Below are 72,089 nucleotides of genomic sequence, written 5' to 3'. Positions count from 1 at the left end.
TTTGTGTGACAGGAGATTCATTCCCATGTAGGCAGCAGGCAGAGAACACCTCAGAGAGTCCTCATCGCATCTCTGTGGTTCAGCCAATTGTTTGCAAGGTTCTGATGAGAGTCACTGTCCACATCTTTCATTGTACAGTGGCTGATATTCGGAAATAAAAAAAAAAACTATCAGCCCCCTTAAATCAACCTACACCCTACAGAAACTGAGAGATGAGGACACTTGGAAAGAATATGGCAAAGGATGGCGGGAATACAGACTGGCTTTCAGCAACACACGCTTCTGCCAGTTTCCCTCAGACTTTCGTCAATATGTGCCCTTCAAGAAAGCCAGTAAGAAATCAACAGTTTCAATAGTACCAATTTACACTCGCAGCTAAGTCAATAATTGGGTATATTTGGATTTTTATTTATATCAGTGAGAAGAAACCTTCAGAAGTTTTCATATGTAGGAAGGAACTCTTAGGGCAACTGATTCCTCACCCCACACCAGATAACTGCTCTATTCATGTTTAATTTAAACAAGTCTGTAAAACAAATGTTCACTTTGTCCACATGCAGAAGTAAAAAAATATCCCTCTCGAACAAATTTCTGTGTCAATTTCAGGATCCCTACAACCTCAAAGCAAAAACCCTAAAAAGAAAATGTACCATAAGAAGGAAATAGGAGGAAGCCTAGGTATTGGCAATGTCAGAAGCCCTTGTAGAGGGAAAAAAATAAAAGGAAAAAGAAAGGGAAATTTTCTTCTGAGTTGAATCATTGTCAGTTCAGAAGCAGGAATTTCCACTTTTGTCCCTGTATTTGGATCAGACTTAAGCACAAGAAATAACGTTGCCTCAAACTGCCTTTAATTTTTTTGAAGTAAAAACTCCTACTTTCCATCGTTCAGTGAGAAACTGTGGCACAGGCAGACTCAGTGTCACGCCCAAGGCAAGATGCTCTCTGTGCTGCACAGATCTCTCAGGTGTCTTGTCACTTGATGCATGGAACAGCCTGGAGGAAAGGATGCCCCTGTGTCAAGTCCCATACTGGAGATCAGTCTTCACAAAAAGTGCTGGAAAGATGGAAACAATGGAGGAGGAGAGAAAGCCACAAGGCTATAGAAGTCTGGCTGTGGGAAAGGTGAGAGATAAGCCTATCATGAGTGTTTTGGGTGTTGTGGACACAACTGCCGAGCTTGCACAACTATTTGGCAAGCCAAGGCTATAGTCTTGTCTGTGGGAGCTAAAACATAAATTTGTGCGTGTGTTTATGCCACTGAAGCTCTGCAGAGTGGGGAGTCTCGGAGGTTTTTGTGGCTGGGGAATATTTCCTGGGTAAAAAGGTCAGAGCTGAGGCTGGAATTGCAAGTCCCTCCAAGTCTGAAACATTTGCCTGTCCTTGGGGAAACTTTGTGCTTCTCTGTCCGGTCATATCCCCGCATCCTTTTGTTTTCTTTTTTCTATTTTTATGGGGTTTGTTTGTTTCTTTGTTTTTTTTTTTTTTTTCTCCTGGAGGGGTTTGTGAGAGAGGTCACCCCCTAGGGAGCAGAAGAAAGGACGGAGAAGGGTCTGTCTTTTGTTTATGCAACATCCAGGCAGGCTGCGGACAGGCTGAGCATCTCGCTCTCTCTTGCAAAATAAAAATTAAAAAACAAAAAGCCAAAAAAACATATCTTTAATGGTGGCACTGGGGAGTGGGTGGTGGAATATGTTTGGGTGCCTTCAGGGGTGTTGTCTTTGGCTATGTTGTTCTGTCTCTAGATGCTTCCTGTCTTCCTGAGGTTTTGTTAGTTTATAGAGTATCTGTCTCGGACTTGAGTTTCACCCGGGAAATTTGTTCTTGCTGTAGTCAGCAAAAGGGAAAAGAATAGAGAAAAACATAGTCTCAGGCTCCCTGGCCAGCAACCCACCTCCCTGTGAAGCCTCCAGGGCACTGAAATTTCCCTTTTACACTGGGGCAGCATTTTATTCCTCATTATTGCTCAGCCAGTGTTGGACCAGATCAAGTGTCTGTGAAATGGGAAAGCAGATCTTCGATAAACATGATGGCTGGGCTGAACGCTTCCTATAACCTCACTAGCCACACTGCTTTTCAGACATCACATCTTGCTCAGGATGTATCTTGAGCTTCATACATCTGCACCAGCTCTACCATGTCTCATCAACCTTACCCTGTAAACATGATTATGCCACGCATTCACTGGTTGTCATTTCTGCCTATATAAAGGCTGGGAGGAGAATGGATGAAGAGAAGTCCTAAAAAGAAAGACTTGAGGGTATTGGTTGATGAGAAGGTCAACATGACCTGGCAATGTGCACTTACAGCCCAGAAGACCAACTGTATCCTGGGATCCATCAAAAGAAGCGTGACAAGCAGGTCAAGGGAGGCGGTTCTCTCTCTCTACTCCACTCTTATGAGACCCCACCTGCATTGCTGCGTTCATTTCTGGGGTCCCCCCCAGCATAAGAGGGACATGGACCTGTTGGAGTGAGTCCAGAGGATGCCATGAAGATGCTCAGAGGGCTGGAGCACCCCTGCTATGAAGACAGACTGAGATAGTTGGGTTTATTCATGCTGGAGGAGAGAGGCTCCTGGGAGACCTTATACCAGCCTTTCAGTACTTAAAGGAGATCTACAAGAAAGCTGGAGAGGGACTTTTTACAATGGCTCATAGTGATAGGACAAGGGGTAATGTCTTTAAACTCCAAGAAGGGAGATTTACATTAGATACAAGGAAGAAATTCTTCCACATGAGGGTGGTGAGGCCTCAGCCTAGGCTGCCCAGAGAAGCTGTGGATGCCCATCCCTGGAAGTGTTCAAGGCCAGGTTGGACAGGGCTTTGAGCAACCTGATCTGGTTGAAGATGTCACTGTCCATAGCATGGGGGTTGGAACTAGATGCTCTTTAAGGTCCCTCACAGCCCAAACCATTCTAGGATTCTATGACAAACACAAAGGGAGACACAGACCACTATACTATGACTATCCAGACTTGGGTACCTACATAGAAATACACATAGACAGACATACCTGCCACATCCCCTCCCTTCCCAAACATATTTTCACCCATGGATGGGAACAAGACACAGGCACAGGATCACTCTGACAGAGAAACATGCAAAATTGGTTGCAAAGCTGTATGTAGTCGTATACATGCAAGCAACTAACCCAGATAAATATAAGATGTGTGTGTACTGGTATCCATAATAGATGTTTCTACAAAATCTCATCTTATTGATAATGACTGGAAATAAGTTCTTTAGAAAAGAGAAGGGTATGTTGATTGAAGAGAAATGTTTGATACTGGTTTCTGAGCTGTGATTAGAAACTGATCCCCCAAAACTCTCTGTCCTGGTTTCAGTTGAGGTGAAGTTGATTTTCTTCTTAGTAGCTGGTCTAGTGTTGTGGTTTTGATTTAGTATGAGAATAATGTTCATAATACACTGATGTTTTGGTTGTTGCTAAGCAGTCAAGGACTTTTCAGCTTTTCATATTGACCTGCCAACAAGAAGGTGGGGAATGGACAAAAAGTCGGGAGAAGACACAGCCAGGACAGCCAACCCCAACTGACCAAGGGGATATTCCACACCAAATGACATCATGCTCAGTATATAAAGCTGGAAGAAGTAAGAAGGAAGGGCGGGGATGCTCACACAACAGTGCCCATCAAGGAATCCCATTGCCTTTTCAGCCATCACAGGATGGCAGGCAGCAAATGCAGCAAGCTAGCGATGTCCTCAGTAAATTAATGTGGGAAGGATCTTCCGTCAGGTCACAGGTACCTGGTACAATCTCTCCTTCCCCACAGGAGGACAGCAGCAATGTCATCTCCATTTCCTTGTGACATTATTTCTGTGAGAAAAGCATCCTGTGATTTTATTTCCCTTCTTTGTCCTGCATCTTTTCCCTACAGATCTCATGAGCAGGAGCAGCTCATCAGTTCTCTGAGGTGATCTTAGTCAAAGATGCTCTATATAAAATAACATGGCTCAAATTGTCTTGGTGTGTTCCCATAAATTGTGGCTGCATTTTCATCCTGAGAGGACTTTATTTAGCTCTCTAGATGGTTGTTGTATTTCAAGCTCTGTCCAGCAGCAGCATGAAATCGCCAACACAGCCCAGGGCACACACTGTGCCACCCACAAACCTGTATGCCATGAATCATGCCTAACCTTGAAACTTCTTAAAACAGTATTTTTGACTTCTGCTAGAAATATAAACCAGTCCCCTGTGGCACATATTTTCAGTCATCTTCTGGGGTTTTACATTTCAAATCCTTGGTTTTATGGCAAACTGGGCATTGGAGCAGAATTTGGCATCTTGATGTTATTTCTGCATTATTTATTAGTGTTTATCTGATTGCATTTTTTTGCAGTGGTTGTGTACATAAAAACAGAGTCTGGACAGTAGTCAGTAATTCTTAAGTATTTACTCTGGCTCTGAAACAGACTCCAGCTTTGACCTTGGAAAGAATCACTTTAATCCATCACCCTTGTTCTAAATAACAGCAATGGGAAGTTGGCTCTGATGCATATGTGTCACTGCCCTATAGCAGATGCTGCTAGGCTCCCAAACCCATTTATCATAAGCATTATATTGTTAGCTATGGACAAAGAGTGTATTTTAACATAAACAGTCTGTTTCTTTAGGGTGAGGAGAATTTCAACATGCTGTCACGCATCCTATGGCGCTCTGAGCAGCCACAGCATCCTTCTAAACTCTGCAGCTGTGAGGCCAATTATTCTCTTCCCCGAAAAAGCCCCCTTAGTTGATGAAACAGGGCCATGCTATGAGTTCATAACACAGACGCCACACTAGTATCAGCATTTATTAATACTTGTCCTAGCTGATATTTCATGCACCTAAGACTGAATCACTGCAGAGGTGTCATTACAAACACATTGCTGCTCTACCTGTTGTCTTCATTGACACTATGGTGAATAAAATCCTGTTATTTGCATTCGTAAAGGGAGCTAAAAGTATCTATACACGATGCCAGATGCATCATCCCCTCTGTGCACATGGCCAAAACCCTGATATTTCATAAATTCACTAGCTTGATCTTTAACCTAGGTTTTATTAATGCTGCATGTCTCAGTCAAAGCAGGCTTATAGTAGGAGAGTTTTGATCAGGCAGCTTCACCACTGTGCACAGACTACACCAATTAAGAGTAAGCAATCTTGCTGGTGTAATTATCCTCACGGTTTCTGAGGTAGAGCTGCATCAGACAGTGCTCACACCTTTTCATGCTATCAAAAAACACATATAAAGGAAAAAACAAGCATAAACACAGCTCACTGCATCAACTTGTGTTTTGAACCAGTTCCCTTTAGACCAGTGGTCACACTTATTCTGCAGGGTAAAATTACCATTATATCACCTGCAGCAAATCCAGAAAGCAATCCCACTGCTGTCTGCAGGGTACTCAGAAACAACAGTTTCTGGTCCCTAAGGGACAGCATCTCCTAAGGCATGGCATCAGTGAGCTTTGGAGCAGGGCGGTTGTGCTCTGGGAATGCCTATAAACAGGGACTTTGAGTATGCAGTTGGAGACGATGCAGTTTCCAGCCTTTTGAGGCAACATTAGACACACACAAGTCTATAGGACCGGATGGGATCTGCTCAAGGCTACTGAGGGAGGTGGCAGAGGTGCTCACCAAGCAACTGTCAGTCATTTATCAGCAGTCCTGCTAAGTGGGGAGGTCCTAGTTGACTGGAAGCTGGCAAATTCCCCGGATCCTCTTTCCAGTGCTTCTTGTAGATGGGCATCTACAGGCCTGATAGTCTGACCTCGATGCCAGGGAAGGTCATCTTGAGTGCCATCACACGGCATATACAGGACAGCCAAGTGATCAGGCCCAGTCAGCATGGGTTTATGAAAGGCAGGTCCTGCTTGACCAACCTGATCCCTTTCTATGACAAAGTGACCCACTTAGTGGGTTTCACAGAATTGTCCAGGAGAAATTGGCTGCTCATGGCTTAGATAGGCATACTCTGCTGGGTAAAAAACCAATTGGGCGGCCAGAACCAAAGAGTTGTGGTGAATGGAGTCAAACCTATTTGGAGGCCAGTCATGAGTGGTGCTCCACACGGCTAAGTATTTGGGCCAGTTCTCTTTAATATGTATCAGTGATCTGGACAAGGGGATCAAGTTCGCAGACGACACCGAGTTGAGTGGCAGTGTTGATCTGCTGGAGGGTGGGAAGCTCTAGAGAGGGATCTGGAGAGGCTGGATCCATGGGCTGAGGTTGGAGGTTGGAGGCAGGAGGAGTTGGGCTCTGCTCCCAAGGAGAGGAAATGGCCTCAAGTTGTGCCAGTGGAGGTTGCGGTTGGATATTGGGAAATATGTCTTCACTGAAAGAGTTGTCAAGTGTTGGAACAGGCTGCCCAGGGAACTGGTTGAGTCACCATCCACAGAGATATTTAAAAGATGCGTAGATGAGGTTCTCAGGGACATGGTTTAGAGGTGGACTTGGCAGTGTGTGGTTAACAGTTGGACCTAATGATCTTAAAGGTTTTTTCCTACCTAAATCATTCTATGATTCTGTGATCTTCAAGTGATGAAATGCTCACCCAGCCAACGTGCCCACACGTCGCTGCTGAGGGGGACGCAACAATGTGAGTCAGCTGCAATGTGGATGCAGGAGAGGTGCAAAGAAAAGTGTCAGAAAGAAAAACTCCAGCTTGAGGGGGTGTTGATAACTAGAATTCATCCCCATTCTCCCAAACAGAAATATGAAATTACTCTGCTACTTTTCATTTACAATTTGACCCCAGAAAGTCATGAAAATTTTGGCTTTGCTTTGAAGAATTTTCTTCTGTCATTTTTCATCCAGTGCCTGCACATTTTAATGTTGCTTAAAATGTTTTTTCTTTTCAGTTGCTCCATTTCTCTTTGATGAATCGCTATTCAGACATAATAAATATGCATTTTGATGAAAACAATGGTTTTAAAAGAAACTAGACTGTAGATGGCACAGTGAAGTAATTGTCTTTTTGTTCTGTTTTCTCTAGCATCAAGCACAGCATGGTCTCAGTCAATGGCTGTAATTCTTGGCAAGATCAACTATTAGTAGAGATTTAGAAAATAATAGCAATTAATGATGAGTAGTGGTTACTAATAATTCCTCTCTTCATTTGGGGCTTTCCTCATCATGCTTGTGATACTGGAATGTACTAATGAAATATTTTGCATTGGCCAGCTGTTTCCCACATCCATGCATCAGCCTTCTCTCTCCACTTTCTTTTTTTTTCAAAATGTATGAGAGTTCATTTCTTGGACCGTAAAAGAGGGTCCCTCCTGGAACCTCATCTGGAAGTTTTTCATTACTGACCCAGAGGAAAGAAATTAATCTTCTAAGAGGACTTGGCCGAGGCAGAGATCTCTGCAGTCCACTGCCATGGTGTTTCTGCTACCTCATGTCTTTCCATTCTAATCTGCTGCCTTTGGTATATGTTTTGGCATGTGTGTCCCAAATGACACAACCTGAAGGAAATTTTGAGGACATCCATTGTCCAGGACTACAATTGCTTCAGTGAGATAGGGACTTGCAGACACATTAACCTGCAGATGGTCAGATGGTTTATTAATATGGTATTATTACTATGGATGCTTCAGAAATACCCACAAGCAACGGATACAATTCAGTCCCATGGAGTTGTCCCAGGGCTACTCAGTTTATCCAAAGATACACTTTTACATAAATAATTATATCACTATTGTAAAATTTGGCTCTTAAAATTTAGGACATGTGCAACCTCCACAAGGTCCAGTCTCCACTCTGCAGAAAACACCTCACCAGACGCAACCCTTGCATACCAAACAAGCATGTAGTCTATTCGCAAGGCAAAAAAATCAGCAGAATCTCTTAGGAACCTCCAGGAGGTTGAGGTTTTTTGTTTTGTTTGGTAGCTTTTGAGTGTATGTTTGTTTATTTTTTAATAAAGATGTTATGTATCTGTAGACTTGGAGAGATTTTTCATAAAATTTACACCACATCTGCCTCTGGGCAGAAGTTTGCTTTGGATTGTTCCACTATCAAGACGATAAAGTAGTTGTACAGAGTAAACCTGCATTTGGCTTCTAAATATAGTTACTTGGAATTCTTCTCAGTCCATTTTCACTTATCACACTACAGTGCTGGAGAAATTTAACTCAGAGCGAACACTGATCCCAGGCAGCTTCAGATATGACGTGAAGCTTCAGGTATTCAGCTCAGCAAAACAAAACAAAAACAGTATGGTGAACACATACCATGTTTTCTAGGACCTGTCCTTTCAGATCAAGGTAGCAGAGTGAAAGCTCCATCAAACACAGGCATCTAGAGAAGAGTTGTCCACCCAAGCTTTCCTCATTGGTAGCTTAAATACAGATAATATATTCAATGGAGTTCTGAACATGAGATATTTTATTCTAATATTTAAAATAGGAGAGCTGAATCATGACACAGAACCAAATATTTGTCCTTGCTGACTATGATGAGTGCACCGATCTGCATATCTATACTGTAGATGTTTAAATTATGTGAGATTATTTCTGTCTGATTTGCAAACTGATGCTGTAACTGTCTTTGGGGGGATTTAGGATCCAAGGTTATTTTGTGCTTTAGAAACATAATTTTACATATTTCCCCGGGAGAAGAGAGAGAACTGACTCCACTACTATTAAAATCATCAGTGACATTTCAGGTTTGGGTACCCTGTGAGAATAAATAAATGCTACTAACAGCACAGAGACATGAGATGGACTGAGACAATTGCAAATATAAGTATATTGTTTTCTGCACAGCTTAAGCACTTCAAAAATGTTTTGCTTCAATAAATACTTGATTCTCGAAGACAGGCTTTGCGTGGACTTATTCTGTGACTGTTAATGGTTTCTTGAAACATCCTGGCACATACCGAACATCTTTGTTCCCATTGTTTACCAACTTCAAGGATTTAAAAATTGCAATGGAGAGGTATTAGTCATGGGTTCAGCACCTTCTGGAAGGACTTTTTTCTGCAGTTCCATTGACTGGGATAAAGGCTTCTTTTTTTCTCGTTTGTTTTTTTAAGGATTTGTTTAGTGGGTGATGTGCTAAAATACAGGCAGGCTGGCAGGAGTAAGACATGACTAAGTATCATCAGACAATGAGCTCCTCAAAACTAAAACGATCAGCAGAAGCATCACTCTCCAAGCTTTCAGATTGCTCAGATCAGCTGAGGTAAAACCTTTTCTGTACCACAGCTGTGATTTTTCACCCTCTGGTGGGAGCAGGGATGAATTGGGGATGCGTCTGCCTAAATCAGGACAGAAATCTCCAAGGCTGTTTTGTTTCCTTCACTCAGAAAAGCACTGTATGACAGGCTTATGTCCTCTTCTTCTGGACTTAAAGCACATCTTTTTCACTTTTTCTACAACGGGAATCTTTTTTGCTCCTGCCTGGTGCTCCAGCAATAGCTGATCTGCCACTGTTAAGACGGAATTTGGTCCCTTCTGTAGACAAGTGCCTACTCATGCAGCTAGAAAGTTGAAATACAGGACAAATGGGAAGCGATAACTCATATAAAAAGTGCCTTCTGGAATGGCAGTTGCCAAAGGATTTTCATGTAATGTCTTTATTTTCAAATGTCTGTGCATTTAAGTTTGTCTGTGAGTGCATCTGGAAGGGGCTGAGTTTCTGCAGAAATTTGTTCAGATTTTCACACAGACCAACCCTGAATGTGTGACCATGATACTGTCTGGTGTAAACAATACAGAATGCGTGCTGAATTTCTACTTCTCCTTTACAGAAGCTACAGGAAGATACTACTGAGGTTTTATTTCTGTCAAGCCAGGATGTAGTTAAAGTGGCAGACGAAGGTGGTGCTCCATAAGTCTACCCAAACCAAGTGAAGTTCTTCAGAAGTTTTGAGCTGATTTGAAGACACACACCAAGTTTAAACTGGGGAAGTACTTCAGCTTCAAATGCTAATGCTGTCCCAAATGACACACAGTTGCTTCAATTCCGTATAGGTCTATCTACACACATATATACTTTTCTTTCTTCATTTCTTCTGTCTTTTATCTTTGGCATGCATCATAACTCTCCTGTGGCACTTTTATTACGGAAAAGTGAAGGAATTCACAGAACAGCTAGTTCAGAAACACGGGTACTTCTGGATTTATAAATGAAAACATTCATTTTGCTCTTCTGCTGGGCTTTTGACAACTTCACCAGATAAATGTGAGAAGAAGGACAGATGGACATAGGCTACATAGGAGACTTTAGGGAATCCAAAGAATATTCTATGTTAAATAAAACTGGGAAAAAATAACCCCACTGTATCACAAGGCATTTAGTGAATTCATAGTTCATGTTGTCTACACTGTGCAGTGGGGTTATGTCTCTGCATAAACACTCATATATATATATTTAAGATCAGTATCATGCAATCAGATATTAATTATACCTGTAAATGTAAATTCATAAGTATTTTCACATCATTACTCCTCCAAAACACTGCTGCTACTACCAAACAAACTCTTTTACCTTGAAGGGGGTATTATCTTGGCGGGGCAAGGAGAGGGTAAAATAGTACGTAGCAATGTCCATGAAGCAACAGCCTCTATGAGCAGTTTGGTCAAGCTTATGAGTTGAATAGGATGAGTCTCATCCATAAAAACTCAAAACAGGACTTGCAGAAGACTTGCCACTAAACTGAGTTCAAAAAGCCTATTTCTGAAACATTTGTTCAGGGTCATTGTATTCTCAGTGGAGAGAAAAGAACAGTGTTTCTAAGGGCAAACTAATCTCATCATAAGAGCAAAAGTTATGAAAAATCAGAAGTATCGGCTGAGAAAAATTCATCTTAAAACCAGTTCTGGGAAAAAAATGCAGATTTTCTGGGGAATGACATTATCGACGAAATTCATGCTTAAAAGCAGGTGTAATTTTGAGAACAGGTCTGGTTGAAAAAAAAATTCTGGTCATACAAGAAAATGTTGAAAACTTAAAATGTTTCATTTCAAAATAATGCAGATGGATACATCTTTATTTTTCACTCCAAAATAGTAATTAATTTTGTCAGGTTGAAAAATAGCTTTTAGAGTGATTAATAATTTAAAAAATGAGCTGAACATATCGCTAGGAGGGAAAGTATTTTTAATTGACCCCCCAGATTAAATTATTGCTGTTTTTGTTTATTTCCTTGTAGACATTACTGAAAAATTATTGCAGTATTCACTTTCCCTCTGGCTTCTGGACCAAAAAAACCCACGTTTCACCCACTGCTTTAATCCAGGCTTGGGTGGGTTTAAGGAGAGGGTAATGAAACGCCAGCCAATATCCTTGCTCCGTCTGAAACCCCTTCTGCATGACTGGGTGTCGCAATGCAAGTTACTGCTGGAATGTACTATGTAATTCTGGCAAGAAGTCAATCGGCTCGAACTCCTCAAATAACCAGAGCGTGGTACTAAGAAATCAGCGGAGCAGGCAGCAGCCCAGACAGCCAGTCCATTAGCAGCTTAACCACAGCAGATGTCAAGTCACCAACAAAACTCCCTACGGAGTCTCCCAAAGAGCCAGATGCTACTGCTATAAAAAGATCTTCTAGAAACTTGGCATGGCTCCTGCCCACATTTTTTTTAAAGAAACATTCTCAAGATAGGAGGTTATTTTTTAAAAATAATTGGAGTAAGGGGTAAGGGAGAGAAGGAGGTGAAAGGAAGGGGGAGATATTGCTTATTTATTCCGGTTTGCTTGCATGAGAATCTTGTGCTCGTGAAAACAAAATTCAGCGATAGCATGTCCTGAGACACGGAAGGCAATAGGCACATTTCCAGCCCTCTCCCACACACAGCTTTGCTTATGCACCTTGGACTGACCTGGGGATCCTTCCTCAAAAAGCCCTGCCAATGTACTTGGGGTGAAACACCAGCTGTTATTTTATTTTGTTCTGCTTCATTGGGCCATCGGTGAGTCCAGCTTGCCCCACGTGCTGCACTTGCACTCTTGGCTGGTCCACATCGGCTCAGGTGGTTGTGCTTGGCCTATTGGTCTTTGCCTCTCATGCTGCTTCATCAAAGGACTTCCTTGCCCACTTGCAGCACTACAAGCCCTTGAAATTTTCCTGAAATAGCTGTGAGTCTCGTGTAAGTCCCAGATGCTGGGCTCACGTGATTAGGGTGTTTCAAGTGTGATTTTAGCAACAATAGAAACAGTAAAAATAACGCTAACAATGTGTAATTCTATGGTACAGATGGCAACAGTACCAATAAGATAGGCATTGAAGCCTAGGAGAGGTGGAGACCTCAGCTCTCCAGATATCTGCACCTAGATGGGTGAATGCCACTCGTACGCCCAGAAGAAAGGCTGACCTGCATCTGTGGATGAGGACAGATGTTGTTTGGGGAGCGTATGGTGAAATATTCTGCAAGATTCTGGTATAACACATAATTATCAGGAGTCTGAGTAGCAGCAGGGTGGTGGCTTTATGTTCAGCAGTTGAAGAAAGTAGCTGGTGGCCCACTGGAGAGATTAAGATTTCTCCACCACGTGAGATGCACCTTATGTGATAACTAAATCTCTCTGAAAAGAATCATAGCATAGTTTAGGTTGGAAGGGACTATCAAAGTTCATCTAGTCCAACTCCCTGCCATGAGCAGGGACATCTTCATCGAGATCAGGTTGTTCAGAGCCCCGTCCAGCCTGGCCTGGGATGTCTCCAGGCATGGGGCATCCACCACCTCTCTAGGGAACCTGGGCCAGTGTTTTACCACCCTCATTGTAAGAAGTCAGAACAAATAACCATGCTTTGATTTTCATGGAGATTTTGATAGGTCTGACCCTAGACTAGGCCATGTAGGACTCATTGTGTGATAGTAATAGCTGGAGTTTGAGATTAGTTTTAGTGACAGAGTAACAGGGGATGGAGGACAAAGAGAAGGTAGTCAGATGGTTGCTGCTAGCAGAGTGTTTCTGTACTGAGCCTTCACAGTGTCCCTCAGCTGTATGAGTCCTAGAGCTCAAGGAGACTTTAAACTAGAGATACCCTTGTAAGAGTATCACAGAAGAGAGGAGACATTCTCAAGTGATTGATTACACCACCAGGGAAGGGAGAAAAAGCTGCATTTTCCAACTACTGTACACCTTTGATTCAAAACAATATTAAGTTATCATTAGGATCTAAAAATGGATTTACAAGACAGTGAAGGCAAGATACCTATGAAATGTTGCTTGCCCAAGACAAAGTAGGCCCTAGGAAACGACAGGAGTCAACGCTGCGAATGGAAGTGGATGACCACAAAGAGAGCCGTGAGGAGGAGATGGACCACTGGTGGTCACTATCTCTGGTGTCCATCTCTGATGCACTAGAGCAGACCTAGTTGTTAATCTCATAGCCTTATCAATGGCCTCTTCAATATTTGGCTCTGTTTAGGATCAATGCTTCAGATGGTGATTTCTTCAGAACCAGTGATTCGTGATGACCTTTTTTTTTGCTTCTTACTTGCATCTTTGCGTGAAGTTAACCCAGGCTGGATATAAGACATTCTTGTCATTATCAGCATTTTTCTACTTCTCCTTCTGCACTAGCTTTTTGAATTTCCTTTGGAATTTTATTATTATTGCCATCAGCTTGATACTTCATTAGCTCTCTAACTGCTGATTTTCTATTATGGCTATTCAATGGTTCATTCTGTTACAGCTCATATATTCATGTAATTTGATAGTTTGTGTTCTCTTGTTCACAGCAAATCTTCTCTGTGGGGATGACCTATTCAGTCAATGCTGTGCAGTTTGTAACCCAGTATTCCAATGTTCCACTGATTATCTTTCCTCTACTGAGTTTCCAAGTTGTTTATTTTAATAATACCTCTTGCTTAAACGGAGTGTTACATATTCAGATTTTTTTGGTATTGCCTAATAACGTGTACCAGCCTCTAACGTCTCCCTTTTCCACCCCCAAAGGATACCTTTTTTTTTCTTTTCTTTACTTTTAAAATTATTATTCCCCAGAAAATGAGCCAACTTACCCCATGTGCTTTTTCATGCTTCTCAACTTTCCTTTGCCTCTACTGAGGTTTTTCCCAACATTTATTTCTCATTTCCCCTTCCCTCACACAGACACAGAAACAATGATAAAACCAGGTGACAAAGAATCCTGTGTTTTACTGAAAACAGCTACAGGACCAAGATACATATATTAGAACAATTTCCGGTTGCATTGGGAAGGACTTTTTACTTGTTTCATAGTTCGAACTGTTGGAGTGGGAAGTAATCCTTCTGGAGAAGAGAGGCATTTTGGCAAACATTTTATACACTTCTGTTTTGCCTTGTTTATTTTCTTTTACATCTTAAATGTTAAGGGTTGTATCTTCCAAAGCTGAGAAATATGTGAACAAGGTTGTGTTTGTTGCTGATTGCCGGGCATTCTACTTTTACTGTTTTTCTCTAAAGACTAAGAGTATTCCTTGCCTACATGAGATTTATACTACTCATTTAGTTTCTTTTCTCCCTTACTCTCTTAAAGCTATTTTTTACAAATGTCATAAACACAAAGAGAAAGGTCCAGTTGTTTTGGAAGGAAGAAGGGAGGGAAGGATACAGCTAAATGACAAATACATTTTTGATTGAATTAGTCATGAAAAAAATTACTTCCTTTTTCTCCCCTCTCTCTTAATAATTTCATATTGCTTGTTTACATTCTGTATATATAAAAAAAAAAAAGGCAATGCCCAGGTATTCATAGTTCAGATTCCAGTTTCTTCAGTTTCCTGTGTGTATTGAATCTCCACAGAGGCCACCCTCTTCTCATGAAGGAACAAGACAAAACAAACAAAAAAACATTTCTCCAAATAACTTCAGGGACAGCACATTTTGTAGCTCTATAATGGGAATCTGGGCTGAAAAATGAGAAGACATTCCATTACAGTGAAATCCAAGGCCAGCATCTGGGGTTCTCAGCGCCTATCTTGTCCTGAAAAATAAAGTTATTTTTAATCATTAGAGGAAGAAAGAAGAAAAAAACCATGCCACCAGGAATCAGCCTCAGTTGTTCTCATGCATCTGTACTCAGCTTATTGGCAGCGAGGGCTGCATCTGAGTGTCTCTGCACTACATAGATGCCAACTGACATCAAGGAACAGTCGCACAATATGACAAAATATCCTTAGTCAGCCTGAATCCCACAATCTTACACTCAATGTGTAAGTGATGGACAAAACATGGGAAGAAGTGATACGGAGAGGCAACATAGCCATGGCAGATGTAAAGCCAGGGTAAAGACTCAGCTTTCCAGAAAAACAGACTAGTTCCTTGCCAGTAGACAGTTTCTCCTACTTCTGTTATCCCTCTGTTTTCTGCAGTCAGTCTCCCATCAGCAACATGTGAGCACAGGGGTTTCTCTCTAGCTAATGTCTAGATTTCAAGCATGATTCAGTTCCCAAACCATAAGCATCTGATGTAATTTGAGATCTCCCAGGCATTCGGAACATTCCCATACAGATGGCAAATATGACATAGTGTACACGGGAGATCTGTCCTTCTCAACATTGGCAGTTGGACTCACTGCATCTGTGTCCTTTCTTCAGATGAAGGAAATCACTCTTCATGCTCCTTCTAACTGGATCTCCTTTAGGTTTGGAAACAGAGATACCTCACTTTCATGTAGACACCTACCTGTAGGCATCTTGATATGATGGGAGCCAAGGATGACTATGTCATCTGGTCAAATACTGATGCCATATTCTAGGATTTCACATAACTTAAAGGGCTGAATTCACTTCCCCACACCTCAGCACCTAGAGCCTGCTTGGCTGCCAGCTGCCACAAGTCTACCATGGGCTCTGCAACCCATCTGTGAGTCCATGAATATCTGAGATGTGGAGCATCTCAAACAACACCAAGAACCTACATGTGGGACACTGAATCAACCCTCATGTACACACTACGGACAACCCCTCCAGCTGTACTGCTCTACTACTTGAACTTACATGATTAAAGTTAAGTAGGGTAGTTTTGTAACACAAGATTTATAATAAAGAAGTAGGTATCTGAACAATTCAGACAACATTCTGCTTGCTCCCAAAAATGTTCCATCCCGGCATTTTGGGCTGTTTGATCAGCTCCCATGAATGGATATGCACTCAAGAGATAGGCCATGAGATAAGGTTGACCACAAGTATGGTACAGTGCTTTCTAGCTATGTGAGAAAGCTTAATGTCTCCTGATGCCCATGTCTTTCCCAGTGAATAGTGCAAGGAGTAGATGTGTAGCCAAACTGGGAGTGTTTTCTACAGCAATATCTACTGTGAAGGAAGAATAGTTGGCTGTAATTCTGCAGAGCACTTGACCTGGGGGATGGGGGAGGCAAAAATAACCCCTGGAAGAGTCACTAATTGAAGATGTAATTGATTATTTTGTGTTATAAATAGTACACAACACCTGGGGACAAGCCAGTGGAGAGGCTATGTATAAGAAAAGTCAATACAGAGTAGTCACAACAATTATACTCAGAAAATAAAGGAAGGGAAAGTGAAAGGAAAAGACACAGTTCAGTTCTTATGTTGGGATACAGCTCTAGCTTTCCTCTAGCATACAGGAATGGCCAAGAAACATGAGCCATCACTTTATTTTTTAATTCAGATCCAGATTCCCACTGAGTTCAAATCCAATGTGTTGGGATTCTTTTGTTATATCCTCTATGGCAAAGGGCCATCACCCTTTAAAGGGTAAAGACCACAATTGTCTTTCCCTAAAGGTGCCAACAGCAACAGAGCAGGGAGTAGAAGATGCCACCCCCGAATGACAACCACCATGGCTCATTGGCAAATCAGTGGCACATTGGTTCTCTGTGAGTCAGGAGCAATCAGCTCCCTTTCCAAACCCATCATAAGCAAAGATACACTTGCTGGCCCCTACGCTACATCTCCCAGCCCTGTGCCAGCTTTACCAATGCTCATTTGTCTGCTCTAGTGGCTGGCATTTCGTTAGGCAACTAGAAAGACCTTTGGCATTACAATAGGAATTTCCCATGGCAGTGGATTTGGGATGGGATTAAGGATTGAAAACATCTCTAAACAACATGTAAGGATCACCCTAGCTGCTGGATTACCCACTATGGCTGTGGGCCAGTCCAGATCTTTGGAACTTAAAACTGAGAGCCGGTGCTGGAAAACTGAGTGCATGTTCAGAGAAGATAAATGCCTTTAAGAAAGAAATCTGGACCACAATAAGAAAAAAGCAGTCATCTTTTTTAGCCAGTTTACATTTTGTTCAGTTATGTCTTGGAACAGAAGTCCCAAAGACCTGGATGTGACTCCTGCTGAATTATCTCCCCGGGGTGCCAGTGAACACAATCAAAAGTCACCACAGAGCAGACAGGTCTCAGTGGACTGGGATAACGTCAGCTCCAAAACCAAAACAAAGCCAGGCCTGGTCAGGACAGAGTAGAAAAGTACACCAAATCAGAAGAAAGAAAACCTAAACAAATAAAATGCAAAACAACCAGAACCAATCTGAAGGAAGCCACTCTGTTTCCCAGTCTATCAGATACTTTGCAGAATAGATGGAGTTGGTTAACTCTCAGGTCAGATCTTCCCCAAGACCTGAACAGAGATAAATAATGGTGAATGCCAGTTGAAAACAGTGGCCACCTTTTCCAGGAATACAAACATTAATGATGACCAGGAAATACTGGAAATGGAGTTCAGCTCATTTGCAATGGTGGGACAGAGATAACCTTAATGGTACTGTGGTTTGGACAACACTACTGAATAAAGCCAGAGGTTGTGCTGGACAAAGCTCTTGTGTTTTTCCAGAAAAACAACCCATTTGCAGGAGATTTTAGGAGCCAGATTTATGAAAGGCAAATAATTACCATTCAAGTGTAGGTTCAGCGACATAGGCGTGCATTACTTCTTCTTATCTACTTTTCCATGTACTTTTTGCCCAGTTTTTCTCTAGTCCAGCTCAGTTCTATCTCCTTGCCTTTTTAGGAGAAGTCTAGGAGCAGAGACTTGTAAGCGGACATGAAAAATGTGCATCCTTTGAAGTTTCCAGTCAATCATAAAGGAATGTCTTCTTCCTCTTTGGAAATCAAATCCTTTTAGGATATATTACACTGGACTTCCAAAATAAATATGTCCAGATTTACCAGACAATTGCGGAAAGGTCACTGATTTTCTGTGCACTTGAAAGGCTGAAGAAAACATTTTACTCCTTCTTGTGCTACTTGCTTGTACAGCATCCTGAAAATATTCAGTCTCTTTGATTAGTCACTTATAGATTCTTCAAGCCTATCTCAGATGCCAAAACCACAATAATAGGACATGTAAGGAGGACAGAAGAGACTCACCTGGTGTTCAGTTAGCCATTATATGTTTCACAAAAGCTGGAAACAAGAGAAAGAGAAGGGTCATTTATCAACATCCTTTCACTGAACTCAATAACGTCCTGGCTATCTCAGCCAGTTTTTTATTTAAATTCACTCTTCTTCCTTCCTCTGATGCAATGAAGACCACACCACTTTGTAAATGAGACTCAAGGTGTTAAATGCTTTGTAAGTCGTTATGATAATATATATACACAGTGCAGTGTAGCCAGCAGTCTAGGTAGCCAGTGGAAATGAAATCTTACATCAGTCAATCTACAGTTTGCTTAATCCCTTACCCCTGGTTGCCATATGGAACTGGCTTTCCAAAGTATGCAGCCATGAGAAACTCTGGGTCCTCATCTCACAAGACTTTCAAGAATCCATCACATTTGTACTAAGTCAGGGGGCACTGAAGATGCCTGGAGTTAACCTCCAGAATCCACAGCAGGTTACCAGGTCCAGTATGGTGACCTTATCTCTCCAGTGAACCCAGGTTTAGAAAAAAAAAATGTATTTCAAAGTCAAATTAAGCTTTTGTTTCAAAAAGTTTCAAGTTCCATTTTTCTCAATTAAAAAAACAAAACCAAAACCAAATAAAACACCGCACACATTCATTTTATACAATTTTGAAATTCAAAAGGAAAAGGAAAAATACGTTTTGAATTTAGGAAATATTTTTTTCCTTCCCAGTTATTTCCCCATGCTCTGAATTTCTCTGAATTCAGCATAAGCTCATGAGTCATTTAGACAGGCTAAATCTACAGATTTCTAGCAACAAAATACTCATAAGAAATGTTTCCCTGAGCTCAGACCACTGGTATTTTTAAATAGAAGGAGATCACCAACCCAAATACTCATAAAAGGCTCAGATAATATGACAGATGAACTAAATCACCAAGATGATCAATGGTCAGTCACCAATCAACCTGAAGGACTCAGCTGTATATAAAAAAATGTGTTCATGATCCCTACTAAAATATTGTTGTTTTATTGGACAGTTTGAAGCATGTAGACTTGCGAGATGCAGAAGAGAACCATGATCCACATGTTCGTGACCAAATCGTTTTGCTCTGCCTTTCTGCAATAGCAATGAAATGAAATGGAAGGTCTTTGAAAGGTCTTGTCGCATTCTTAAGACACCAAAGAGGATGCTAAGGATAACATTTTTTACTAAGGTTTTGAAGGAAAACTTAGCAATTTCTTTAAAAGAAGTCTCAAAAGGAACGTGTATCGCTTTTTGAGAGGACAAGGAACTGTGGGAGCAGGTAGAAAAAATAATACACTTTTTTTTTTTAAAGGTAAACAAAATAATGATATATAGCCCCTTGTCCTGAAAGGGCCACAGCCATTCAGCTGTGGAAAATATAAGTAAGCTTCAACAGATAGAGTACATCAGGTAAATTATAGAATCTGAATGGAAAAGCACACATACTGATCTTTGGAAGTCAGATCTTCCACAGGTTTGAAATTTCTCAGGCTAATTGCAACAAAGCCTTCAAGCACACATCCACGGCTCAGACTGGAGTGTTCATACCTACCTTCATAGTTGATACAGCCATTGGCATCTTCTTGACCAGCCATTAGCTTGTCAACTTCCTCTTCAGTCAACCTCTCACCTGGGTGGAAAGCAAAATGCCTGTTCAGTACCTGGGGCCTTTTTAAAGAATTTACAGAGCACAGTTCAAAGAATACAAAAGAGAGTGAGAAAGAAGGGATGGAGGTTTTCTCTTCACTTTAATTTGTGGTGCTGACTGCTAGGAAAGCTAATTTTGTACTTACAAGCTGAGCAAATTTGATCTGGAAACCAAAAAGACAGAATAAATAAGGAAACCCACATGATATCATGTTCACATACTCATTCTTCTAAGAATAAGCCTTCTCTAAGTGCCAAATTCTGAAGGTTTCAGTCACTTTTTAACCGAGCCCTCACTAAGCAAACTCTCCATAGAGTCACCATCCAATTTGCCTCTGAGTTTGAGGTTCAGGAAGATTCCAAGGTCAAACACAGGATCTCTGATTTGGATCAGTGATTCACTCAATTTAATTATCCAAATATTAGGTGCCTATTTGCCTGTAAGGCTTCATTCTGGTTCAGCAGAGATCATCCTGATCCATTCCCTTATTCTAATATTAGGTACTGATTTTAGGATAAGATCAAATGACTTCCTGAAAAGTAAATGAGAAATTTAAGGTTGATTTCAGCTGAAAAAAATAAAATAAAATAAAATAAAATAAAATAAAATAAAATAAAATAAAATAAAATAAAATAAAATAAAATGTAAAATGCATTGGGTGTGCCCTGATACTTGTATTGTTCTGGTTTTGCATCCCTGAGTTCTGGTACATGAGAACAAGACTGATGTGAAAGTGTGAAAATTCAACTGATTTATTGAAAATGGAACAGAAAAGCATACTAATTTAAAGAATATTTGGATGTGACCAGTATTTAGAGATGCCAATCTAAACAGGATGGTTAATTCTGAAGATTAAAATGCTTCCTATCAGTGCCTGAAAATTAGAAATTTCCACATTGTTGTGGGTTACTGGAAATAGAAGGGTAAGTACAGAAGTATTTCTTGTAGTACTGAAAAACTCACAAAACTGCCCAGAGTGGTTTCTTTGTCCCAGGTAAGGTTAGCTAGGGCATCAGTCCTGACTGTGGGGTTTTTTTTGTCATCACTGAATTTGATCCCAAATTAATGCCATATCATCAGTGATAAAAAAGGAAAGTAGCATTGCTTTCTTTTCTTATTCACTGTGTCATTAACAGAGATGGATATGTCATGGAATGAAAACTCCTAGGCATAAAAGGGTTGGCTTTTTGAATTGACAACTCAGGTCAAACCCCATCATTGGAATCATTTCTCCTAAATCAAATCTCTTTTGTAAAGGCTCATCTTTCTGAAAATAGTAGAATAACGCTAGTAGAAAAAGGCGATTTGAGAAATGCTCACTGGATTCAGTTGACAACATGTCAGTGCCTTCTAATCCAAATTGGAAATCTGCCATTAAGTTACAGCCAAATTTTCTGTCCTTCACTCATTCTGTTGTCATCACTCTCTGTGAAAAAATAAACTTCTGAATTCAAAATCTGACAGGACCGAGAAATATTGATCTCTATTTTAAAAGCAGGAGCTTTCCATTTCAGACACTTCTGTTAAACACGATACCTGATAAAAAAGTGCTTTATCTTAAAACTCTGCTCGAAGGTGCAGAAAAATGGAGAAAAATATTGAAGGAATAGATGGGGTTTCCAACGTTTGGATAATTTTATGATGATAGAAATATTTTTTTTTTTTAAATAAAACACTACAGGAAGGAAGGAAGGAAGGAGGAAGGAAGGAAGGAAGGAAGGAAGGAAGGAAGGAAGGAAGGAAGGAAGGAAGGAAGGAAGGAAGGAAGGAAGGAAGGAAGGAAGGAAGGACAAATATTTGAGACATAGGTCCATGATTTTTAGCTTCATTATTAAAGAACTTTTTTTGGTCATTATAACCAAGGACAATGTGATGGCTGAAGTCTTGCTCAGTCATTTTCTCCATAAAGGTTACCCAGTATTGTACAAGCTGTATAGGAAAGATCTCAGTGATGAAACTGCATGAAGAAAGGTTCCCCTTACCCAGCGTAGCCAAAACATGACGGAGTTCAGCCCCCATCACTGTTCCATTTCCCTCCTTGTCAAACACGCGCAGACCCTCCACAAAGTCCTCGTAGGTGCCTGTGTCTTTCGTCTTGGCAATATGCTGGAGCATGGGTAGGAAGGTCTCAAAGTCAATCATCTTGGAGTTCATGTCTACAATGACACAGATGTAAATGAAAGGTTTCGTGGATTCTGGAAGAGCTGAAGACTAATCATGGGGCATCCACCATGGGTAGGTTGTAAGGTTGAAAAACTGTGGCAATAAATGCTAGATAAAGGGGAGAAAAGAGTGTAGGAATACCATGAGTACAGTTAGAAGAATGGATAGAGTAGGAAGGACATCTGGCAAAGAGAGAAATATGAGAGATAGATAGATAGATAGATAGATAGATAGATAGATAGATAGATAGACAGATAGATAGACAGACAGATGTGTCCCAGTGTCTGACCTATGCAAACATCACGGAAAGAAAATCCTCCCAAGAAAAGTCTCCCAAGACTTTTTCACGCAGCACAAAAGTATGAAACTAAGCAGAAGACAGTAAGAGAAGCTCATTCCCAATCCAAAATCAGCTTTGCTTTGCAGCCCTGTGACACAGAGCTGTTTAAAATCATACTGGGAGAGAAGATTCAAAGCAAATAGGCAGGACCAGGACTATGTATCTCATTTTCCTGATTCTCTGCCTTTCAAGAGCATCAGAGGACATTTTGTTCCCATACAATTCCTTGTCCAACCTGCCACTGTGTCATTGCTATACCATGACATACCATAGTTGTTGGGTGAGGACCTAATTGTCCGTTCCACCTCAGCAGAAGGAAAGGACAGAGAAGTCATCTAGAAAATGCCTGAATGTAGATATGGTCTGAAGAGTTATCCAGAGTATGGTGGATGTTGAAGGGAGATATTACTGGAATCATTACAGACCTTCTAACACATACTTTTGTGGAACAAGTTGTGTCCTCACAATCAGTCTATCCCTTTGCTTCTTTGAATGTCTTCAAAATGTCTGTGTTTTTAGTAAACACAAATGAATGTCTGTCATCAAAGCAATTTTAAAAGACAAAACTTGTCATTGTAAAACACACTGACGTACAAGGCCATTAAATTAATACATTCTCCTAAATTTGTGACAATTATATTGACTGCAAGATCATTTTTCCCTCATTTACTTTTCTGCTAGTGATTTTCAGAGGTTGTTCCATATCCTTTGTTATTTCAAAATTAATCTTTCCATCATAAAATGGAGACCTCATCTGCTTCACGACTAATTTTTGGAGTGATCTTTTTCAAAACAAACACAGAGAAGGACACCAACCTTCTGGTTTGGGTCTGCCAAGAACTTTCATGACCTCAGCCTGGGTTGGATTTTGCCCCAAGGCTCTCAGAACATCTCCGCATTGAGCATACGTGATTTTCATCTCAGATTTAGGAGTCCGGTCGAAGAGTGAGAATGCTTCCTTAAATTCTGGAAGACAAAAAGATAAAAAGAAATGCATGCCATGCTCCTTCAGGTAAAGTCAAAGGAAGACTAAACCTTCCCCCTAACTAACTCTGCCTGACCCTTTTATTTTGCAGTTTGGGAACAAGTCTGATGAGCTTTGTTGTTGCTGTTATCAGCAATGTTTGTGTTCCTCCTCCCCTGCATTTTCCAGTTCAATAAGGGAATGGAATCAGAGAGGTCAAAATGCTCTTCTCATGGCATTTCCGTCTCAGCTAACATCAGGAAGTGCAGAAAATCTTATAGAAATGGTTGGTCTTGAGAGCTTTCCAGCTCATCAGGAGCACTCAGGATGGCACAGAATTCGATAGCAATTCTGCTCATTATCTAACTGGATATTGTATTCAGCATTATACACTTAGAGAGCACTGACACAGCCCACTGAGCTAAAGCAGCACTTCTATTAGCAGGTAACAAAATATGACATGATAACCGACTGGAATTACCACACAGCAGTCTATTGGTGGGGGATGGTGAAGGTAAATGGAAAACCTTGTAATTGATCAATAATTGTATTCAACAGTGTCGAGGAGCAACACTAGAAGAATCCTCTGATTTTTCTTTTTTCTAGCACCCAGTCCAATTGCATTGGAAGAAGTAAGGTTTGGTATGCCATCATCTACCGATGCCAGGCCAGATCCAATGGATGAAGATGCAGTCATTCCCTCCAGTTGTTTCACATCTGCCTGCTCTCCCCTGTGCACCCATGCAGAGACACTTCCCTTGCAAGACAACCAGCTCTCCTCCACTACATCCTCTTGAACATATCCTCACGTCTTCTCTTTACTTCTGGCCAAAGAGGGAGTCGCTTACCACTGCAAGAAGTATTATCTTGACAAGAGCACTCCCATGGGAGAGGGTCCCTGTTCCACCACTAATTAATTAAGTAAGTGCAGGATCCCAGGAGACACTTTCCCAGATGGTAGTTACTCAGGTTACATCTCTGTCCTTGAGCTGCAGACACGTTGCAGAGACAGAGGAGCATCTCAGGACACAAGTAACCATAATAGGTTGTTATCCTTTACTGAACACAGCACATAGCTCAATGTGTATGTGTGATCACAAATATCCCTTTGGCTTTAAAGCTGTGAATCTGCCCCTCGTCCTGCTGTTACTCTTCTGTACATGTTTCTCTCCCAGTCTCCAAACACAAAAAGGCTATATTTTTTTTCCCTAGATCCTGACTCATTCAACCATTCAGCCATGCATTCTGCATGCCAGATTTTCTCCATCTTTTCCTTCTCAGTTCCTTGTCCTCTTCATTATTCCTCCTCCCTCTTTTTTCTTTTTTCTCCTTTGCTTATTTTCCTCTCTCCTTCCTTCTTCCCATGCTGTTGTGTTTGCCTGTCCTTCTTTCTCCCTCCCTTTTAATTTTTATAATTCCATTTGTATCTTACTCATTTCCCCCTCATCCAACACTTTCGAACAGTGATGTAGTTTCTCATTTTGGACTAATTAACTCTCCTCTTGTTTTCTTCTTTGCATTCTCCTTTGTTTCCTCTTTCTTTCTCTCCCTCCATCTTTCTCTTGGATCTTTGTCACCAGCCAGAGCCCAGGTCCCATTGGCAGCCCTCACTCCAGCAGAGGGCAATAGTGGATTTTCATGGGCTCCTTGCTGAGAGTGGAAGAGGGTCAGAGCTCTACTCCCAGCACTTTCCTTTCCTTGGGGGTCTCAGCAGCTGAAGTGGATGAGAAGTATTATACACACATCTCCCTGCGCTACTCATCTGCCTGCAGCTTACCTACTCCCTGAGGCCAATTGCCTGGATATCCTTTGCTTCACCTCCTAAAGGTTCACAATTTATCATGGTTACTGTCAGTGCACATTTGTCTTTAAAAGAAAAAAAAAAAAAGAATTAAAGTCAGATGTAACCACCTCTCACCAGAGCATTGCCCTGTGGGTTTGGAAACCCCATTTTGTCAATATACAGAAGCAGTCTATTTTTTTTTTTTTCATTTATATTTGCATATTCCTACTTAATGCAAGTTTCCATCAAAGCAATGAAACCAGCATGGCTATGGTCTCCTTTGTCCTCCAGCTAGCCATTAAACCACTGGCAGGAGCACTCTATATTTTCATATGCCTAATTGCTGCCTATCTTCTCATCTTGAATAGCTCATATTCTTCTCTTTTCAGCAATTTAGGGGGCTGAAGAGGCCAGGAATCCAGTTTTATAAATACACATTGCCACAACCAATGAATTTGACTCACAGTTGAGGCAGGAGGACATGTGAAGATGCAGTGTTACACATGGCTTCACCCACAGACCATTCTTCTTCTGAGAGGAACATTTTGGGGATTAACATAATAATGAATCATTGCAGGGTAGTATGTCTGGTGCAACAAAGTCATTGCATTAGCAAAAGGAAGATGTTTAGAGTATCCTAGAAGATACGGCTGGAAAAGCCCTTGAGCTGCTGCACTGCCTCTTTCTCCTCCACCATCTCAATTCAGAATCAGCTGCCAAAAGAACAGTTGGGTCAATGGTGAGAGACTGACAGTCTATAATATTCAAAACCCGCCTGGACGCCTTCCTGTGTAACCTCACCTAGGTGTTCCTGCCCTGGCAGGGGGATTGGACTAGATGATCTTTCGAGGTCCCTTCCAATCCCTAACATTCTGTGATTCTGTGATCTGTGTAATATTAAACACATAGGATGGACTCGTTATTGATCTAGTTTCTGCTAACACATGGGGAAGCATCTAGTCTCACTGAGACACCTACGTCCTCATCTGGTCAGCAGAAAGAGAGATTATTATTATACATTAAAGGCAGAGTTAAAAAAACCCTCCACATATAAAGGTATGACAGGTGACCTTGACCACCTGATGACTTCCTGAAAGAGGAAATTTGACAAAATTAACAGCGCAACACAGAGCTGAAAATGATCCCAGAACAAAACAAGTGCAACTGAAATCCATAAGAAAGGGAGAGCTGGCAATCTTGGAAGCCTGAGAGAGTGAGGAGAGAATGGGAAAGGGAAAACAAAACAAAATGAACATATTAATCTAGAGCTCCTGTGAGTCCCAACTCACGAGTCATGCCAACAGTCAGTATAACAGCTATAAGGAGAGGAGGGGAAGAGGAAGAGGAAGAGGAAGAAGAAGAGGAGAAATAGAGAAGAGAGAGAAGAGAGAAGAGGAGAGAGAGGAGAGGAGAGGAGAGGAGAGGAGAGGAGAGGAGAGGAGAGGAGAGGAGAGGAGAGGAGAGGAGAGGAGAGGAGAGGAGAGGAGAGGAAGACCTGAAGAGGGCAGGAGGAAAGGAATTGAGGAGCTGACTGATGAGCAGTGCTTTTCTGCTTAGTCCTCAGGTGATGTTCAGGTCATTAGGGACTCCTTCCAGCAACCTATGAACCAAATGTGGGGTTAACCTTGAGTGGATTTAGCATTTCTCCCAGAGCTATCAAGCAGTATAACTGTCGTGCTGTTGTAGCTGACGTGGAGTTCTCATAGCCTTTCTCACAGAGATGATGTTATCTGCTTCCTGCCTTATTGCTTCCCCTTGGATATTTCAAGGACATCCTATTTCACAAGTCTTGGATTCCCAGCTTTCTCTGTGTGGGGGGGGAGTACAGCTAGACCAGAAGGCAGCCGTAAGGAGAAGAAAGATGCAACTTCTGTTTCTAGAGACTGCCAACATCTCCTCTTGACCTGCTACCTTTTATGGCAGTCCTAGGATCGCTCCAAGTTTGCCATTTCTTAACCATTCCAACGGGCTTATGGACAGACAAGCATATTTTTGTCGTTGTTGGTTTGGTTTGGTTTGGTTTGTTTTCTGAACATGTCTTTTATTTTTCCATTCTCTGACATAGTCTCTAGAGCTAGTTCTACTCATGGAGAGAGAAAACAAGACATGGAAACTAGGTGGGTCCTAACCAATCCTCAAAACATTAGCTGATGAGACACTCAGCTGCTGTGTGCTGCTGGGATAGTTCAAAGGTTTATGGCTCAGAATTGTGCCTCTCCTAAGGTTTCTGGGACTGGAAAAGGGGCAGGTTCCCAGAAATTAACAGTTGCCTCCAATCATGAGTTACTTTTGACCTGTTGTTAGAAAATAGAAAATAAAGCCAGTAAGGGGGACTTGAAAATCCCAAGGTAATGTTAGAAGTCTGTGGCAAAGCCTTGATCTCTAAGATATTATGGGACTTGATTCCAGTTCAGAAAATTCTTCTTTTTTTATCTCTCCTCTCTGAATCAGCCTGACTGGATAGCCTGTGATTTTGTTTTCCATCTGTTCTAATTAACCCATTTTCTGATACCCTATTTCATAGGCTCTACCAAGTTTTCCAAAGTGTTTAAAAGACCAAAGCAGAATTCTGCCAGATGTTTGACTCAATCTATCAATTATCCCTTTAAGTAAAAAACAGGCTGGTAGTTGAGGAAAAAGGAGACAGCTGCAGAGGTAGTGTTCCCAGGACTTCAGGCATGAGGTTTCAGTATCAGTTTCTTGGGCTGGGATAAGGGGTTCAGAAACTAATCATGATGTTTTGCTTTGAAACAAAAAAAAAAAAAAAAAAAGCCATTGCTGTCACTATTTGCTGGTTTCTGTAGAGCTGTGACAAAACTGTAACACATTGAATTCTGATTGAATACAGAGAAAAGTTATCAAAAGCAGAGCTGTGAAACTTTCTCTTGAAAGGACTGATATTCTGCTAGTGGGTTTTCTTAAAGAAGGATCATATATTTGGAATGAGGTTTTCAGGGGGTTGGGTTTTCTTCTTTTTTGGTTTTTGCCTCACTGGTAAATGAAGTAAGTACCTAGTCTGCCTGGGGCATGACTTTCCCCCTTTTCTATTGACCAGCTCAACAAAGGATTTGGAGGAGGGACAGAGCAGGAACAAAGCCATGAACTAATGCATGGGAGTCAACTCCCTTCCCACAGGAGCTCCAATACCACACTTGTGTTCACCTCAGCCCTTGCCAGTACTTCCCAATGATGATATTTACTTTGCACAGAAGAGAAACACATCTTGCTCACCTTCAATCTGATCAGGGGTAAATTCAACCTGGAAGAGACAAAGAATAGACGTCAGATAAAAACAGAGAACTGAAGCATATAAGAAGACCTCTGGGTTACTCTCTGTGTTATGGTTCTGGGTGCTTGTGAGGTCCATGACAAATACTGACTCATAAATCCAAGAAAATAATTTTATAGATCTGGTATATTGTTCTTCTTTCCTCCTCCACGTTCCCCACTCAACAGCCTCACCTTTAGGACCTCTGTCCCCAACACAAGGCTGCAGATTCCCTTCTGCTGCTCCTGTGTTCCTGCTGTAGTTCTCTTTCACCTATCCCAAGTTATTCCCCACCACTGATGCCCTCTCCAGAGATGATTATGGTAACAACATGGTAAATCCTAAGCTACTTCACGGAAAAGGTTTTATCTGTTGACATATGGGGGTCTGCTACCCATAGCCTTTTCCAGCAAAAGAACTAGGGGGTATCAAGTGAAGCTGGCATGAATCAGGCTTAAAGGAAAGTGAAGAAACCAGTTCTTTGCTCTTAGAGCTGAACTGGGAAAAGCTGGTCATGGGATACTGTGGATGTTCACAACCTACATGTGTGTAAAAGCTCACAGGATCACTTCCTGGAAAAGAATTCTATTTCTGTACATTACCAAATGTACAAAAATATTACCTTAGGAAGTCTCTGCTTGATGTTTAGGAGAGTGTTTTGGGGTTTTTTGCTGTTCTTGTACCTTTTCCCAAAGCGTCCTCTAACCAACACTTCTGCACTATATTGGACTACTCTCTGGACCTTGCTCTGATTCTGCCATCTGTCTCTTGTTTACTCATCACTTCATATTTCCCTCCGTTTCCTAAGTTTTAGGGTTGTTCCACTCCCTATTTTTACACAACACTGCCCTCTTACAGCTCTAGACTTCAAAAATGCTCCAAGATGCCAACAGGCTGCTGCTGAGCTCAAATGGAAAAGAAGGAAACACAATGTCAGAACATGAGGTTCAAGCCTCTGAATGAACAGGCACAGGTCAGCAATGTGAATTTACACCAGAATTTACATCTGCCTCTCAGCAAAAACCAACAGAGTGGGTGTCTCTGCTGATAGGGTCTTTCCTGTGTTGCTGGAAGACTGGCAGATTGCCCTTACAGTGAATACAGTTTCAATATGCACAAACATGCAAATGTATATATGCAAAGCATGCACTTGGGACAGACCTAACACTACATGAATACACACCCTTGGACACATTCCTTTGTGGATGTACATGACCCTTCCTTCTTCCCCAACATGTATGCAACCCCACACATTTTGGGTCAGATTTTCCTCACGAGGCTGACCACTTCTCATTGCTTAGCATCGTATCTTGTTCCTCGGTAGCAAAGCAACCAAGTGGAACAGAGGCATAGGGAGAACCTCAAATGAAAACTCCTCATTTCCTTGTTTCAAGGTGAAATGCAACATAATACATCCCTTCATCAGCTACTTGGGGTTTTAGTAATATTAAAAGGTGGAGTTGTTGTAACTCCCCAGCTCTCCAGGCAGGATGACTGTGACACGGCAGAGCATGACACCACCAACCTCTATTCCACCCAAAGCTCAGTGGACAGCTCCCAGATCCAGGTGCCTTGAGCAGCACAAGGAGCTCCACCATTCATAAGACACGATGAGGGCCTACAGGGCAGATACAGACAGCCCAGACCTCATGTTTCCTACCACTGCCCTGCCTGTCTCTCCCTCTTATACTGTTTCTGAGCATCTTCTGGCTTAGAAGGAAGAACCATAAAATCTCTAGTGTACTTGGAAGGCAAGACTCAACACTAATCCTGCAATTGCTGAAAATCAGGGCACTATTTTTGTGTCTGCCCTGTTCAGTCCTTATCTGAACTATCTCATTCAGGGAATTACCACTTCGTTTGCAATTCTCAGTCATGGTTTATCTTGAATGAAGACCAGTTAATAAAATAGTTATGTAAGTGGCAGCCAGGAGGCTGTGTGGAAGGAAGCATTTAAAGAATGCAAGAAAGGAGTCCCCAAAAGAATAGCAATGCTCTTCCTTTTCCTAACACATGGAGGGGTCCAAATACATCTTTCCCATGAAGACTAAAATCATCCACATTGTGTCTTATTCCAAATCGACATACCTTTGTTTAAATAGAAATAAATACCCACAAGGAACACATTTATGCAGATGCATTGTGAGCAGCAGCCTTACGCCCAGTGTCTCTAATTATCTCAAGCTTTGAGAATTTGACTGAAGCTAATTGCATATTGAATTTATTCAGGCACTCATAGCCAGGGTGAGTGAAATAAGGGCAGAGCTGCCAGCAACTTGTATTTGAATCACTGTGATGGGTAGCTCCTGAGAAATAATTAACCTTGGCTACACTTTGATGTAGACATCCACATGTGTCTGCATTTGCTTTACACCAGCAGAAGGGAATGGGCACTTCTAGGGTGTGATTTGACTTGTTTTAGGTCTACACTTGAGGAGAAGATGAATTATGCTCTACTTTTCACTGAGTGGATCGATCATTTCTATAAGTATGATAAAAAGAGTATGGGCAACTAGCAGAGATGTAGATGTCCTTTCCTGGTAAGTCCCACCCAGAAAGCATGTGCTGGCCCTTTTGCAGACTGCAGGCCAGAAGAAACTGTAAGAAACTGTGGCAAAATGAAAAAGGATGGCTGCAAATTCCCACGGCTGGATCAAAGGGAAGGTTTGAGCTGAAGGGCTGAGCGTGCCACAACTCCAATCATGGCCCCCATAAAAACACCACCCAGAGGTGGAGAACCACATGTGACAGCTTGCAAGGCAGAGATAGATGGTTTGACCAGACCTACCACCCAGGCATGGCTTCCTCTCAGGAAAGCTGCAGAGATGTGTGGGTGGCAGCTGCTTCAATTTTCTCCCCTCTCAGCACATACCACCATGGAGTTATAAGGAAAGGCAAGTCATCACTTACCCAGCCACAAGGTATAATTGAAGGTGGATGGAATGAACTTGGATCTATATTTAGACTGAAGATGGCTGAGGTTTTGTTCTCCCGCCCCTCTCCCACAGGATGGTGTGGAGAACACAAAATGAAAACCATTTCCATGGAGCAAGAGCAAGGGTGGAGCTACCTTGGAGACACCATGCAGGAAGGATCCAGAGAACAGGCTGTAAAAATGGGGTCAAGCTAAGGCAAAAAGTGGGCCCAAAGCTGGAGGTTGCAAAACCTACTCACAGGCTTAATGCAGCTTTGCTTTGCCAAGTACAGTTTTAAATTCTCCAGTTCATTGCAAATAGACTAGGATGATTTCCTTTCGGATTTTGATTATTTGTTTGGGTTTTGGTTTTGTTTTTCTGTTTGTTTGTTTTAAATACACTGGCGCTTCAGAAGATTTTATTTTCCTCTGGCATTTTTTCTATTGGCAACTGAGGTTTTAAAACCAGGGCATTCCTATAAGTGCCAGGCATCCACAGCACCAAGATTCACAGTGGTGATATTTGGTACAAATCCATATGAAAGACATAGCTGCCGACTGCTCATCTCTTTCCACTCACCTCCTGCCCTAATGTGCTGTGCTGCATGTTCTTTAAAGACACCAAATGTCTGAATTAAATCCTTTCCATTGCAAACAGAAAATATTATGCCAGCTTTCCTGCTGTTTTAGCAATCTTGGCTTCAGGGGCTCATCACCTGGTCACTGGTGGCATCAGCTGCTGTCCTCTCTGCCTAAACAAGGGCATCGAGCTGGTTTTGTCCCAGAGACTCCAGGAGGGATGCATGCACACCTTGGTGCTGTAAACGTCATTCACAGCTTCCTATCTCAGGGAATTTTTTTTGCAAACCCGTAGTACACATAACTCTGTGCATGATAAGTCAGACATAACTAAGTCTGAAATATAAGTTATATAAATAAAACTGTTGCTATCCAGCAGTCAAAAGGTTATCCAGGGGGAAATATTTAGATGATGCAAGCAAGGAGCCCCTCCAGAAAAGAAACAATATTCTTCTTATTTCATAGTATTCTGAGGAATCCTAATAGAAACAGCAAGGTTTGCACTTAGCCATGGCAGGGCTAGTTTTGGAGAAGGAGAAGGTTTCTTTATAATTATTACTATTATTATTAATATTGTGCTTTTGGGAGACAAACTTAGGAGGTAGAAATGCAGCAGATGGAAAGAGGCCCAGAAGGCTATCGTTGTGTTGAGGTTACATTTATATTTCATAAGCACATGGTTTTTTCAACTAAGACCTTTTAAAACCTATTAATACACATCATCCCCATCATCTCCTTTCCCACCACTTTCTGTGCAGAGCAATTATGATGTCCATAAACTCCTCCACTGCCCATGGAGAAACCTTGACACATAGTCAAGTCTTATACAGTTCCTTTCCTTACTGTTGTTTGATCTGTCATCTCCTCTGATCCTCCATCCACTCCTGATCTCTCATCTCCTCTGCCTTCTGAAGTCTTTTGGTACATCTACATTTAGATCCTGGGATGACCCTAAAGATTTTCCTCATTATTTCTACTCTGCTCATGGTCTGATGCGAAGGAAGGTACGGTACAACATACAGACACTTGACTAATATATGAACTGTGACACATGGGGAACAGTTAAACTATTCTGAACATTTTGCAGAATGGAAACCAAACCGTAAAACTCTACTGATACTCTGAGTTTTCAGTTTTATGTTTGGTTCCCAATGTTTTCAGAAGAAAAATCTTTTCAAGTTGAATCGAAATGACAAGTCATTTTGGGATGGCAGAAAATACGTTGTTTGGGAGTCAAATAGAGAACTGAATTGTTGACCTTTTACTGATAATGAATATGAAGTCAAAATTGAAATCAACTATTATTTTCTTCGGAATTGGTAAAGACTTTCATTAAAAAGATAAGCATTTCAAGATCAGAAAAATAAGGCAAAGTCTTTGATAAGGTCATTGAGAGCTTGCTGCTACATAAGGAAATACACAAGTACTTTTTCTCCAGCCTGCACTCTTTTCCACCAGAAAATGGTCATCTCGAATCCTTCTTTTTTTCTGGGTTTCCTGAGACCTGAAAAATCACAGTAGTATATTACTACTGCTCCTACTATAACTTCTAGCAGACTTTACAGCCTCCAGGTCCCTGCTTTGTTTTGGAATAAACCTGGATGAGGTCTGCTACATTGTGGCTTTTGATTCACCAGGTCCCTCAAGAAATGGATGCAAAAGGCTTGTGTGAAGGAGCAGTATCTGGTTTGGGATTAGGAAGCACCAGTTTGGGTCTCAGAGTCACTCCATGGGATGTTCCCAGGTGGAGACAGAGCTGGAGAGGTGGAGAGCTGAAGTAGATCAAGGTGATGGCGAATGAAGGACTTTGGAGAGACTGAGAAATGGATTTGGGGCACCCATGAGGTTCCTACCTCAAGGAAAGAAATACAACACAATCCTGAACCTCGATATCTCAGACTAAATCTGCTCAGCCATACTGTTGTGCTCTGAATCACTACTGGGTGAGGAACCACAGCCCTGATCCACAGGGCACAGGTTTGGCTTTGTACCTGGTAGGAAGCTTGTCCAAGCATGTGGCCACTGAAAGCAACCTCACCATTGGCACTGATGTTCTGCATCTTCAGCCTGAGCCAGAGTGCTGGGTGGCAGCCCCTGGCAGGACTTCACGTCCCCTTGCTTCTTGCTTTCCTGTAAATACCTCCTGGGGCTGAAGGACCAGTGGGATTCTCAATTGCTGTGCTTTTCCAGCTCTTGTAGTAGTCTAGAAGTTGATAGTTCCCTTTCTTGGATGGGGAATGTGTTGCCACAGCGTTCCGGAGTGGAAAGGGAAATTCCAGAGCCTCAACAGGAGAATGACACAGCCACTTTGGAGAACTGAGACAGCTTCTGGCAACGGCCAGCACCAGAAATATAAAACACTTTGTAGACTGACTGTTCTCCCTGTAGCAACATGGTTTTGGATTCTCCAGCCATTTGTTGACGGCTGGCTTCCCGCTTTCTCTGCAACTCCCCCCCTTCACCAGCCTCATCAGCAGATGTTTGTTCAGATGTTCGCAACCATGGAAGAAATTATAAAACTTAAAAAATAACCTCTGTTAAATCCTGGTGGGGAGCCCGGGGTGTAGGAGAGGTCAGACGTTGCCTGTGCTGTCTGCTTGAATCAGACAATAGCACATCGGTTGGGTCTCTGCTGGAGAAGAACCCCAAGGATACAGCTTGTGGACAACATCTGAACACTTTCTGGGGGCTTCAGGCTGTAAACATCCTGGTAAGTGGGTGCTAAGAAGGAAGAAAGCTCATCTCCCAATTTACATGGACAAGGACATGTAGGCTTCACCATTCCACATGTATTTATGGTACAGCATTGGACTCGTGCCCTTGCAATAAGATCATCTTCAGGTGAAAGTTCTCAAACAGGACAGGAAAAATTATTTACTAGATAATACGATTGGCGAATAGGATATTTTGGAAAGCGCACAGGAGAAGTGAAACATTTCTGTATTTAATTTGGTAAACAGCTTAAAGTAAAAAAAAAAAAGTAAATAAAGTGGCATTATTATGATTACACTCATTATTTTGACATAAATGCCCTTCTCTTTGTCATTCATTTCCAAAATAAAATTTGTGTTGTAAAGACTGACAGCTTTTTCCTTTCCTTCCTTTCTTTTTATTTTCCTTTTCCTTTTTCTTTAATCTCAAATTCTAATATTTTCACATTGAAATGGCATATTTCATGAAAAACTGACCTAAAGAATACCACTCCCCCACATTAGATCACTCCAAACCCTATCAAAACAACTCTTTTTGGGCTGAACAAATCCATTTCAAGCTGCCAAAGTAGAATTTTTGTGGGTATTTTTGTGTGTCACTGAAACCTCCTCCTGAAAATTCAAGCTGGTTTCTTCTAATGTTTTAATTCCTCCACCAAGCCTAAAAACAACCACCCTTTGCTGAACTAATTTTGTTCTCAGATGACACGGTTGTGTAAGTCTTCTGGGTTTCTGATTGACAGGCCAGTCATGCTAGTAGTGAATGAGAGCATGTGAGGCATTGAGTTGGTCTAAATGAAATGAGTTTGATGGGTTTCAGGCAAGACATAGCAGAAAGGTGTCTGTAAATGAAAAATCTAAGCAAAGGAAGTCATTTTTGGCTGTGGCAGCTGAAGCTCCTGCCCATACACAGCAAGATATCCTGAGAAACAAAACACCTTGGCAAAGTACTTCCACCAGTAGCACCAGCCACCACAACCTACCATGTCTTTCTTCCTCTGAGGTCTACTGTGATGGTCTTTCGCAGCCCAGCAAACATCACTCTCTCCTAATTCTGTCCCAAAGGTGTTATTTTCCTCCACCATTGGCACTGCAGCCATCACCACCCCAGTTTTTCTCCACCATCGGCATTGTAGCCATCAAGACCCCAAGCCTTCCCAGGGATGGGATGATGCCAACCAGTCCCCAGCAAATCCAGTCCCTTCTCGTGCACTTGCAGCTCCTGCAAAATCAAACAGTAGGCGGACCCCTTTAAAATGTCACACCCCTTGCCCTGCAACTGTCTTGAAAAAAAAAAAAGTGCGATTAAACTGCCAAAGAATCACCATGATAACAAACTCGCAACGGGGAGATCTCTGCTTTTGTTTCACGATGCTGGCAGGCGCAGCGCACATGCCACTCCCAAAATAATCCCTCTGTAACCCAGCCGCAGTTTCAAACGGGCCAAAACTTCCCTGTTGAAAATCCACGAGCACAAACTAATATCTGCCGTACTTCATACTCTTGGGGTTGGTTGTATTTGTCTCTTTTTTTTTTTTTTTTAAATTATTTTCTGAAGCAGGACGTTATTCATTGTGAGCTGGAAAACAGTGTGCTCTGATCTCGCTATGTAACCGCAGCTGTACTGGATGTTCCTGCCCTTCCCCACCATCAGCAGGGAGCTCCAGTACGAAAAGTTGAGCCCAAGCTGGGAGGTTGGTCAAGATGACAGAAATTTTAAATCCTGCCCTTTTACAGAAATTTCAGATTCCAATGGAAAAACAGAAGGAAGGAGAAACCCTTTCCCTTTTCCTGCCACCACCACGAGTTTTGCCTTTCAGTTTAACCTGCCGGTGTCCTTTCCTTGATTTAGAGGCTTATTTACTTATGTGGAAAGAAGCCAAATCTTCTACAACCACAACTGGATCTGACACTTCCGAGTTTTTGTTTTGTTTTCATTCCTCATACAACGATGTCAAAGTCCAAAACTCAATCATATTAACAAGTGTTCTGACCCATCACAGTTTTCTCCAGGCTTCACAGCGGAGTCTGCAAAGTGACACAGAAAAAAAGCCCAAGTTTGTCCCAAAAACCACGGGGTCTGTGCGTATCCCGCTGGCTCAGTCCCCAACATCTTTTCCCGCTCCTTACAGCCAGCTCCTGCCTCTTGCTCCCCATGCACAAGGATGCTGGAGGCAGATGCAGTTGCCGTGTTTATGAAGTGCTGTCAACAAGCAGCACAGCATCGTGATGGCATTTCATTTCTGGACAGAGCGAGGTGCAGTTGGGGTGGGGCGTTAATCTTTTCGCAACCATTAAATTAAAGAACGAACATTTTTACCCCCCCACCAGGCTGTGACTTTTACCTACTAGTCAGCACTAACCACAAGCACTGAAAAGTTTGAGCTATTTTCCTTAACAACTTTTTTTTTTTTAATTTTTTCTTTACCCAAGTCCTCAACAGTTATTGTCAGCCTGCACTTAACCATAACTGTGTTCACAATGATGCCTTTTTTTTACTTCCTTGCTCCCCGTTGCTGTTTTTCTAAGGCTGCGTGGGTTCGTGGGTTATAAACCAGTTTGTTTTTCTAAGATCATTCACAGGAGCAGACTTCTTGCAGGAGATTTTTCAACCGCCTCTGCCCAGTGGCTGCAATGTTCCACTGCTTCCCAGAAAACACAATCGATGGATTGTCACCGTTTCTATTCTGGGTTTTGGATGTGTAAGTTTGCTGGAGCAGAGCAGTTTTTGCAGGCTGGAGGCTGGGTTGGCTCCGGCCAGGTCGTGGGCTGAGAGTCACCTGCCTTCTCAGATCGATCCCAGCAGGATGAGCTGTGGGGTTTGGCTCTCCTGCACCTGTTGGAGGGCTGAGAAGGGGGCACTGGTCCCCAGATAGGCCACCCAGGCACCTTGCATGGGTGTTTGGGTAAAGAAAACAAGCTGCACAAGGGTGTATGCATGGGTGTAAATATTTGCTCATCCATATATGTGTCTGTATATATTCGTCTATTGATTTGTATATACATATGAATATACATAAATGCACACTCACTTTTCTTTCCTACACACACATCTATGAGCACATGCACATACCATATATATTTATATATCTATACCTCCTACAGATACATATACATAGAATGATTTGGATTGGAAGGGACCTTAAAGTTCATCTCATCCAACCTCCCACCAGCTCCGGTTGCTCAAAGACCCATCCAGCCTGGCCTTGAATGTCTCCAGGGATGGGGCATCCACAGCTTCCCTGAGCAGCCTGTCCCTGTGCCTCACCACTCTTATCAGGAAGAATTTCTTCCTAATACACATATTGTATGCACAACTCACATTCACAACCATACACACACGTTAAACCCCAAGATAGCCAGAAAAAAACAGAAATGAGAGATTCTACACTGATCCTTTTAAATCTAGAGGCTGAGATCTTTTGGATCTAGAGCACAGATGTTTGGAAAATTAGGATGTAGTTACTCACCTGGGATAAATCAGCACGGGTGTATGTGTGACTGGAGGGGACTGCGCTGATTGACATGGGCAACATTCATGAGCAAAAGCTGCTCAATCTCTCCTGATCCCTGTTATTAGTGGCAGTAACACCCAGTTCTCTGGCTATGGCTGGATTCTGGGAAGCAGCTATCTCATCAAAGAGAGCTGGGCGGCAAGCTGAGAGCACACCCTGAGCACAGCACAATGATTTCAGTCTAAATTTAAGTGAGTCCCTTTCTGCCTGTCTGCTTTTTTAGGATTCAGGTTGCAGCTATGACAGGGGAGGGAACAATGCCATATAAGACACATGCATACAATGAGACATGAAATTAAACCCCAACATTCTGGAGATAATATTGACATTGCCCCTCTACTAATACTACATCCATTTCCTTTCACATATTGGTTTCCACTTCTTTACACCGACCTGCATACTATAATTTTACACACACACACATATATATAATATTGTTAGGAAATATGCTTTGACGTTGCTTTGTTGTTGCTGTTTTAAATAATACCTGGGCTTTAATCAATCCTTTTGCTACTAGAAAACTTTACAACAAAGTCTAAGCAAACAGATCAGTCCCTGGGTTGAGGGAGGAAAGAAGATGGAAGTGGAGGAGGTCGCTACCAGCCTAATGTGAGAAAGCTCTATATTTTGAGACTATTATGAGCCACTACAGCTTTAGGAGAGGCTGAGAGGATTTTAGACCCAAAGTCCCAGAGCCTGTGAAGCCAGGTGGGTAGTTCTCATTGGCTGGAGCCGTGTAGGTAGAGAGGCAGCAGGAGGGTAGTAAAATACTGTCCCAGGCTGCCCAGAGAAGTGGTGGATGCCCCATCCCTGGAGACATCCCAGGCCAGGCTGGACGGGGCTCTGAGCAACCTGAGCTGGGTGAAGATGTCCCTGCTCATGGCAGAGGTTGGGCTGGATGAGCTTTGAAGGTCACTTCAACCCAAACTATTCTTCCCACAGACACTGGGGAACGGTGCACCCAGACACCTCTGCCCAAACACTAACGTCTTTGCAAAAGTTAGGGGAAACCCAAAGTTTCTGTTTCTATTAAGAGCCACTGTTTCTCTCCACTCCCATTCCTCCTTTAGCTACTCTCAACATTTTTTCCCCTCCTCCAAGTTAAGATTTAACTGGTTTATGAGAGAAGTAAAATTTCTGTCTCCTCAGCTTTCCAGCAACTTGGGGAAAGTTAGCACTTTGGTCAGGGCCTTCTGCATGCTCCGAGCTGTGCATTTAATTTAAATGTAATAGTTATTGCACGTTACACAAATGGCGATTAAAACCATATTGATTGAGGTTTAGCAGCTATGTGAGAAATGCAGATCTTATTACAGAGCTGCTCCGTATCCAGAGTGTGCTTTTAATAACTCACTGCTCATCAAGGGGCAGATTGGAGAGAGGAAAAGGAAAAGGCAAGGCTGGAAGGCACCGGCTGAAGGGACGATGGTAAGGCTGTGGTTTGGGCAGCTCTCACTCGCTTTCCACCTCAGATACGCATACCCATAGCACGAGATCTCCACATCGATATGTTGCTTACTTGCTCATCTATAAATCAAAGAAAACCTACCTTACACACAACTGCAGACATGCAAACAAGTCTACAGAGGACACATCCACACTACGTGCTAGAGAAGCAGGCAGACGTGCTGGCAGGGATCTCAGAAGATAAATGTCCATGGGCAGGTTGTACTCTAAGGGCTTTCTAAGTCAGGATATTCTGCAGAGCCACTTAAAAACCCCAGAAACTGTTAAAATTAAGCTTATTTTCTATTCTCTCGTCGCCTCTGTTTTCAAAAAGCTGCAAAGTTAATTTGATGGCAAAGCAGAAACAAACAAGCCCTTCAGTCCTAGTTTGTCTGAGATAACGGCTGAAAAGAGAAAATGAACCTGGAAAATAATAATTGCATTTAAATCACCCTGCTGAGGGCAGTGCAAACCCTCTCAAAACAACATTTTACTTTTGCACAATTCTTTGCTTTGCACAATTTGTACAATTTTTGTGCTTTACACAGAAGTGAAAAGCAGGCTGGAAAACACTGCAGAGATAAGGAGTGTATAAATATCAAAGGAGACAGATAAAGATGTGAAACATGCAAGGGTATGAGGGGAAACGTAGAGGGAGATGAAAAGAAAAAACCCTAGACACACTTGCAGAAAATCTTACTTTCAGTTTTTTCAAATGACTCAGTAAAGCTGGGCTACACTTGTGCAAGGTTTACCCAGTGCCACAGCCTTTTCTTCTTTATTAGGCAAAGAAAGTTACTGGCATTTAAGACCCTCTACAGAAATTATCTCCTTTCCATGAGAGACTAAGGAATGTCACGTACAGAAAATCCCCACTGCCTCTCAGCAATCCAGACACAGACTCAGAAAGTTGCATATTTTGCTTTAAATGCTCCAAGGCCTGAGGATTCAGTAATGCTGCAACTCCAGGTTATTTCAAATAAAAAAAGAACATATGAAACTTGACGTATTTTCATCTCTAAGTCCTTCAGACCAAGCCGAGCTGTTTACAGGCTTGGTTTTGCACATCCCAGTGCCACAGACATCAGACATTGCAGAAAAGTTATTTTTTGGCAGCTGCATAACAAAGACTTGGAAGAGGAAACTGCCCAGAAAAATTATTTAAAAAAAAAAAAAATCATATTACTATGTATTTTAGGTTGCCACTGAGTAATTTCCAATTTTTTTTTAAGTCATTTTGATTAAGAATGAAAACAGATTTGGGTTTTTTGTTCTACTTGATGACAGTTTTAGTTGGAAATGAGGGAGAAAAATTGTTCCAAATTGGCCAAAATATTCTCTTTTGTCCAAATTGAAGTAATTTCAACCATTAAAAATTTCTGGGTATTTTTTTATATAAAAAAGAAAGAACACTGCAGAATGAATAGCTGCTTTAGATCAAAAATATCTAAACAAGGAATTAACTTAAAAAAGCTGAAACTGCCAATTTTCTTTATCCTTTTCAGATTTTTTTGAAAACTCTTTGCAAAATGGCTGTGTATTCACAAAATATTCTGGTATCACCAAACAGCACTTTTCAAGTCTCCCCAAAAACTATTTTTATGAGAAATGTCACCCAGCTCTGTGAACAAGAAGCATATACAAAGATAGCCAGATTTTCGTTAGCCTGTAAAATTAATCTGGAAAGCTCCTTTGATTTCTAGTGCTATTTGGTTTTGGCCCTAAGAATGTGGAATATACCCCCAGAAAGAACCCTTTTGCTGTATTTTAATGCACGCCTGTTCAAAATCTTACTATTTATTTACCATTCTGCATCATGGCCTGCATCTCTTGGGCATCATCTGCCGTTGGGGACATCTCCAACACTGGGGTCTTGAGTCCTCCCACGTCCCTTCTTCTGATGAAACATTTCACTGGGTCAAGGCTACAGGTTGCTTCCTAATGCTGAAATACCCATTATACTTTGAGGCACTGACTCATTTCTGTCAAGCAAGTTGCTAAATTCATGTCAACCTGGGGCCAGCTACTCTAAAGGGTGGGACGAGAGGGAGAAAGGTGGTCTCTCCTCTAGTAAAAGTTGCCCCACAATGGCCAGCTGGTCTGGGAACTCTCTGTGCTTCCAGAGCGGCATAGAGTGTGATAAATAAAGGAGAGAATAAAAGAGCAGAGCTGCCTTTAGAAGCCTGCTATGGCAGCATGGCATTTCAGTTATGTTCATCTCTGAGGTCCATCCAGAAACACTGAAGAATATTGCTAACGGGGTATTATAAGCACCACCATCACCTGATTTTAATGTGTAAGGCAATGTGTCTCAACCACCAACTACGGAAAAATACCCATGGAAACTGCATACAATAACCTCTCAACAGACAGGGAGGCTTTAGGGAGGGAACAGAAAATGTGGTGACAGCCCTGACAGCATCCTCGACTTTTTCGTAGGTCCTGTTGCAACAAGACAAGGGCTGATGGTTTAAAACTAAAGGAGGGGAGATTCAGGCCAGATAGGAGGAAGAATTTTTTTACAATGAGGGTGGTAAAATACTGGAGCAAGTTGCCCAGAGAGGTGGTGGATGCCCCATCCCTGGAGACATCCCAGGCCAGGCTGGATGGTGCTCTGAGCAACCTGAGCTGGTGAAGATGTCCCTGCTCATGGCAGGGGTTGGACTGGATGAGATTTGAAGGTCCCTTCCAACACAAACTGTTCTGTGATTCTGTGATTTTAGCTGTCCTAAACTGGGAAGCGAATCCTTCCAGGAGGATGATCCTCTTCCTGTTCACACCCAAAACAATTGCTTCCCACTACAACCTGAAATCCTCAGGGCAGGTTCTTCCTAGGTAGGATCACAGGTTACTGAAGTTGGATTCCCCCCAGTTTTGAAGGGATGATGGATGGGGAGGATACAGGATTTTCTTTCAGACGTGATAAAGATTGCTCAGGCTCAGGATCCTGCAGATCTTCTCTCCTTCATGGTCAGTCGAGAGTCAGGATTTTGGAACAGGTCCATCATTTCTTTAAGAGTCGGGCCTTGGGCAGAACTTGAGATAGCAACTTGAACTGGGGCAGCCAAAGGTTTCAGGGTGGAGGTGCTTTTTCTTTGCTATAATCAGCTGAGATAGACATCTCATCTAAGTTAATTGTTCCCTACCTAGAAGCCAGGCTGGGCTTTTTCCACTTTCAAATAAATATTAATCTTATCCTAAGGAAGATATCTGGTATTTGAAATAGATGGCATCTGTAATCTTCCTTTGGAGTTACAGGAGTTCATATCATTATTAGGCTGAAAAAGCAGATGTCTCTGTGCACCTGAAGATATTTTCCAGATCAATGCAATTTTTGAACACATACCTAAGAGCCATTCATTGCTTGCAAAATTAAAAATAAATCACAATAAACTTAGCAAAGTTCTCACACCTCGCCAGAGCACCGGTCCATAGCAAAAACAGTGAGTCAGAGGCAAATCCCATAAAATGCAAAAGGAAAAATTTCCTACTGACTCCCAGGAGCTTGCAGCGGGGTCTCTTGTCTTGACTAAATTTTTAGTTGTTTTTGCATGGGGCCTCCTCAAGACTCGCTACTCAAATTTCTTTATGCCTGAAAGACTCAGGAAGAAACCACTGAGAGTAAGAGGCCCGGCATGGGCTCAGTTTAGGCTGGCAGGTGTCTGCCCACTTCAGAAACCTTCAAATATGTGAGCACAGGAGGGAAATTACTCTCTAAAACTATTTCTGCCAAGATGCACTGCAGGCCAATAATAATAATGGTGGTGACAATGGGAATATGTAGCACCTGGAAGGAATGAAACCAAGGGAAAAAATAGGTTGGAGAGAGAAAGATGAGAGGGTGTTGGGAGGATGAAGTATACGGTGGCCACCTTCAGCTGTCTTGGTGCCTGATCTTGGAGGTTCGGGTACACACATGTAAAGAGTTCCCACATCATTCTCAAGGAAGACTTGGCCAAACTCTCAATGTGATCTAGCAACCTGACAGGTTTCAAAGTGGGCAAAGACCAGCATTCCCCTCACATCTTACTAAAACATAACATGATTCCATCTTCCAAGCTGGATATGATATGTGTACACTGCATGGGATATCCAGACAGTCTTTCTTCTGAATCAGACAAGCCCTTAATAGTCTGGATGCCTTCAGTATGTCACAGGTCATCATCTACCCAGAGACTCAACTAAATGGTTCCCACTTTGTCCCAGCAAATATTTTTTTCTGTCAAGAAAAGCTCCCTATCTTTCCAAAGCAACTTCTGTTGTATCATGTTTTCCGTGGGTCTGTGTCATAAAGGACATTACAATCCTGTCACCAGCCAGCTAGAAGGTTACCTGCTGCTGAGCCTCACACACCAGAAGAGATGTGGCCCATGAACTCATCCTGTTTCCCTCACACATCCAGCTAAAATACTTCTTTTGCATACTCAAAATCTCTCTCAAGTGGGCCAACACCTCAGTTTTCTCATTCACAAAGAAGCCTTTTTGCCTAAAAAACCCTTCACCCATACACACCCCCTCCCCTTCATACACAAGTCAGGGATGTAGCTAAATTCCTCTCTCTGAATAACAGCTACATTCAAAACCTCTCATGCAGCTACAAAACTTCAAGAAATGGGGGCAGATGCCCTATGGCTACTGATTGCATACACAAACTCCTCAAAAACAGGACTACGAAACCTCTGTCTCACACACGTACCTCTGTACACACAAAGGTGTCACATGCTGTTTTACCCTGTCTTGCACACACATTCATTACTGCTGTAAACTGAATTTCTTTAATATAGCCACGTTTAATAGATTTTTTTTTCTCTCATGCATACTAGTGCAACACATTTACCCAACAAGCAAAATTATTTTTATCCACAAACTCCTGCTTTTTCATTCCCAGTCTAAGCCCTTCTCACAGGTATGTCCACTGTTCACTCATATACATTTCTCCCACATCCAAGCTCACTCCGATATAATCATTTCAGTCACCTCAGCCCAGAATAAATTCTTCAGCTAAATACCAAAACTGCTCTGAGAACCCCATCTACCAGGGCATTTGTTATGGAAATTGGATTTCTCTCCTTGGTTTGTACCGGCACTAGTGTGGCCAGCAGGCCCAGGGCAGCGACCATCCCCCTAGACTGGGCACTGGTGAGGCCAAACCTCAAATCCTGAGGTCAGTTTTGGGCCCATCACGCCAAGAAAGGCCTTGAGGTGCTGGAGCGAGTTGAGAGAAGGGAACGGAGCTGGGGAAGGGGCTGGAGCACAAGTGTGATGGGAGCGGCTGAGGGAGCTGGGGGTTCAGCTGGAGAACAGGAGCTGAGGGGAGACAGGGACACAAAGAAACGGCCTCAAGTTGCGCCAGGGGAGGTTGAGGTTGGATCTGGGGAACAATTTCTTCCCCCAAGGGCTGTGGGGCATTGGAACAGGCTGCCCAGGGCAGTGCTGGAGTCACCATCCCTGGAGGGGTTGGACAGACGGACATGAGGTTCTCAGGACATGGGGCAGTGCCAGGGCTGGGTTATGGTTGGACTCGATGATCATAGAATCATAGAATCATGTTGGTTGGAAGAGACCCTCAGGATCATCGAGGCCAACCATGACCTAACTCTAGCACTAAACCATGTCCCTGAGAACCTTGTCTAAACATGTTTTAAACTCCTCCAGGGATGATGACTCCACCACTTCCCTGGGCAGCCTGTTCCAACACCTGATAAACCTTTTCATGAAGAATTTTTTCCTAATATCCAATCTAAACCTCTCCTGGCACAACTTGAGGCCTTTTCCTCTTGTCTTATCACTTGCTACTTGGGAGAAGAGACCAAAACTCCTCGTGTTACAACCTCCTTTCAGGTAGTTGTAGGCAGCAATAAGGTCTCCTCTCAGCCTCTTGTTCTCCTGGCTAAACAGCCCCAGGTCCTTCAACAGCTCCCCATCACACTTGTGCTCCAGGCCCCTCACCGCATTTGTCGCCTCCTCTGCACTCTCTCTAGTATTTCAATGCCTTTATTATGATGAGGGGCCTAAAATTGAAGACAGGATTCAAGGTCTGGCCTCACCAGTGCTGAGTACAGTGGCAGGATCACTTCTTTCGTCCTGCTGGCCACACTATTCCTGATACAATACATCTCGAGGGTCTCTTCCAACTAAAATGATTCTATGAGTCTGTGTTTGCCTCCCTTTCCCCAGACTGTGGCCGCCCTCAGCCCTGTTTCATGCTGCAGTGGATGCTCAGACCTGCACCCCTGCACATCTGCTTGGCTGCATCCCTGCCATCGCACCACGGCACGCATGATGCTTTGGAGCTGATCACACAAGTCTGGTGGGATCTCACCTTTACTGGTGCTGCACGATGCCTGTGTATTCCCCTCCTGACTGCTCCCATCCCAGATGCTCTTCCTTTTTTTCTTGCAGAAAAAGGGAAGAAACTTTTCTTTTTTTATCATCCCTGCAGCTGTTCAGAAGCCCGCAGGGCCTTTCGGGGAGAACAGGTTTCACATGGCCTCAAGATCACAGCACTGCACAAAAATAAACGATGACTGTTTTTTCCCCCGGCACCTGTATTACTGCATGCTGCTACAATAAGTATATCAAGTGATGACAAGGGAAAATGTGGTTATTAAGGATAACTCTATATGGTAAGCCGTGTCCCTTCCAGGTCCTCACATACACCAGCTGTCTCTCCGTGGCTTTTGCGTACCCAGGACTCACTGGACTTTGAGCATACATCATCTGAGCTAATTTTAGCTGCCGAAATATTGGCACTCAAATACCTGTCTCATATCCCCCTAACAACAGCATCTCCAAAGGGTGATGAGTCCATCCCAATATAGATAGTTAACACTACTGCAAGAGACAAACCTCTGGAGAGTTTCTCTCTCCTAATTACAGATGATCTGTTTAAAATCAATGATCAGTTTTCCTATGGTTAAAGCTACATGAGTCAGTCCCACTTTCTGTGTCCATAACAGATGAATCCTGTTTTGCATCAGCCTTATTATGTTTCAAGAGAGCAGAATGTATTTCTGGCAAAATGTGCCCCCCTGCTTAAAGATAGCATTCAGGTAGAAATGAATTAGATATACGGTATAGAAAATATTCTTGCTACAAGATCTCTTCAGGACAATCTGGTCCCCAAATTAAGGAGGTTTCCTGAAAAAAAAGGCTTCCTCGTGGACTCAGTCAAACTCTTAAGAAAAACAAAGAAACAAAAAAACCCAAAAAACTCTTTTCTTTGAGTGGAAAACATCATTCAATCACACCCAATCTACTTTGAAAATTTCTACGTACTGGATCAAATACTGTGGGAATGCTTATGTGAGTAACATTAAAACTTCAGACTTTTTTAGTTTACCTTTACTTAAGGGGATGTATCTCACATTTAGGCTACTATAACTGACATTTCAATATAGACCAATTACAGAGTGAGACCATGAAGCAGCAAGAGAAAGACAATGGGCAAATCTAACATTATCATTACAGTAGACTATAACAGTCAAGAAAAATGAAAGAAGCAGCATTTTTCCCTTCCATGGAACTATTTTGGTTTTGAGACTTCTTAGTGTCTAAACAAAAAGTTTAAAAATTCCAAATACAAAATTGTGCAATAAAGTCTGAGAAGAAGTATTGATAATTTGAGACATTTCCATCAATAGATGCATTTTGATAATTTTTAACATTTTGGTTTGGTACTTTTTTTTCTTTTTTAATACACTATGGATTATCTTCTGCATGAAAACAAGAACCAGTTTTACCCTGGAACGCAGAAATGGGATGTTTGGAGAATTTCAAAACTCATTAAAGCATTTTTTTCAAATGTTGTACAATGATCTAGGGAGGTATTCTGATCTATACCAGATGGCCTGAGCTCCATCAGAGATAGGCTTATGAAACAGGGAAAAATATATTTGCCAGACCCATCTCTTGTGCACAAATAGCTTCAGTTTTGACAAAAGCATTTTTGACTAGAAACATTTAATTGAAAAATTCCCAGGAAAATGTCTCTAGAGAATATAATCTCCCCTCGTTAAAAGTTTTGAAAAAAAAAAAAAATACCCCAGACCCAAACCATGCATCTATCGATGCTTTCCCTAATACAATTTGGTATATAGCAGATAATGGAATATTCTCTGCAAAGATTAAGAGATGTTATCATGGGAGTACTGGATTTACTTTTTTCTTAGGAACTCAATACATATTTTTTAGCATTTTAAAAAACAAAATATTCCATAATTGCAAATTGTGCTGGAGAGGAAAAAAAGAATTTGCATTAATAAGTGTGCCAAGTTAAAAAAAAAAAAAAAAGCAGAAATTAGTTGGTTTCATATACTATTTGGATAAAAATGTAATTTTTTTTTTAATTACAACTCATCTCTCTACTGGACTTAGCTGCCCTTTATACCACAATGTCATAGGATCCCAGTTGAATGTTACCACAATGTCCTGGCACCCTGCCTGAAGGTATCTGTGCCCTCTAAGAGAAGCTATTGCAATTGTCCCTTCCTCCTTTCACAGTGCAGGAATGTTAAGTACGGAGACATTAGCAGAGAGCTGGATCCCACCACCACCACTTGCCCAAGGTCATGGTGCAAGTCCTTCTCAGAGCATAGTGCTAACCCTTTTCTCATTAGTCTAAAAACTAATGCAAAATCAAATTTCTTGTAATCTGATTATTTCTTGATATAGCAGCAAATTACTGCTCCTTTTTTTTGTTTTGTTTTGTTTTGTTTTTTTCTTTTTTTTCCCCTGCCAGCACTTAAACTGAAAGATTTGCAAGCTCTTTACGATTCCAGGCAGGACAAACCCACTTTCAGTGCTTCCTCTGTCAGAAATCTACAGCTGCAAGAGCCAGAACAATGTCAAAGAAGTAGACGGTCTCAACAGCTTGGGATTTCCGAGCCACCCATGAGACCTCCCGCAGTGTGTTCAGGAGACGTGCTGAAGAGACAGAGTAACACATCCTCTTTTTCCTGTAGTTACTGAGGAGGAAACTTTACTATTTTAGCTAAAAAGAGAGGGTATCAGAGACATTAATCCCACACCTAAGCTCCAAGGATCTGGTCCCATGGATGCCAGTGAAGCTCTGTCTGTTTTCCTCTTAGACATTATCTAGACTTGTCTCATGTCCTCTGGCTCACCAGAAGCATAGGTGACCACCAGGACTCCCCTGTTGATTTCTCAGTTTCTTGAAAAAAACAAAACAAGACAAACAGGCAAGAATTTGGCTGCTTTAAACAAATCAACAAAATAGTGCTGATTTACAGCCAGTCATTGCCTGGCAGAAAGGCCCATGAGAAAGAAACCTGTGAGATGCTGCAAAGCTCCTCTTCTTTTCACCAAGGGCAATGCCTCTTCCCAAAGGACAATGCCTTGCAAATAAATCCTGCGATGACTTGCAACGTCTATCCATCATGTGGCATTTACTGTGCAAACACTATGGGAAAGCTGTTCCTAAATATGCATGCAGGGGTCTCTGACATCACCTGCTGACATGTGTGGTGCAGAAGGAGGAAAGGGGAACTAGTCATTTTTAGATCTTTACATACTTATTACATGTTTATAAGTCAAGAAGTCACTCTTTGATAGTCCATTTCACCGTCTTTTCCTGATGAGTATATTATTTCTTTCTCTTCATCGTTCTCAGAGAGAGGTTTTTTGTTAAATAGATATCTGCTGAAGAGTCAATTCCTATTGAAAAATGTGTTTCAAAGAGAAACAGATCTTCAGCATCATTGCACTGGAATTACCTATTTCATGGCTTTAAAACCCTGGGTGTTTCCTAAACATCGGCAGTTGCCTGACAAGGGGGTGGTTCATTAAAAGGACAACGTAATGTCAGTTAGGCAGTGCAGGATTAGAGTAGTGACCCCAAATTTTCCCAAAACCTATTTCCAAAATGGCCTTGGAAACCTAATCTTGTCCTTACACATTTGGAGCAAGACTTCAGCAAACACTGCTGAGATCAGCAGTGACTCTTTCCAGCAGAGATATATTTAAAGGAGAAAGAGTACAAGAAGGCTCATGCCCTTTGAAGGAATCCTTGGGGCAGAACCTGAAAGTAGCAGGTCATTCAGGAAATATGGATTTTTCCCTCAGTTTATCTCTATCTTCCAAAACACACACACAGTTCCTTTGTAGTTCAGTTGGGCTTTTCTGGAAAATCACGGGAGATGTCACTGGCTCACTTCAAGGAAGTCCTAGACTTGTGATGTCTACCAAAGTGACGCATTGTGGGCAGAGAGAAATGAATTCAACCCATGCTCCAAGCCTACTCCAAGCCTACCAGCTGGGCTTGGCCGTTGGTTAGTCCGTGGTCAGCCCTGAGGACAGACGAGCCTTCCTGGCATCTACCTGCAATATTGCCTGCATAGGAGCAATAAGTTTCCCACCAAGGTCAGTAAAGCTTGCATGCACTTAAATGTGCTGCTTTAGGGATAAGACAAACAGGTCTGAGCACCCTCAGATAAAACAAGATTCAGCTTCTAGCTTCTCTGTTCAGCAGAATCCACCGTGTCTTTGCTCCACTTTTACTTTACCTGTGGCAATTGCGTTTGCTGCTCACTTTCTGCTGAAAACCAAGAGCTGATTTTGGCAAATGTCATCTCACAGCCCTAAATACACAACTGTCAGAACCACCACCAACCCAAGCCCCACCAGCCTGCTTCTTCCCATGCCAGGTGAAAAGATACGTACTTTGATAGAAGCTGGGTTAAATTCAACTTCTTTTTTGGGTTCTGGCTCTGCTGGTTTAGGTGCTGGTTTGGGTTCTTCCTTCTTGGGTTCGGCCTTCTTAGGCTCAGGCTTCTTTGGAGGCATGTTGGTTTGCTGGTGGGCTGCTTTAGAAAGGGAGAGAAGGAGACAGACAGACAGACAGACAGGAAAGTAGCGGCTGCTGCGGGATAAATCACTGGCGCACACAGGTCTTTATCCCTGTCCGGTCTCTTGAAGTCACACATGGTGTCACTCTCAGACCTGTCACATGCCAGAGCTTACAATAGGGCCACTGCTATAAAAGGACAAGACATTTACACAGCTATTTTAGAGCCATCCGATATGGCATTGTTACAAGTTGGCACTTAAATGGAAAGACAGTTTGGGGGTTTTAGGGCTGAGGCTGGGTCAAACATTTTTGGTGTGTGTGTGCATGTGTGTACGTGTACAAAGGGGAGGCTGGGTTACGATTCAGGTCCCATCTATGGGGTTTATCCTCCCCAGGGCCATGCCAACACTTCCCAGCTCACTTGCTGCAGAGCATCTCTCTTCCAGGGGCACCCCTGGCCTTTGTTGTGCGGCAGTTCATTAAAAGACAAGCACAGATTTATATTTAGCCACGACGATGGAGCTGTATAGGAGGTTGACCATCAAAATGTCAGCTGGCATAGGGGAGGATTAGTGCCTCAGATCACACACTGGTTTTCTCTTGGGAAGGTGAAAAGAACCAGTATGGCTTATAGTAGAATGGATCTAAGGAGCAGGTAAACACACAGACACACATGCACACACAGGGTTTGTGATAGCACTGGGTGTCTGTCAGTACGTCCTCATGGCTGAGATTTTCCAGACCATTTTAGGGACTTGAATGCCAAATTCCTATTAAAATAACTAAGATAAGGATAACCATTTGGAGCTTTTCTAATCCCAGCCTTACTTTGATTTAAATAACCTTCCTTCAAAGCAAAACTGGAGTTAAAAATTTTCAGATCTACATTTGCTTGAGTCTTTTTCCTAAATCAAGAGGTGGCTCTCTGAGACACAGTCACTTCCACATTGCCTAGATTTAATTTTTTTTTAATTAAAAAAAAAAAATCATTCACAGTAACAAGACAACTACCCACCAAATAACAATATATTTGAAAAGGGGATCTGTGTTGGCATTTCAAATAAATATCAGTTGAATCATAAATCCCTTTTGTTTACTATGTTATCCTGATAATCTGCCATTCAAACCTCTTTGGGACCTGCTTTTCTCGACACCATTGTCAGCCTGACCCCCCCAGCGTCTTCCTCTCTGCTCTCCTCGGTTCTCTGGGTGGCTTTGCTAAAAAAGTGTTTGTACTTTATCCTGCCCAACTGCTTCCAAATTGAGGCACATCCATTACTGGCAGTACACAAGAAGCTTTGAAGTGCAACATGAATATTAAGCAGAAAGGTGTCCACCCCTGTTAAACTGCTGTCTCCACCGTGGCTTCAACAAGTGAAGCCAGTTGGGTATCCTGGAGATCCTGGATGGGGGAATGGGGAAGGGCTGAGCTTTCTGTCTGTACCCCATAGCATGCAGGTCCATATCCTACCTGGTCTGAGGCAATGCCACAGTATTAGTAATAAATTCATCATTACAATAGCATGAATACCACAGTAATGGTGACTTGTGCTTTTGGGGTAATGGGAAGCAAATCTCACTCCTCTAATCAAAGAGGACACTTTGGGAGCATTGTCTATAACAGGAGCCATGAGCTGCTCCTGACCAAGGTGTTTTAGTGTTTCAGGGACCGCCTGTAGAATTGCATTTTTCCCAGCAGCCCATCATCTTCCAGGAAACTCAATTCTGGTCCCCTCCATGGATCTGGTAGTAGAAAAGGGATGTGCCTCCATGAAAAGTGGTGCAGAGATCTGTCTGCTCACTGTGGCCAGCCCAGACTCTCATCCTTTTCAGTTCACCACAGCCACAGATCCACTCTGATGGAGTCCACCAGTCCCAGTCTATGTGTGGCCACCTGGGGAAGAAGTTTCTGACAGCAGCTTACCAACATATTGACCCACTCACTATAACCAATGCGGCCAGGGGAGCAGTCCAGCTCCCCTAAGGTAAAACTTACATTTGGTCCCTGGGTTATAGGGTGGTATTTGTTTGCATTGGAGGTGCACCAGAGATGCACTAAATTATCCCACCTGGTCTTCAAATGCCTCTGTAGAAGGTCCTCAGACTCCTGTAGTGTCTGTGCCATAACTACATACCTACCAGTCCCATACACATCTCAGACAGGGTATCAGAAATTACTCCAAAAACTCTTACACAGGCAAATGAATTCCGTCCCCTGATTAAACTACAGGACACCCACACAGATCTGGAGAGGCCACTGTAGCCAGAGGCTTCTTAGATGACACCAGATCCTTGCATCTGAGCAACCGAGTGAAGCCACAGATGTCTAAGGTTGAAAGAGATGGATCAGCATCACACTGTATGTATGGACTAGATGTCTGTTGACTGTGATGGGAGCAGAGCCACAAAGTGCACATAAAGTTATTTGCATTGTAGACACCTAAATTAAATGAGATTAACCTTACCTGGGTTGAATTCCATCTTTTGAGATTTCCATCTTTTGAGATTTCCTTCATATTGCAAAGCCCCTGAGTATAGGGTTTTCTGCAGGTTTCTATTCCTTATTTGCACATTTTCTGTCCAGAGCAAATAAGAACTAAGTGTGGAAAGTACCTGACATACACTGCTGATCAGAATAAGCAATCTCTGCAAACTTTGCAAGCTGTAGATATTTCTGCAAAGACATAACTGAAATCATGTATTGTTTTCATGCCCTGTAAAAAGTTTTGCTGCATAGATTTCTGCATTGAAATGAGTCATGGCTGCAGAACTGTAAGAGCATTCTACTGACCTGAAGAAACACCAGGGAGTAATTTCACCACATTCCCTTACTACAGACTTCTCAATTGACATTGCAGGAGCCAGCATAGACCCAACAAATTCTGGGTTCTGCTAATTCAAAGCAGCAGAACTGCAGTGCAAATCAGTGTGTGCTCTGAGAGTAGCCATAATAACAAGGACAGCACCTGAGAAGACACCAGCCTAGGACATAAGCATGTTTTACACAATATTTGAAAAAAAACACCGAGTCTTATTCCTGAACTGAAAACAGAACTGGAAAATATCAGGCAATTAATATGCCAGCAGCAGCTCAAGAGCAGCTTGGGATCTTGTCACCTTACCTCTGTGAGATAAGAAGAGACCATAATAAAGAGGAGAGTCATATTGCACTTTCCCTTCCAAACTCCATAAATAAAGCACCATTGTGGGGATTGTTGGTGGGGCTTTTTGACCCTCAGCTGCTCTCTAATAAAAAGACATTAGAGAAATAATAGCAAAGATGATCCAGAAACGTGGCTGAAAGCTCACCTCAGTCTGATTCTCAGCCAAAATTCAGTAGTCATACCGTCAAAGATTATCTCAATGGTTTTTTTGTATATTCATGATAATGTATACGTGTAATACCCCTGGCTTGGCACAGTTCACAGAAAAGATCTTTTGCACTTCTCTCAAAATCAAAATGGTTGCGTTGTCCTACCGCTTTTTGTAAATTGTCAGTTCTGCTTGGAGAGGAGGCTTCTGGCAATGCCAAAAAATCCCAATTAAATACCTCAGGATTTTATTCAGTCTCCTACCTGCCTGTTCCTTTTCTAGACCCATGGCATGTTCCTTCCTGACTTCCGTTTAGTTTATTTGTGTAGACCTGTTGATGACCAAAATACCCTAACAGAACAACCCTTTCTCACAGCTTCAGGTAGTTCTTCTCTTTGCTTTTTCATCACAATGTAGCATAGATGGCAGGGAATAGCCCCTTCTATGTGATTACTGCATATGTGTATGCTTATCATTATTTAAATATACAATGTCAAGGCAAAACAAGGAGCTATATTATGAGTTTTAAGTACATGCAGGGCTGGCTAACTACTGCTGGGTGGATGTCTTGGGTCAATTCCATGGATTAAAGATACTCCAATGCCCTGTAAAACCTTCTGCAAACAGCCAAATCAGTGCAGCTAATCTTGCCCTAAATCCCCCATTCGCCTTTTCCATGAGGATCCCTGGAGTCCCAGCAGCTGCCAAAAAAACCCACCAAACTAACTCCGACCAAAAATCCCTCTCCCTATTAATAGTTTTTGAAGGGCAGGGCTGGGGGGAAGAGCTCTTCAGTTTTTCAGCTGTGCTCACAACAGATGTTAGCAGTAGATCTCAGTGCCAAAAAGCTATTCCAGAGTCACCCTAGAGTCCTGCATGAGAGGCTGGGCTAGCTGTGAATTTTCTAAAATTTTCTTGATCATCAGGGTATGATAAGTTTCTCCTGAGACATAGACAGGGATCATCTTCAAAGAGAAAAGAGCTCATCAAGACATTTCCCAGAGGAAAAAAAAAAAAAAAAAAACATTTAAGAACCAGGAAAACAGAACATAAGTGACAACAAAATATTCTGGCCAAAATCTGAGTCATTTAAATTTAGGAATATTGACACAGTGCTTTATGATTCTCTCATCCTTGATAAGTCTCTCTGTCCAATTTTAGTGGAATCACAGAAAAGCCCAGGTTGGAAGGGACCTCAAAAGATCATCTGGTCCAACCTTCCATAGGAAAGGGAGCTTAGATGAGATTATCTAGCAATCTTACTCCATTTACTGCAATTTGCCACACTCCCCCTCAGACCAAACAGAGGAGATTGTGTAGAGAATGTGAATCTCCTCTTTCTGAGGAAAATTAAGATGTGGGAAAAGTCAACACTTTTCATGAAATATCGCTGTGGGATATTTGAATTGAACTATTTGGGGTCAAAATGTATCAGTTTTCAGATACCTGATTTCTCAACAGAGTAACATCATACCCTTGCCTCCCCAAGTAGGTTGTTCATTAACCTTTTTTCTTGTGAAAAATAAAAGTAACCTTTGAGTTTAAATTTCAATGCTCTTTTCAAAAACAACCATTGATGGAAACTCTCCAGACATCTTTAAATGAGAGGCTGAGAGCACGTCAAAGATGTTCTCTCTCCAACCAGAAGTAGTTGTGTAACTTTTCCCAATAAGGAACGTTGTCCTAAGAGTTGTAAGATGGCCACAGCTTGAGTGTCTTCCCAAGAGAACAGAGAAAAAGTGGTTTTAGAAGATTTGCAAGCAGAAGACAATTTATTTTTCTGCTTTTTCAGTCCCCAGCACAGCAGATGTCTTGTCAGCTGTGGGACAAAGAAAGCAAGCTCCAAACCACATCTGCTCATATGCTACTCAACCTCTGTACTTTAATAGACCCAAGTTATAAACAGAAAGTCAGATATTTTCAAATGGCAATGGCATTTCAAATATATTTATGAAAAAAAAAAAAACAAACAACAAACAGATGGGGAACGTCCAAGAAATCTCTATTGCTGTCCCTATTTTTTATCTGTAGAGCTCATCATGTTTTCCATCCATGCCTTGGCACCTGAGTGGTTATGACAAAACAAGATGATACTGGAAGGAAGAACAGAAGGGGTTGTATTCAAATGGAGAGAGAGGGATATAATGGTCCCACTCAGAGAGTGTTTGTCTGATGGGAATCTGCCATGAGCAAAGGTGGAGGAGGGCAGAAATAAAGCTAAAAATTAGATTTTTCTCTGAGATTACTGTTGCCACTGCCAGTTTCCATAGGGTGAATTATCTGACCAATATTACCACTGTTCCCTATAGAAACATCAGCTCAAAAGCAGAGCAAATGCCTGCCTTTGGACCAACTCTTCAGCTGCTATAAATCAGTGAGTTCCACCAACTTCAAGGGAACTATGCTGATTTATACCAGCTGTGGATATGGACCAGAATAGTAGATTGTCTGGCAATAACCATCATTTACTTTCTGACTATTGGGATCAGGAGAACATATGTTTGCTCTTCATCAGGGTGGCGGGGAGTGTGGATAAAAGAAGAAGGGGAAAAAAAAAAAAGAAAGAAGCTGTATCTTTTATCTAGAAAACATAAAATTAAATATACCAAGCAGCAAAGCAGTGCTGGTGACACAAAACTCAATGGGAATGTCCTCTTGCTCATGAAGACATATGAGACTCAGTAGAAAATTAGTATATAACGGATCCTGAGACTATGTAGGTACTACGGGACAAGGAACAGAACTTAAATGCTTTCTGTGTTACAACCTAAACAAACTTCTGAAGTCTTGCTGCAAAGTCAGTAAAAGCCTGGAAAAAACAGGATCCTTCAGTAGTTCATTGAAAGGAAAGAGTGTTGGATGTCAATCAAAAGGACTAATTAACAGCTATTTTGCAGACTTTGGTAGCCGACTTCTTCTAGGTATAGCCTTATATTTATTTCAGAAAATCATCTCGTTCCTATTAGAAATGTGTGGGGATGGTAACATCACTTAGCTTTAGCATCAATGAAACGTCTAGTTTTTAGATGAGTGATCAGCTCTGCCTTTTCTTTGTCAAAATGGAGAAACACTCCCAGCTGGTGATTCTCTCTGACTTTTGGCCTTTATAACAAGTAGGATGAATATTTTTCTAGACTTTTCTTTCTCTGTATATCTATTGGCCTTTTGCATTGAAGGCTTAACTTTCAGATGCTTAAAGTGAGGAAATTCCACATTTTCATAGCTGTACAGCCCATTTCATCCCCACTAGGATATTTCAATTTTCTTTTCAGGAAAGGAATAAAATAACGCATTCCTTTATTTCCAAAAGGAGCATACCTACCCCCAGCCTCCATCCATCACAGGTTTTTATGCCTTTGCCTCTGGACTAAACAGAGTCTGAGAACACTTCTTCCTTTTATACTTACGGGCTACAAGCAAGTCAACTCATTATTTTCTCAGGAGCAAAGTAAAATGATCAGCCTCAGCAACTGATAGGTTGACAATAAGTTACTACCCATACCCTGATCACTGGTTATCTAGCAAGCAATTAAACACTTATTTTCAGGGTGACCTTGCAGATGCTGGAGTAGATGCTGAAGGCAAAAGTGGTTGATGCATGTTGATTTATCCACAAGTCCCCTCTACTATCACCATTTCATCATTACCTGGTGTTTTCAACTTTATAAACCCCATTATTAGGAAAATGAGATACACATGGCTGATTTCAGTGGTGCTGTGGCATTTTGCTGTCCTTCCTTTCTGTTTTTCTCTGTTTTTTGGCACTGGATGAGACCAGCAGCTCATACAGCACTGCAACTATTTTTACAGCCTTTGACTCTTCCCCACTTGTACTGCAATGTGGCTGCTGAAAATTTCAAAGCTGAGCATTTCGTGTTGTTACTAAACCACTGCCAGAGGCAGCTGCAGTGCAGTGGGGTGGATGGGGGACAAAGGTGGATTTCTTGCTTTCTTCCAAGCTGTGTTGTTTTCAGTGGAATTAACTGAAAAACAATCCCAGGGACTGTATGTAGCAGCTGCCCTCTTCTAGAAACCTGAAGTGGATTCACAGACATCTAGCTCTATACTAAGAAAATGACCCAAAAGAGGCCAGTGGTGGTCGCAAGAAAAAAATAAAATAAAATAAAATAATAATAATTTAAAAAAATAAAAGGCAATTTATCTGGATTCACAGCCAAGTCTGAGAAGATGACATCTCAGGAGACTTCTCTGACCTGGTACTGGACACAGGAGATAATTAATCACACAGCGTCCTTAATGGAATCATCTATAAAAAGTTGAATACCCCACCCCGCCGTGTACATTCACATGCAAGCAAATCTGTAGCATAAATTTGTGTCACTTAAATTAAACCAATGTATCACACGCTGGAGGGAATGTGATAGGTATTTGGGGAAGCTTCTTCACCCAGACCCATCATCAAACACCGATTTTTTTGTCCTGACTTAGATTAATTACAGTGGCAGTTCAGACCTCCTAAAAGCAAAGTTTTTTCTGAACTTCTCCAGAAACTGGAGTCTACCAGTCACCTCAAGAGTCTTAGCACTGGATACTGTTCAATATCATGTAATTAAGACTCTTGTTTTCAACATCAAAAAAAAATCTCAAGTCAGGGCCAACAATTGAGTTTTTCTTTATTTGAAGACACCAAAAGGCAGCACACTCATGTGAAAGCCAATTTCGCTTCCACACTGAATCTATAAGTCCCTCTTTCCTCCATCCCCCTGAATACAAATATTATTTTGTATTATTGTCCATCCAGGTTCCCTTCTAGGAACTAACAGAAAAACTTCCATGGAAAAAGAGCAATTTATCACGTTCTCTTGGCAATCTGTCTCACTTGCATTTCGAAGGCATCTGTATCACTCCACTTACCAGACAAGAAGCCTGGAAGACTAATCAGGATAGTTAGTTATATGAAATGAGCTCCAGCTGAATAAAACTGTCTTTCAAGCTGTGAAGTTGTGGTAATTGCTGCAGAATTGCAACTTCGGGGTTAGCAAAGGTCCCAGACTGAGTCTGAGACTCCCATTTTTCTGTTCCAGTGCTCTCAGAGTGATGTGCAAGAAGCACTAATGAATTTTCTGGGAGCTGTCTCTCCTCACTCCTTCCCAAAGCCCAAGCCCAGAGTCCATCAGAGGAGGTTCCCAGGACATACACAACTACAGCATCAAGGGTAGCTTTGGGAAGCTTGGAGCTTATATTACCTCCTGATGTGATGGGAGATGAAGGCAGAACAAACAGCTTCCGAAAAGTCCCGCCTCTGTTGGAACTTTCTGTTCAACAAGAATAATAGTTTTACCCAGCTTTTCTCATTTCTGATTTCTGAAGGCCAAATCCTACTTGAAGATGAGCACTAACAGCTTCAAATGAACCATAAAGACTCATGATATGACCCTGCTACTTATTTCTCTATTCTGTTTTTTTTTATTACCAGAGATATTTAAAATTCTGGGCCATAACCATAAAGGCAATTTTGCAGTGATGGTTAAAATAATTTACACCTTGTTCTATTTTATCATTATCACTTGAGTCACAGGACTATCTTGACATACCAGCAGAAACCACAGTTCCAGCTTGCTACTTACAGAGGTAGAGGAAAAAAAAGTGCAAAATATAGAAATAAAAACATAAAAATCTGGAATATACATAGAAGTGACAGGAGGAAAAAAAGGGAGTGGGGAGTGTTATCCTATATCTTCTATTTTTTTTCTTTTTCTTTTTTTTTTTTTCTTTTTTTTTTTAGTGGGAGGATACATTATTTGACCAAGGTCAAATAGAGAGTCTGTGAGAGAATTATGAAATAAATAAATTTCTCATTATGCTTCCACACTGCACTATACATCCTGGGGGCTGAATATAATTCCTGCAGAAGAGACACATTTTATGTGATGGGAACATACTTACTAAACTTTACAAGGCAATGTTTTAACAGTAAATAATTCACTTGGTATTGATGCTCTTTTTTGTTTGTTTTAGTAAGTAGAGGGGATATTAAAAGGGAACACAGAGTCTTTTCTTGTGATGTCACAGGTGTAACGTTAATGTCACTTCCCAAAATACTCATCTTCCTTTTTCATGCGGTAGAATTCCTGCCCTGGTTGTGAAATTCAACCCACCCCCCCATCAAGGGCTGTAACCTAATCTGAATCAACAACTTGGGAACAATAGTCACATAGAGTCGCCTGGCAGAGGAATGACGGGAATGTCCTGGGCTGAAGGACTCAAGGGTTAGCTCCACTCCATGGTCTTGAAACCCTGGGGACTGTCCACCAGGCACCGCTTGGCTGAAGAAACCACGGAGGTGTGAAAAGAGAGATGAGCTCTGGCAGATGAGTTAGTATTCAGATATGTGCAAAGTACAAGGAGATCTAGATCTGCCCGTGGATCAGTTTGGGATATACAGACACAACTCAGCCCACAATTCAGCCTCAGTTCCCATGCAAACCCCCCAGGACTTGCCCTTGGGTGCATTTCTAGTTACATTTTTTGCTCTGTCTTAGTTATCATCTTATCCTCTTATTTATTAATCATCTATTATTTATTTATTATATTTTTATTTATTATTTATTTATAATTTATCCAATATTTACTTATTAATTATTTATTGTCTTGTTTAGTAATTATTATCTTAGTTATCATCTTATCCTCTTCTTATTATATTATCAACTGATACCAGGACAACTCCTGGTATCAATCCAGGCTGGGAGATGAATGAATTGAGAACAGCCTTGAGGAGAGGACTGGGGGATACTGGTGGATGGAAGATTGGACATGACCTGGCAATGTGCACTTGCAGCCTCGAAGGCCAATTTTATCTTGGGCTGCATCAACAGCAGCATGTCCAGCAGGTCAAGAGAGGGGATTCTGCTCCTCTGCCCCACTCTATGAGACCCCGCTGCAGTGCTGGTCCAGCTCTGGGTCCCCAGCACAGGACACACATGGACCTGCTGGAGAGGGGCCAGAGGAGCCACAGAAATGACCCGAGGCTGGAACAGCTCTGCTGGGAGGACAGGCTGGGAGAGCTGGGGTGTTCAGCTGGAGAAGAGAAGCTCCGGGGAGACCTTATTGCGGCCTTCCTGTACTTAAAAGGGACTGATAAGAAAGATGGGGGCACATTTTCTAGCAGGGCCTGTTGTGACAAGACAAGGGGTGGTGGTTTTATATTAAAGGAGGGGAGATTCAGGCCAGACATGAGAAAGAAATTTTTTACAATTAGGGTGGTGAGAGCCTGGCCCAGGTTGGCCAGAGAGGTGGTGGCTGAACCATCCCTGGAGACATCCCAGGCCAGGCTGGACGGGGCTCTGAGCAACCTGAGCTGGTGCAGATGTCCTTGCTCATGGCAGGGGGGGCACTGGATGAGCTTTGAAGGTGCCTTAAAATCCAAACTATTCTATGATTCTATTTCTTTGTTGATCAGCTGGCACATTTCTGAAGGAGTCTGAGATCTTTTTTGAAAAGGTGTCCACCAAACACATATTTTGGTCTTAACACCTAATTGAACTTCCACTGTTCTTCAAAAATTACCTTTTTGCCCTTTTTTGTTGTACTCTTCCCTCTCCTTCGTTTAGCTTTTTAGTTGCACCAAGAGAGATTTCTCACTTACAGACTCAAGAAGCTGGAATAAGATTTTGACAGATATCTAATGACTAAGGACTGCATGAGCTCTATGATTGGTCAGCTGATCCACTGTTAACATTCACTGAATCTCCTTTGAGATAAGAGAGGCACAGATTTGGGGACCTGGAAAGTTGTTTGTCATTAATCACTTCTATTTAATATGCATTTTTTTACTGAGGAGGCAAGTACGTATCATTTACCTCTCAAGTGTTACTTTAAGCTGAAGATTTTTCCTTTGACATTGTGCTCTGCTGATCACAGAAAGGGCTAATGATGGTGGATACCTTTCCACACGGAGAATACATCTGAAGAACTGATCTCTTCTCTCTGGAGACGAATGATAGGACCCAAGGGAATGGCAGGAAGATGTTCCAGGAGAGGGTCAAGTTGGACATGAGCAAAAGGTTCTTCACCCAGAGGGTGCTGGACACTGGAACAGGCTCCCCAAGGAGGTGTCACGGCCCCAACCTGACAGTGTTCAAGAAGCATTTGGAAAATGCCCTCAGACACATTGTCTGAATTTTGGGGTTGTCCCATGCAGGGACAGGAGTTGGACTTGATGACCCTTGTGGGTGCCTTCCAACTCAGGACGTTCTATGATTCTATAAACTCTTTTACCCATTCACTATAATCCTCATACATTTGTCCAAAATGGCTTTAGTATGTCGACCTACCAGGCATCTGCCAAGCCTATCCATCTGACTTTGCCAAAGAGATCAAAATTACACTACTTGGCAGTGGGAAGACAAGTGTAGGTGGGTTGCACGTTGCAACGGTCCTATGATTGTGTTATAGGAAGACACATGGGAAAGAAGATTGAGGTTCTGGTCTCAGGATTTCTTGCTCCTTCAGCCAAGGGAGTCCTTATGGGTTGTGCTTTTTGTGTGAGATACATTAAATGATAAAACTCTCCTACTAAGATACAGCCTAGTCCAAGCATATCTAGTGAACAACATCCAAATTAAAACAAACAAGCCCATCCTCACAGACAACATCTATATCTCTGGACAAACATTGATAGAAATTAAAAAAAAAATACATAAAGTAGATAATAGCCTGGTCCTGCCCAGTTTCAGTCACAAGAGTTTCTGCAGACATGATATTGTACAGAGGAAGGCCAAAAGGTGTTTTGGGGTAAGGACATGGGAAACACAACATTGAACCTGCACTCCACCAAGTGTCCTCTATGCTGTGATGCCCAAAGGGGATATCAACCTGCTACAGAAGCAACTAAGACTTGAGTGGTGTCTGCAGGATGTCCTTCACACAGAAAGGTGATCCTTTCTGCTCCCAAAATAGCAATTTATTACCAGTGGTTAGCACTTGACAGCAATTGAAGACATGTTGGGTATCCCTTTCAAGATCCCAAAGTGATGTCTCAGAGCACATCAAAACTTAACCTATGCTGGAACTAAGCTCACAAGTGGACCTTGGACTCCAGCTCATAGGATAAGAGACATGTAATCCCCAGTAGCTCAAGCCAGTCATATCTTGGTTTTGCAGCACACCACAAGGATGTAATAGAAGAGGATAGTTCCTGTAAAGAATTATTCCAATTCATACTTGTAGACGTCAACAAACCAGAGATATGCTTGACCATTTTAAATTATTTCCCGAAACCCAAAAGTGGTTCTGTAAGAATGTTCAGAGGTTCTGATGTCAAAGCAGATGTGCTGGCTAGCTGGCTTGTTACACTGGCTTATCTGGAGCAGAAGTACGTATTTATTTTTGTGCATGCCGATGAATATGTGTAGGTTATTGTGTACAGACATAAATGCATAGCAGGAAGTGAAAAATACAATGCATTTCAATGAATCTGTCAAGGAAATTTTGCATTTATGAAGATACATATATATGAATTTGTGTATATCACAATTATATATCACAAATATATATCACAAATATATAAAGACCTATTTGATGAACAAGTCTCAGTCCCACAGGCATGAGTGAAAAGACAGATGCTGTGATTGGTTCAGATCTCCTCTGGTGGAAGTGCAGTCATGATCAATTGTTCAGTGTATCTTCAGAAGATGTTGCAACTAGGATTATTTTCTGGGATTCACCTGAATGAGGGAGGCGATCCTCCCCCTCTACTCTGCCCTGGTGAGGCCACATCTGGAGTATTGCACTCAGTTCTGGGCTCCCCAGTTTAAGAAAGACAAGGAATTACTGCAGAGAGTTCAGCAGAAGGACACAAAGATGCTGAGGAGTTTGGAGCATCTTTCTTATGAGGAAAGGCTGAGAGAGCTGGGGCTGTTCAGCTGGAGAAGAGAAGCTGAGAGGGATCTTATCAATGCTGATAAATATCTCAGGGTGGGTGTCAAGAGGATGAGCCAGACTCTTTCCAGTGGTGCCAAATGACAGGGCAACACTGGAATATATGAGGAAAAACTTTACTTTGAGGATGCCAGAGCCCTGGAACAGGCTGTCCAGAGCGGGGGTCGAGTTTCTTTCTCTGGAGACATTCAAACCCACCTGGATGTGATCCTGTGTGATTTGCTCTGGTGAACCTGCTTTAGCAGGTGGGTTGGACTGGATTATCTCCAGAGGTCACTTCCAATCCCAACCATTCCATAATTCTGTAACTGTGCAAAATGAACCTAATGAAATTAATGCAGAGTACACGTGGTAATGGACACTGCTACATCTCATTTCCCATCCTCAGCTGGCCAAAATTTCTGTAAAGAAAGAGAACTGCCCACAGCTGCTTATGGAGACGAGTTTTATGAATGTTTTTCAGTCAAGGTCAGCCTGCTGGGCCTCTCTCCCTGTACACAGCCACTCAGCATAGCAAAACTATAGAAAAAGAGAGTTTTAAGAAGAATAAACACGTCAGATGGAAGATGCACCAGGTGGGCTGTCCAAGTTTTGTAGAGTTGGATTTTGTCACTTTTTGTGTCACACTGAGTGACAGCTTTAGAGAGAACAGTTGCATTCACAACAGCACTGCACAGTCTGAAACAAAACAGCACGTCAACTTTGCTTACATCTGGACAGCCAAGAGGGAAAAATTGAGTGCAATCTGATGACAGCATTGTTCTCCCCACTCTCATAAAACACAGGGTCTTCCAGATTTTCCCTTCTGGTTCATCAGCTGTGAAATGCATGGTTTCACAGAACGTCAGATCCCTGGCCACCACTCACAAGGTGTTGGATGAAATGATGGGAGTTACTCGGATCTCAAGGTAATAGGAGCCATATGACCATCTGACTTGTTACACCACTAGCTCAGAAGTTGATTTAAAGGGTGGGAGGAAGGGAAGTGGCTTCCAGTTATGTAAATCCTAGTCCGATGAGTACTGGTTGGTAAGGAGTGAGTGCCTACTCTTGTGAAGTGGAGATGGCCATGTGCTATGCAGCCCACCCATCTCACCCAAATGACAACCCATCAAATCCTGTAGACAGATAGACAGAGACACAGAAGTACGTTTGTTATTTGGGGACTTCCCCCAGATGGTGCCTCACAACAGGGACCCAGATAATATGAACTGTGAAGACAGGCTGGATGAACAGCGGGTCGTTTGGGCTAAAGAGAAATCAGATGGGAGAGGGAGGAAGAGAAGGCAAGAAATTGATGACCTTCAAGAACATGAAAAAAAGTCTCAGATCATACAAAACTTCTCTCTTCCTGATGTCTGTAATAATCAAGAGCTTAACTGCAGGACAGTTAATCTTTCTGCTCAAATGTTAGGAGAAACTCTGTGTTAGGAGGAACACTGTGTGCTGGAATCCGTCTGATGGAAAACTTTTGCCTGCTGGAAAGCTTTCAGGTGAGTTTAAACAAACTGCTGTCAGGAAGAGCATAGATGTAATTGTTCCTGCCATGGGACTAGATGGTCTTCCAGGGTCTGTCAGGATGCTGGGATTCCCGCTAGGAATCAGAACTAATCCCAGCCTCTCGATCACACAGGGATGACAATTAGCTGCTTTAGTTTCCAGTCACAACCCTACAAAAAATAAAGCTCAACAGCTCCCTTGCCTATGGCCAGTTCATTGGTATATCATGCCCTTCAGTTGGGTTTGACATCCCCTTTTATCCAGCTCTTGTTCTCATTAGCTGATCACCAACATGCTTGTTCCTTCTTCTTCAGAAAGTTATTACAGCCATATGGATAAAACAGAAGAAAAAAAGAAGCATCAAAACCCAAATAAATATCACTAAATGTAGTTAAGACCAGTTGGTTTTAATTAGAATTGTCTCAAGGCAGCAATGCCAAAAGAAATCTGAGCAGAGTCTTATGGCATGATCTGTTGATCAGCCAACATCTTTTGGGGGTTTACTGTAACCTCTGCAGTGAAACTGCACCCTTGTGTAACACAATGACAGTGCATTCCAGACATATTTTTCTACTGAGAGACAGTGTTTTGGATGCAGTGGGAGCAATTGCTGTCATCTGATCCTAGGGGTCTGCTTTATGTTTAAAGCATCACGTTGAAACTTAGATGGGCTTAGTAACCAACCCTCATGGGAAGGAGCCACCACCATGGAAGGTCCCCCCAGTGTGTTGGTGGGGATTATGTGTGTGGAGGTCGACAAATCTTGGGACATGTCTTGAGGCTCTTCCATTTTCTGACCACTTCAGTAGTCCTGTAGACCCCTGGGCCTGGTGTGTCAGTGAATTGTACTAATTATGCTGTCAGGTAGACTGACAGTGGTCCAGGTTCCCTAGGAAGTTTTCATACAGGTGGGATCAGCTCTTTTTGTTGAAGACCCCTGACCACAGGCTATAAAAATCTGACAAGGTCTGTGAACCAGAAACACCTGCATGTCTTCTCTGTCCCAGTAGGGACAAAGGGGACTGGAAGGAGACAGATGAATCTAGAATAGATTTTTTTTCACTAATCCCTTGGGAAGGCAGCGGAGGAAGAAAAGGAGACTGAATCATTACAGGCCAGCCAGTCAGATATTAGGGCTTTAAACATTTTGTTACTGGGTCTAGGAATATTCAGTCTCAGTTTTTTCCACCGATAGAGAAAGATGGTAGATGTTGAAATAGTCTTCCATACCCTCCACTGATCCATCATCTCAGAAGACTGTCTTAGATCCAGCCACATTCCTCCTCGAGTTATGCATATTGATTTGATTAATCCTCAAGATTTCTCCCAGCTCTAATTTTATGTGAGTTTATTGGTTGTTTCTCGGATGGGCCAGTCCAAGACCTGCTGAAGTTGAAGGAGTTTTTCTCTGTAAAGCCTGGCATGGAAAGTAGATAGCTGTTATATTTAGGTCACATAGCTCTCCCTTTCTGAAAGGGATTTGAGATATGTCCATGTACAAAGGGCTGCAGTCTTAGGTCAGATCACATTTCCTCATGGCCCTTACTATGCTGAACAATTGTTTCATGCACACATCTCAGTTCTTATATTTAATCACACAAACAGCCAGAAAATATTCACCAGGCATAGAGAAAAAGAGCACTAGATAGCCATCATGTCCTGGGGGCAGAGCAGAGGTCCAGCTGTTAGTGGACAGAGGACCTCTTCCAAACCTAGTTCTTCTGGATAAAAATGTTAATGCATTCAGCTGTTTGTTTCTATTCACAAGTTTGATATTTCTGCAGCCTACTAGCGCACAGGACAGACACATGGTGTGAATTTTGGGGTGATCCTGTGCAGGGACAGCAGTTGGACTTGATGATGCTATGATTCTATGACATTCATTATGTGCTCTAGGTGAAGTCATTAAGGTTTGCTGATGAAGGCTTGAGTTTATATATAGCTGATGTGGTTTCAGCCTACCCACAATGTCTCTTCTTCCTTGTTCTCCAGCCATTGCAACCATCAGAATTGGAGGAGGTGGGACACTCTTTAATCTACTTCAGCACAAAGACAGGTGGCCTTGTGATGAAAGGTGACACCCATATGAACCATTCCATAAGCAAACTGTGTAGCCAGTTAACCTCAAAGAAGGATCTGTAGCAAAAAGGCAGCAGGGGATAGGAGGTGGGAACATGTAAAGAGCAAGAAATTTTTCGGTCTTTATGGTGGATGGTCAAAGAGAGATGAATCAGTCTCTGACTCCATCTGTCCTGTCTCCTTGCTCCCATGAAAGCACATCCAGCACTGCCTAATTTGTCACAGGAATTATGCACTTAGTTGCAAAAGGCACTTTCCTGCACTTTTGAGTATCATTTTGGATTGCATTACATCAGGTAAAAGGCAGATCATTGCACATATATGAGCACAGAATGAAAAGTGATCATGTGTAAATAAAATATGTTTATAAGACTTCATCTTTCCCTCAAAGAATTACAAAATCAATTTATTCTGTTTAGGTTTATTTCAAGCAGTACTTCCCGAGAGTGTTCTTCCAACAGGAAACTCTTTGTTAGCATTACTTGACATATGGGAGAAAACTGGATGGGATCTGTCAAATAGCAAAGCTACTAGAGTCCCCTTTTGCTCCGTTAGGCCTGATGCTAATCTTATTTATAAATCTTTGTCCTAACAAGGCGTCATTTTCTTGCCTATGCCAAAAAAAGCAAATGCAGAATTAACAAAATATTTGCAAAACTAACCCTTTCTCTGCAATTGCAGAGCTGGTTGAAATCTCAGAAAATCACCTCACTCTTGTCTCTTCTGCCAAGACAGGACTGTGTCTACTTGTCATTCCCAACAGGGATGTGCCTAAATCTGCAGGGATGGGAAATTCTCTGTCTTCCCATGCAATCCATAGAAGGTTTCCTCCTCAGGCCATTACAAAAACTTTGGTGGATTTGTATGTTTGTTTTGGTGTGGATGCCTAAACTGATTCATCCTTGTTGCGACTTAACCCTCTGACTATTTGGCCTATCTGGATTGGATGCTGAGAACTTGAAAATAGATTTTCAGCCCCTTCTTCACTATGTTGATTTTACACTGCAAATTCTCTTCATTTTTCTTGGGAACTTTCAACTGTTTAAAGTTTATACAGTACTGAGCTATACAGAGAACTGGTTCCATTTCTGTAGTACTGTAACATATGAAATACTAATAATTTTTTTCACCTACAGATTTTTTAAACACTAGTTTGAAATTGAAAAGAAAATGAAAGTGAGGAAATAACTGTATTTGCGTGTGCTCCAAGATGTGCTATGTAAAGCAGAATTCCTTTGCTCAATGCACCGTGCTTGGCATTTGAAACAAATTGATGAGTTCTGTCACAGGTAACTCATTAAGCTGAGATAATCAGACCATTTATAATTGTCCAGTCTGATCTTGGAATCACACCTATCAATTTAAATGTCCCCAAAGTAGAGGGAGAAAGTAGTGAACTAAAACGAATTTATGCTAGCAAAATATGTTCCTCTCTTCCTCCTGCAACTCCACCCAATGCATTGCAAATCTCAGTTATGTGTCGAATGTTAATTTTACAAATGCCATGGTGACAGGGAGACTCTTCATCTGGTACATATGAGCAGAGTCAGAAATGGATATTTGCCATGTAGCCAGAGAGGCAAATCCTGCCCATCAGTTTGTGCATATGTTTCATAAACAAAAAGGAAGTCTATGTGAGGGTGCGGGGGGAGATGCTATAAAGTTTTTATTGCAACTTGTTTTTGTAAGCCTTGTCTAGCAAGTCCATGTGGTTTCCCTCAAATTTTCTGTAATAAACATTTAACAGCATGTTCCACCATCCCACTTATATAGCAGATTTTGTTGGGTGAGTGAAAAAAATTGCTCAGAAGGAACAAGGATTGCTGTGTTCCAGTGTGACATCTACATACTGCAGAGAGCCTGAGAGTCTCACGTTTGCTGCCTCTGGATGTGACATTTTTGTCCTGAGACTGGGAGAGATCCTGGTTTTTTTATATAAAACAATAGGTACTTCTGATTAAAAAAATATCAAAAAATCATGAGCAGAACTGATTTGCTATGAGTATAAACCCATGGATCTGTGGTTTAGTGGTTAAACTGAAAATCCAGAAAAATAATGTTTTGGCCTCCTTGACTCAAGCAAAGTCTTGACAGAAGCAGGAAGATCTTTGAGAGGTCATCAATGTCACCTGCAAGACCTACTTAATAAAATTTCACCTTCCTACTCAATATGATTACCACCCCATTAAATAGTGTTTTGTCTACTGCGTACCTACTCTTGCTCCAAGAGGTAAAAAAGACATCAAAGATAAATGCCATGGAAACCACGTTATGCCCTTCTGCATATGGTGGAGACACTCAAAGAGCATCACATGGGACCACTGCACTGGGTATGAGGACCCAATTACCAAAGGCAGACCACACGTACTCTAGAAAACACAAATGGTTCTTTCTGTAAGAAAAATAAGCATGAAACAGGCTAGTTATATCTGGAACAAGGACATGAAAGGTGAGATCCACAACAACTATCTTCAGCTACGTAAACATATGGAGTAGGAATTCATCTCGTTTACTGTTGGTTGTGTACCCGAGATGCCTGGGAAAGAAACAGAAGAGAAACAGGAACTTTAAGGTGCACATGATCTGTAGAAGAGACAGAAGTCAGGATGAAATGTGTTGTCCTCTGAAAAAAATATAGGAGAGAAATATGAACTTTGTGGGTAAAATGTTTCTGGTCTGTAGAAGAGACAGATTTCAGCATGAGATGGATTGCTCTCTAAAAATGATCTTTTTTCTACAATGACTGGAGGGAGCTGTCGGTGTCTAACTCCAGTGTAGATGTCTTCATGATAGTTGTCTCACACTAGGTAAGAACCCCATCCCTCATGAGCAGGAACAGCTGATCCAGGCTCTCTGTAGCAAAAAACAGACACTTCCAGAGAGTGATTCATTCCACTTGAAGAAAACACAAATGCAAGAAGAACTGCAGTGGGTCAGACCTCTGGAACACCTAGCACAGTCTTTCTTGGAAACTGGCCAACAGTAAGTGCCTACGAAGAATATAAGATCAAAAGAAATATGCATCCTCAATATACGTTCCAGAAATTTCTGCTTCAGGGACTTTCTGAACTGGAGTGAGTATCTTTATGCTGTAAACTTCAGGTTTTTTATCTGTCATTAACTTGTTCATATTTTGAATGCATGTAAACATTTAGCATCAGTAAACATGTGTTGCCTCGAGTGTCTGATCTGGGTGATTCATTCCCTGAGAGTGCTCTGCCTCTCTAAGCAGCCTAGACATCTTGCACAGACTAAATGCTTCATTTTCAAGTGAGATGAGTCCTACCCCCAGCAATGAGGAAAACAACAGATATAACTATGTTTTGCATCTGGCTGCGTTCATTTACCCATCTCATAGGGGCTTCCAGAGATCCCCAGTGCCTCGAACGCTAGACAAGTAGTGACAGAGTCACTCAGATTGCTAACTCCAAAATACCATGTTCCCAGAAAAGAAATCCCAGGTCCTTGACACTGAGAACCTGGCACCAAAGGCTACAAAAGAAAAGGAAGAATATGAGGAGGCAGCATAGTCCGTAGGCACACAGAATCAGCAGACAGCTGGAGAGAGGTAGAGTCTTCCAAGGAGTAAGATAGAAATACGTGCAGAAAAATTTGTTGTGAAATTCCATCTGTTGATCTGGATAGTCAGGTCTCTTAGAGCAGTGATAAATTAATACCTCAAATCAAATGGATGTCTTGCCTTACTGTGACTGTCCTTACAGTTTGGTGTTAAGATGGGGTGAATCACCTTTTAAAGGTGCCTATTTTTCTCTGTGGATTAAGAAGGGAGTTTACCAATTCCAAATGCTTTCTACATGCTCCAACTCACAGGGAAAGCTTTTGCAGACTGGAAAATCTGGGGTATATTGAAAGCCTGATCCCTCCCCTCTGCAGACATTTAGGGTTCGGGGGTATTGCACCCATTTGTTCTGCTTTCTGCTGTTAACAGCTGCATATGAAATGTCCCTGGTCTATTATTACATAGTACATTCTACTGAAAGAAAATCTTTCTTTCAGCTTATACTTGTCATCCTAAATTGTCCAAAGCATTGAGAAACACATATTATCACATAGAAGAATTTCAGATGCTCTAGGCACATTGCACACCCAAAAGAAAATCACCAAGCTTGCGTGCTCACCATAACTTTGTTCCGATAGCCAAGGCATGTTTACAAAACATGCCTCCAACAGGATTCCTCTTTTCCATATCAAGTAAGCACTTATCATAGTATAAATTCCCCAGAATCCAATCAAAAGAAATCCTAGAAGATGAAAAATGGCGAGGTAAGATGCAAACCCGGTTAGCCAATGCGATTTCATCTGTGTAATATCCTCAACTATTAATTCAGGAAAAAAATAAACTGTGGAAGTATTTATCTTAAGGTGATTTTTCCAGTATGTTTACTGCTCTGTTGTTCTTCCATGTTTTCTTTAGCAGTTTTTGGAAATGAGCTTCTGATGGGAGCTACTGTAATCTAGCCAGTGTTTATTTAAAAGGCAGTTAGCTTTTATAAGGTACATTTTTTCCATTGCAGGCAGCATCAGTTGTGCTCAGAGAAGATGATAAACCTCTTCTAACAGAGTAGGGATGTTCTGCACCATAAAAACGAATGCTGGAAAACCCCAGGCAGCTCTAGGAGGACTGGCACTGCCACAAAGCACAAACCTCTCAGCTTTGATGTAAAACCAGACAGATGTAACAGTGCCTGGAAACTGCTATCTGCCTGATTACCCATCTCCCAGAGGAGAACAGCAACAGTTGATAGTTCACGCACACACGCAAATTTGTCAGTGGCATCAGTGTTTCTGCTTAGGGATACCATCTTTTATCTTGTAAGAGTATTCAGACACTATTG

The 72,089-nt window shown here is 42.0% G+C and overlaps 1 protein-coding gene across 1 annotated transcript; it reads right to left on the bottom strand.

Annotated features, from left to right (window-relative positions):
- Nucleotides 1–14,094: 14,094 nt before the first annotated feature.
- MYL3 (myosin light chain 3) lies at nucleotides 14,095–50,536 on the bottom strand. The gene is made up of 7 exons (XM_065628019.1): nucleotides 50,316–50,536; nucleotides 28,434–28,461; nucleotides 23,272–23,421; nucleotides 21,935–22,108; nucleotides 19,857–19,934; nucleotides 18,301–18,336; nucleotides 14,095–14,922 (listed from the first exon to the last, which is right to left on the bottom strand). Exons 1-6 carry the CDS (start codon nucleotides 50,436–50,438, stop codon nucleotides 18,308–18,310), a joined length of 582 nt encoding a protein of 193 aa, XP_065484091.1. The 5' UTR covers nucleotides 50,439–50,536; the 3' UTR covers nucleotides 14,095–14,922; nucleotides 18,301–18,307.
- Nucleotides 50,537–72,089: the final 21,553 nt, after the last annotated feature.

Source organism: Caloenas nicobarica, chromosome 2 (assembly GCF_036013445.1).
Source record: "Caloenas nicobarica isolate bCalNic1 chromosome 2, bCalNic1.hap1, whole genome shotgun sequence".
NCBI lineage: Eukaryota > Metazoa > Chordata > Aves > Columbiformes > Columbidae > Caloenas > Caloenas nicobarica.
The sequence above is the reverse complement of the archived record's forward strand: the minus strand, read 5'-3'. Positions and strand labels throughout refer to the sequence as shown.

Excerpts from the sequence above, each read along its gene's own strand:
- MYL3 (XM_065628019.1), bottom strand. The coding sequence starts at position 50,438 with ATGCCTCCAAAGAAGCCTGAGCCTAAGAAGGCCGAACCCAAGAAGGAA. Across the intron at positions 23,422-28,433 it reads TACCCCTGATCAGATTGAAG|AATTTAAGGAAGCATTCTCA; the intron begins GTGAGCAAGATG and ends TTTGTCTTCCAG. Across the intron at positions 19,935-21,934 it reads TCATGTTTTGGCTACGCTGG|GTGAGAGGTTGACTGAAGAG; the intron begins GTAAGGGGAACC and ends CTTTCCACCCAG.